Source organism: Macaca mulatta, chromosome 3 (genome assembly GCF_049350105.2).
Source record: "Macaca mulatta isolate MMU2019108-1 chromosome 3, T2T-MMU8v2.0, whole genome shotgun sequence".
Classification (NCBI taxonomy): Eukaryota; Metazoa; Chordata; class Mammalia; order Primates; family Cercopithecidae; genus Macaca; species Macaca mulatta.
This window is the reverse complement of record NC_133408.1, coordinates 41,759,071-41,831,159: the sequence shown is the minus strand read 5'-3', so window position 1 is coordinate 41,831,159 and position 72,089 is coordinate 41,759,071. Positions and strand designations below refer to the sequence as shown.

The following is a 72,089-nucleotide window of genomic DNA, read 5'->3' as shown; positions in this document are numbered from 1 at the left end:
CCTGATTTGTGTAAAGCACTTGTGGATCGTGATCTCCATTTGAGAAATTAGGAAACTGAGGCACAGAGCGGATAAGGGACAGGCCCAAGGGTCTTGCACACTGGTTTGTGGAGAGCTGGATTTGGGTCAGGTCTGACTGGCACCAGATTCTGGACTCCTACGATACCATTTCTGAGCATCTCCGTCACAGAGCTGGCACTGCACAGGGCCCCTTTGGGGCTGGGTTTGTTGTCACCAACGTCACATCCCTGGCTTCCCTGGCCAGGCTTCATGAGAGGTACAGCTGGGAAGTGGCAGAGCAGGAGGAGCCTGCACCTGGCTTGTAGCATTTGCGGCGACCAATTACATACATTGCTTTCCATCCTCGGCAATGCCAGTTTGGCAGCACAAAATTGACCCTGGCATGAGTATTTACACCATGGAAATTGACAATGCTACACACCAGAGGGTTTAAAACAATTATTCTCTTTTTTCTTTCTTTTGACATGGAGTCTAGTTCTGTCACCCAGGCTGGAGTGCAGTGGCACAATCCCGGCTCATTGCAACCTCTGCCCCGCAGGTTCAAGTATTCTCCTGCCTCAGCCCCCTGAGTAGTTGGGATTACAGGCGTGTGCCACCACAGCCGGCTAAATTTTTATATTTTTGGTAGAGATGGGTTTTCACCATGTTGGCCAGGCTGGTCTCAAACTCCTGGCTTCAAGTGATCCACCCTCCTCGGCCTCCCAAAGTGCTGGGACTACAGGCATGAACCACCACACCCCACCAAAAAAAAATAGTCTTTAATATTTTTAAAGGTCAGCTTTCCTCCCTGGGCAAAAGATTTGGAGGCAGTGGGTTTCCTTGCAAGCAGCCAGGTCTGGCCAAACCTCTCTGGGCTTTGCCTTCCTGCTTTGTAATATCAGCAAATTATCCTTACCTCACGGGGGGAGTCTGTGTGAATCGGTGAAGACAGCATCTGTAAAACCACCAAGGGAGACTGGCACACGGAAGAGACCCAGACAGCTGAGCCTCTGCCTGCCCCAGCTTCCAGCTCCTTCTTGTCACACCCGCTGAATACCAAGCCTGTGACATCAGCATGCTCATTGGAAGCGGGTGCTGGAATTGTCACTGGCTCTTTCTGAATCCCGCAGATGCTGTCCCCAGAGCCTGCATTTCGGCATCTGGTTACACTGTACATGGTGGCAAATTTGACAGGTGCCCATCTCCCAACCCTTTGACCTCTACCTGCCCCCTCTCAGCACCTGCAGTGCATGAAGCCAGTGTCAGCACCTTTAGCACCCCAAGCTGCCCCACCTCCCACTTCCTGAGCCCAGTAGCAGGGGCTCAGGCATCGGTGGAGGAAAATGCTCTGCAGCTTTTGCAAACTGATATGGAAAAGAGAGTTTGGGATATGGTGGCTCACGCCTGTAATCCCAGCACTTTGTGTGGCCGAGGCAGGCAGATCACTTGAGGTTGGGAGTTCGAGACCAGCCCAGCCAATACAGTGAAATCCTGTCTCTACCAAAATACACAAATTAGTCGGGCGTGGTAACATGCACCTGGAGTCCCAGCTACTCGAGAGGCTGCGGCAGGAGAATCGCTTGAACCCAGGACGTAGAGGTTGCAGTGAGCCGAGATTGCGCCACTGCCCTCTAGATTGGGTGACAGAGCAAGACTCCGACTCAAAACAAAAACAAACGAGAGTTTGGGAAGCTGAAAATTGGGGACTGTAAAAGTGTTCTGCAAGCCTTCAGTGCTGTCATCCCCCTGTGCAAGCCTCCACCCACGACCAAGGTGGCTTTAGATCTCCCGTTCTGGGCCCATCTATGTCGCCCTCCACACACTCAAACGCCATCCTAGGATTCTCCCCTGCGGAGCCTGATGCTGATGGAAAGGAGAAGGCTCAGCGCCGCTCACACCACACCTTGAGCTTCCAATCCAGTGGGAAAGACAGCTTTGATCTATGACACTGACTCAAATCCTTCCCTGGCCGGGAGGCTGTCGGTCCTGGGAGCAGCCCCAGCCAAACTCTGTCTGGGCCTTACAGGCAAGACCTCCCAGCTGGGCACGCAGCCGGGGTGTGGGAGGTGTGTTGGGGGCCACTGATGCAGCTGCCCTCCCAAATGTGAGTCCGCTGAGCAGGACCCGGCCTCACTCCCACCTGCTTTCACTCATCCTGCCCTGGCAGTGCCCACTGAGCTCAGGTGAAGATGCCAACGAGCCCAGAATGTCACACAGGCCAGCCTGCTGCCGACTGCTTTCCTGACTCCCTGAGGCATGACCACAGCTCTGCTGGGTCACCGGGAACATCGCCGCCCCGGGGATGGAAAGGAAGAGAGTGTTGCTGTCTGAATCTTCAGTGCATGCTTTCCCCCCGCTTTTTGTTTGTTTGTTTGTTTGTTTTGTTTTTTGAGATGGAGTTTCATTCTTGTCACCCAGGCTGAAGTGCAGTGGTGCAATCTTGGCTCACTGCAACCTCCACCTTCCGGGTTCAAGTGATTCTCCTGCCTCAGCCTCCCAAGTAGCTGGGATTATAGGTATACACCACCATGCCTGACTACTTCTTGTATTTTTAGTAGGGACGGGGTTTCACCACGTTGGCCAGGTTGGTCTCAAACTCCTGACCTCAGATGATCCACCCACCCCAGCCTCCCAAAGTGCTGGAATTACAGGCACGAGCCACCGCGCCCGTTGTCCCCTCTCTACATCACACACCCAGTGCACAGCCTAGAATGCTCCCAGGACAGGGCCTTGCCCACTGGAGAGAATGGCCTAGGAAGCTTCTTTTCCTTTCCTGTACTACTTATCATGCATTCAGAGGACATCCAAGGTCTGGGCTTGGGTGAAGTGGAATCCTGGGAAAATCACTTCCAGAATGATGCTGGGGAAGAGAAAGTGTTTATGGGAAGCAGGTCCTGAATTGAAGTGAGGGGTGGAAATGTGGCCAAAGCCCTTCAGAATGCCCTCCATGTTCTCACCAGACTATCTACAGTTGGAAATTCCACCATTAGTGATTCATTCCTTTGGCTGACACCCCTGAAATCGTGTGATCTTCAGGATCAACAGAACTAATGAGGAGAGCAGATGGTGTTGTGCATTTGTTATCCTACTGCATCTTCAAGCAGCCCATAAAGTACTGCCTTACTATACCCATTTAGCAGCTGAGAACACTGAGGCTCAGAGAGGTTAGGAAATTGACAAAAGCTCCCACAATGCTGGGGTCATGCTGGATTTGATCCCAAGTCCAGCAAGACACAGTCCCTCCCTCCAGGAGCTCCCAGGTCTGGGACTGGCGCAAGTAGCTGCATGATGAAGGACGGGGCTCCAGGCCGTGATGCGGGGGGGCAGGGAGCATGACAGGGAGCAGAAGGAAAGCCCCTAAGTCAGAGGAAGGCCAGAAGTTCCCCAATGCTGATGCCTGAGCTGAACTTTCAAGGATGAGTAGGAGTAAGTTGGGTGGACAAGGAGATCAACAGTTCCCACCAGCAGGACCAGCACCTCCAAAGATCCAGGGGCATGAAGGGGCAAGCTGTCCTGGGGAAATGCAAGCCCAGATGCCCAGGAGGAGGGGGCACAGGAGGTGCAGGTGTCAGATTGAGGAGTCAGCAGCTGCTATGGGGCCACTAAAGAAGTCCCAAGTCATCCAAATAAGAAAATAAGCCAAAGTATCTTAGAAGAAAAGAAGGAGAAGGAGAAGGAGGAGAAGAGGAGGGGGAGGAGGAGGAAGAACAAGAAGAAAAACAACAACAACAAGAACAAGAAGAAGAGAGAAGAAGAGGAGGAGGAGAAGGAGGAAGAGGAAGGGGAGGAGGAGGAAGAGGAAGGGGAGGAGGAGAAGGAGGAAGAGGAAGGGGAGGAGGAGAAGGAGGAAGAGGAAGGGGAGGAGGAGAAGGAGGAAGAGGAAGGGGAGGAGGAGGAGGAAGGGGAGGAGGAGGAGGAAGGGGAGGAGGAGGAGGAAGGGGAGGAGGAGGAGGAAGGGGAGGAATGGGAGGAAAGGAGGGAGGGAAGGAGGAAGAGGAGGAGGAAAGAAGGAAGCAAAGAAGAAGGAGAAGTAGTCCCAAGTCTCTGGTCCCAGAAGGTGCTTTGGTGTCCATCAGCGTCTTGATCACAGGATTTTATCTTGGCCTGACATGGTGCCATGCCTTGGGAGGTCTCCTAAACAGCACCCCAGAACCCCCAGAACCCTCTCTCCCAGCCCCAGGCCCAGGCAGAGGTCAAGTTTTCAGTGTCTCTGTCCTCATTTGGGAGCAAGTCTCTCTCCAACCAGCCCTCCCCTGCAAAAGTTTCCCCACTGACCTCCAGCCCTGACCCCAGTTAGTGGGAAATATTTGGTGAGCTCCACAGGGCAGGCTTACCGAAGACAGCTTCCAGGCATTAGGAGTGCCTGTGTAGACATATAATGCTTGTGTAGACACACGTGTGCACACACATGCACATATACACGCACATACACGGGCAGGAGGACAAAAGCTATCCAGCATCCCCCAGCATGGAGGCAGTCTGGTCTGTGAAATGTGTCGAGATAATTTAATACTGGCTTGGACATATGGGGTTCCAGGTGCAGGAGCCCTGGAACCCACTGGAATGTGCTGTAGATAAGCATAAGGCATTCTGTCTGTGCCCACTCCACTCTGGTTGGGAGTCGCAGAATGAGGACCTCCTGATTTGAGACAGATTATTTATCCAGAGAATCTGAGATTCCAATTCAGATCCTGGAGGTGGGCCTGCTACTCACCTCCCCAGTAAATGTCCAGGCAGCATTGGACAAAGATGCTGGCCCCGCCCTGATGGGGACTGAAGAACAGGTCCCCAGAAGCCTTGTTGTTGGGGTACTGGGCACTTCAGAGGTTGAGGGGACCTGGAACAGTCTCCCTAGATCCATGTGCCTTCCTTTTGGGGTACACCTGAGTAGCCTCTAACAGCCACTGATTGGCACCAAGACAGAATCCAAAGGTTGGTATCACAAACCTTAAGTATGGAACAGGGAGCAAGTGCCCAGGGACTGTTTGCCCCATCTTATGAATGAATGGCTCTTGTAATGTCTGTGGATTTTTGGGGATGGGAAGAAATGGCCAAGTAACAGCATCCTCATCCCCAACTGTACTGAGAACCAACTACGGTGGAACAGAACATCAGGGGCTGCGTGGGTGTGTGCCTCAGTTTCCCTCTACTGCCCCAAAACTGCCTACTCCAGGAGCTTCCCAAAAGGGAAGGGGAGATGAGGAGATAGGCATGCAAATGCCCATTTGGAGATTTTCAGCTACTCTGGCCATGATCCCATTTCAGAGCACACCAGACAGGAAGGGCAAAGAGGTCGCATCATGAGTGCCAAATTGATTGGTACTGGCTGCCCAGAACACAGTGCTGGGAAGAATTCTGACATCACCCACGTGCTGCACTTGATTGGTGATGTCTGCCATGGTCACAGCCATTCACCATCCCTCATCTACAAGCTGGGCTGTTCCCTTTCCCTGAACGGGAGACAATTCGCCAGCCTGGACTTTGGTAGCAGAGAGGGAGGCCCTGGCCACCCAGGTATGAACAAGCCACAGGACTCCTTGCCAGATTCCTCAGGACCTTTGAAACACAGATTGGCCTGTCATTCCCCAATTTTCCAGGACCACACCTGCTTCCTTTTCTGAAGATGTTAATGTTGCTTGTATTAGGAAACACTCATCTAAAATAGAAACACATTACAGGGTTAATTTCTCCTCTGTGAGAATGGCTAAATGCTTTCTTTCTCGCTGGGGACTCGAGGGACGATCTGGTCGTCACCAGAAGTCACCTCAGAGCCATCAAGAACTCTACCCAATGAAGGGAAGACAGGCCTTCGCGCTGTGCTCTGGGTTAACGTTCGCAAAAACACTTCCTGTGGTGCTGCACTCCTAAAGCCCAAGTGACCTCTGGAGTCTGGGTCACCTCATTTGGACACCTTGGTGTGCAGGGTGCTGGGCAGATAGAGGTATCTCCAGATGGCATAGTAGTGGGTACCAGCACCAAATGCTACAAAGAGATGCCAGATGGCGTGGGCAAAGGGGATCCTCCCGTCACTCTTGAAGAAGACCATGCCCAGGCAGTAGAAGACCCCTCCGGTCACCAGCTCCCAGATGCCCTCGGTGTTGGGCTGTCGGCAAGGACAAGGGTGGGGCACAGGTCAGAGGGGCAGCCACTGTGGCTGGAAGTACCAGCCAGTCCCCACCACCCAAAACTAAAAGACACACAGGTGGCAAACCAGCCCAGACTCCCAGGTGGGAAGCCTCAACACTGATATGCCAGTGATTCTCCCCAGACTAGTTCTTAGATGTCCCATTTCTATTAAAATCTCACCCATTTTTTTTTTTTTGAGATGGGGTCTCAGTCTGTTGCCCCAGCTGGAGTGCAGTGGCACAAGCGTAGCTCACAGTAGCCTCCAACTCCAGAAACAATCCTCCTGCCTCAGCCTCCTCAGTAGCTGGGACTATAGATATCCCATGGTGCCACCATGCCTGGCTAATTTTATTTTATTTTTGGAGATGGGGGCATCTCACTATGTTGCCCAGGCTGGTCTCAAACTCCTGGCCTCCAGTGATTCTCCCACCTCGGCTTCCCAAAGTGCCGGCATTACAGGGGCGAGCCACCACACTCAGCCTCAAATAATATTTGTATAACTTACCTGTTTTTGTTTTTGTTTTTGTTTTTAAGATGCAGTTGCTCTTTTGCCCAGGCTAGAGTGCAGTAGCAAGATCTCAGCTCACTGCGACCTCTACCTCCCGGGTTCAACCCATTCTCCTGCCTCAGCCTCCTGAGTAGCTGGAACTACAGGCATGCGCCACCATGCCCAGCTAGTTTTTGTATTTTTAGTAGAGATAGGGTTTCACCATGTTGGCCAGGCTGGTCTCAAACTCTTGACCTCAGGTGATCTGCCCACCTTGGCCTCCCAAAGTGGTGGGATTATAGGTGTGAGCCACTACGCCTGGCCTATAGCTTATCTTTTGTAAAAATGTAATACATCTGGGTATATACACAAATAATTGAAAGCAGGGTCTTGACACATATTTGCACACCCATGTTCATAGCAGCATAATCACAACAACAAAAGGAGGAAGCAACCCAGGGGTCCACCAAGGAATGAATGGATAAACAAAACGAGCTCGAGGCCAGGCGCCTCACAGTGGCTCACACCTATAATCCCAGCACTTTGGGAGCTAAGGAGGGCAGATCATGAGGTCAGGAGTTCGAGACCAGCCTGGGCAACATGGTGAAACCCCGTCTCTACTAAAAATACAACAATTAGACAGGATTGGTGGCGCATGTCTGTAATCCCAGCTACTCAGGAGGCTCAGGCATGAGAATCATTTGAATCTGGGAGTTGGAAGTTGCGGTGAGCCAAGATCATGCCACTGCATTCCATGCTGGGTGACAGAGTAAGACTCTGTCTCAAAAAAAAAAAATAAAATAATGAGGACAGGACAGAGTTATAGTTTGCAGAGATGCAAAAAGTTCTGGAGATGGTTGGTGGTGATGGTCGCATGACAATGTGACTGTGCTTACAGCCACTGGACTGAATATTTTACCACAAGTTTTTAAAGTAATGGCATGGCAAAAAAAAAAAAAAAAAAAAAAAAAAGAGAGGTAGAGAAAATAATTTTTGTTTTGCTTCATGGCAAAAAATATTTAGAGAAAAAAACATGGTAGGAAAAATGTAGTAGTCCTGGCCCCCGGATGTGAGTACTATTAACATGAGTTGTTCTTAATAAAAGAAACTCTCTGCAGGGCACGGTAGCTACGCCTGTAATCCCAGCACTTTGGAAGGCCAAGGTGGGCTTAAGCCCAGGATATCGAGACCAGCCTGGGCAATATAGTGAGACTCCCATCTCTAAAAAAAAAAAAAAAAAGAAGCAGCAGCAGAAAAAGAAACACTCATAGGATAGGAGGGAATTGAGCAAGAAGAACCTGCCAAGCCCTCACCAGGCCAGGAATTCAAGACTATTCTAGGCAACATAAGGAGATCCTGCCTCTACAAAAAAAAAAAAAAATTGTTCCTTTGAAACAGAGTTTCACTCTTGTAGCCCAGGCTGGAATGCAGTGGTGCGATCTCAGCTCACTGCAACCTCTGCAACCTGAGTTCAAGAGATTCTCCTGCCTCAGCCTCCAGAGTAGCTGAGACTATAGGTGTGCATCACCTCTGGCAAATTTTTTTTTTTTTTTTTAGAGATGGGTCTTGCTGTGTTGCCCAGGCTGGTCTCAAACCCCTGGACTCAAACTATCCTCCCGCCTCAGCTTCCCAAAGGACTGGATTATAGGCATGAGCCACTGTGCCTGGCCTACTGCCTCTTTAGACAAGTCATGCCAGGCCTCAGTTTCCCCACCTGCCATAGGAGAGTGTGACAATCTCAACAGCCAAGTCCAGCCCAGACACTCTTGGTCCCTTGCAGGGACCCATCCACGCAGGGCTGGCAGCACTTACCATGGAGAGGATGACCAGGGCAGGGAAGAAGCCCATCACGATGTAGCAGAGAAGCTCCACAAGCTTGTACCTGGCAGGAAGACAAGCCATGCCAGCCTTAGGACATGCCTCCCCACAAGGAAACCGCACACAGCTCCGTGTTCCTGGGGAAGAGGGAACACTCTGGCCAGAACAGTGAGAAGAAAGGACGCTTTCTCTGCCCAGCACGACTTGGCTCAGATTTCACCCAGCTACATCCAACAGGTGCTGGCAGTTGTGTGACCTTGGGTACTTTCCCTCCCTGAGACTCAGTTTCCACATCTGTGAAATGCATGCTGGTGCCACAGCAAGGATTACAAACATTGGGCATAGCACACACGGGCACTTCCTATGCTCAGCCCATGGCAGACATCACTATTCGATCCCAGCATCTCTTCCCATAGGGCCCAAGCAGCCACTTCCAATCGAGCTGGGTTGCTGCAGCAACCGAAGCCTCTTTGCTGTCCCTGGACTAAATGACTTCCAGAGGTTCCTGGGCTCTGAGACTGCAGAAAGTCTGTTATTCTCTTTTGCTTCTATCATCCTGTTTCTATAATAATCCCACTGAATTATTTCCATCCCCATCACTCGGCAGAATGGGGATACAGAGAGTGTGGCTCTTTCAGGACCTCTCCCTTCATCTGCTAATAATTTAGGGAGGGCAGGTGGCATGTGACCACCCCCACCCCACCCCGGTTCAATGGGGCTGGGAACCTATGTTTTTTATTGTTTGTTTGTTTTTTAGACAGAGTCTCCCTCTGTCGCCCAGGCTGGAGTGCAGTGGCGCAATCTTGGCTCACTGCAACCTCCAGCTCCCGGGTTAAAACCATTCTCCTGCCTCAGCCTCCTGGTTAGCTGGGATTACAGGCGCCCATCACCATGCCCGGCTAATTTTCACATTTTTAATAGAGACAGGGTTTCATCATGTTGGCCAGGCTGGTCTCAAACTCCTGACCTCAAGTGATCCTCCTTCTTCGCAGATCACTCGGCCACCCAAAGTGCTGGGATTACAGACGTGAACCACCATGCCTGGCCACCTATGATGTCTTTTTGATAACTTCAAGTTGACCCTAGGGGCTGCAAGACCTGGTGGCCACCCATGAGCCTGAATGGCATGACAGCCAGCGCTGTGCTCTCACGACTATGGCATCATCCTGGGCTCTCAACTGCCCAGGAGTACTGCCCAGGAGGTTGGAGCATCTAAGGGAATCCCGCATCCCTGCAGCCCCCAGGCCCGGCTTACCGCTCATGGAAGAAGAAGACATAGATGGTGCCCACGGAAGCCATAATCCAGACCAGCCAGCGTATGTGGGAGGCCCAGGGGCCCAGCTCCCGAAGGTTCAGCCTGGGAGAGAGAGAGCCAAGGCCATGGCCCTGAGGAGGGCCCACCAAGACCCCAGCCCTTGAGGACTGGCCTGTCACAGGAAATGGACCCCAAGGAAGTCCTGTCACCCGTCACTCCACGGCTGGGACATGGGCGCTCACAGGAAGATGGGTGAACAGGCAGAAAGTGCGCTAGATAACTTGAAACAGCAAGCAATGATTAGAGGAAAATTAGCAAAATTGATAATATCTAGAAGAAAAGGTAAGCAGCACCTCAAACTGGCAGGATGATGAACAGGTAAAGCCTGTTTGGAGGGAATTGTGCATTCTCCGTCACTGCAGTTCCGGCAGCTAACCAAAGCAATGCTGTTTTGTTTTGTTTTGTTTCGCTTATTTTTTTGAGATGCAGTCTCTATCTGTGCCCCAGGCTAAAGTATAGTGGCACAATCCCGGCTCACTGCCACCTCCACCACCTGGGTTCAAGCGATTCTCCTGCCTCAGCTTTCCGAGTAGCTGGGATTACAGACACCCACCACCACGTCTGGCTAATTTTGTATTTTTAGTAAAGATGGGGTTTCTCCATGTTGGCCAGGCTGGTCACGAACTCCTGACCTCAGGTGATCCACCCACCTTGGCCTCCCAAATGCTGGGATTACAGGCCTAAGCCTCCGTGCCTGGCCTCCAATCCTTTGTGAATAATTATTTTAAGAGACAGGGTCTTGCTACTTGAGAAGCTGAGGCGGGAGGATTGCTTAAGCCTGGGAGGTCGAAGCTGCAGTGAGCCATGAACACACCACTGCACTCCAGCCTGGGCAATAGAGTGAGACCCTGTCTCAAAAAAAATTTTAAATAATAATAATTTTGGGGGGCGGAGCAAGATGGCCGAATAGGAACAGCTCCAGTCTCCAACTCCCAGCACAAGCGACACAGAAGACCGGTGATTTCTGCATTTTCAACTGAGGTACTGGGTTCATCTCACTGGGGAGTGCCGGACGATCGGTGCTGGTCAGCTGCTGCAGCCCGACCAGCGAGAGCTGAAGCAGGGCGAGGCTTTGCCTCACCTGGGAAGCGCAAGGGGGAAGGGAATCCCTTTTCCTAGCCAGGGGAACGGAGACACACAACACCTGGAAAATCGGGTAACTCCCACCCCAATACTGTGCTTTAAGCAAACAGGCACACCAGGAGATCATATCCCACACCTGGCTGGGAGGGTCCCACACCCACGGAGCCTCCCTCATTGCTAGCACAGCAGTCTGTGATCTACAGGCAAGGCAGCAGCGAGGCTGGGGAAGGGGCGCCCGCCATTGCTGAGGCTTAAGTAGGTAAACAAAGCTGCTGGGAAGCTCGAACTGGGTGGAGCTCACAGCAGCTCAAGGAAACCTGCCTGTCTCTGTAGACTCCACCTCTGGGGACAGGGCAATAACAAACACAGCCGAAACCTCTGCAGACGCAAACGACTCTGTCTGACAGCTTTGAAGAGAGCAGTGGATCTCCCAACACGGAGGTTGAGATCTGAGAAGGGACAGACTCCCTGCTCAAGTGGGTCCCTGACCCCTGAGTAGCCTAACTGGGAGACATCCCCCACTAGGGGCAGTCTGACACCCCACACCTCACAGGGTGGACTACACCCCTGAGAGGAAGCTTCCAAAGCAAGAATCAGACAGGTACACTCGCTGTTCAGAAATATTCTATCTTCTGCAGCCTCTGCTGCTGATACCCAGGCAAACAGGGTCTGGAGTGGACCTCAAGCAATCCCCAACAGACCTACAGCTGAGGGTCCTGACTGTTAGAAGGAAAACTATCAAACAGGAAGGACACGTACACCAAAACCCCATCAGTACATCACCATCATCAAAGACCAGAGGCAGATAAAACCACAAAGATGGGGAAAAAGCAGGGCAGAAAAGCTGGAAATTCAAAAAATAAGAGCGCATCTCCCCCGGCAAAGGAGCGCAGCTCATCGCCAGCAACGGATCAAAGCTGAACGGAGAATGACTTTGACGAGATGAGAGAAGAAAGCTTCAGTCCATCAAATTTCTCAGAGCTAAAGGAGGAATTACGTACCCAGCGCAAAGAAACTAAAAATCTTGAAAAAAAAGTGGAAGAATTGATGGCTAGAGTAATTAATGCAGAGAAGGTCATAAACGAAATGAAAGAGATGAAAACCATGACACGAGAAATAAGTGACACATGCACAAGCTTCAGTAACTGACTCGATCAACTGGAAGAAAGAGTATCTGCGATTGAGGATCAAATGAATGAAATGAAGCGAGAAGAGAAACCAAAGGAAAAAAGAAGAAAAAGAAATGAACAAAGCCTGCCAGAAGTATGGGATTATGTAAAAAGACCAAATCTACGTCTGATTGGGGTGCCTGAAAGTGAGGGGGAAAATGGAACCAAGTTGGAAAACACTCTTCAGGATATCATCCAGGAGAACTTCCCCAACCTAGTAGGGCAGGCCAACATTCAAATCCAGGAAATACAGAGAACGCCACAAAGATACTCCTCGAGAAGAGCAACTCCAAGACACATAATTGCCAGATTCACCAAAGTGGAAATGAAGGAAAAAATCTTAAGGGCAGCCAGAGAGAAAGGTCGGGTTACCCACAAAGGGAAGCCCATCAGACTAACAGCAGATCTCTCGGCAGAAACTCTACAAGCCAGAAGAGAGTGGGGGCCAATATTCAACATTCTTAAAGAAAAGAATTTTAAACCCAGAATTTCATATCCAGCCAAACTAAGTTTCATAAGTGAAGGAGAAATAAAATCCTTTACAGATAAGCAAATGCTTAGAGATTTTGTCACCACTAGGCCTGCCTTACAAGAGACACTGAAGGAAGCACTCAACATGGAAAGGAACAACCGGTACCAGTCATTGCAAAAACATGCCAAAATGTAAAGACCATCGAGGCTAGGAAGAAACTGCATCAACTAACGAGCAAAATAACCAGTTAATATCATAATGGCAGGATTAAGTTCACACATAACAATCTTAACCTTAAATGTAAATGGACTAAATGCTCCAATTAAAAGACACAGACTGGCAAACTGGATAAAGAGTCAAGACCCATCAGTCTGCTGTATTCAGGAGACCCATCTCACACGCAGAGACATACATAGGCTCAAAATAAAGGGATGGAGGAAGATTTACCAAGCAAATGGAGAACAAAAAAAAGCGGGGGTTGCAATACTAGTCTCTGATAAAACAGACTTTAAACCATCAAAGATCAAAAGAGACAAAGAAGGCCATTACATAATGGTAAAGGGATCAATTCAACAGGAAGAGCTAACTATCCTAAATATATATGCACCCAATACAGGAGCACCCAGATTCATAAAGCAAGTCCTTAGAGACTTACAAAGAGACTTAGACTCCCATACAATAATAATGGGAGACTTCAACACTCCACTGTCAACATTAGACAGATCAACGAGACAGAAAGTTAACAAGGATATCCAGGAATTGAACTCATCTCTGCAGCAAGCAGACCTAATAGACATCTATAGAACTCTCCACCCCAAATCAACAGAATATACATTCTTCTCAGCACCACATCGTACTTACTCCAAAATCGACCACGTAATTGGAAGTAAAGCACTCCTCAGCAAATGTACAAGAACAGAAATTATAACAAACTGTCTCTCAGACCACAGTGCAATCAAACTAGAACTCAGGACTAAGAAACTCAATCAAAACCGCTCAACTACATGGAAACTGAACAACCTGCTCCTGAATGACTACTGGGTACATAACGAAATGAAGGCAGAATTAAGATGTTCTTTGAAACCAATGAGAACAAAGATACAACATACCAGAATCTCTGGGACACATTTAAAGCAGTGTGTAGAGGGAAATTTATAGCACTAAATGCCCACAAGAGAAAGCAGGAAAGATCTAAAATTGACACTCTAACATCGCAATTAAAAGAACTAGAGAAGCAAGAGCAAACACATTCGAAAGCTAGCAGAAGGCTAGAAATAACTAAGATCAGAGCAGAACTGAAGGAGATAGAGACACAAAAAACTCTCCAAAAAATCAATGAATCCAGGAGTTGGTTTTTTGAAAAGATCAACAAAATTGACAGACCACTAGCAAGACTAATAAAGAAGAAAAGAGAGAAGAATCAAATCGACGCAATTAAAAATGATAAAGGGGATATCACCACCGACCCCACAGAAATACAAACTACCATCAGAGAATACTATAAACACCTCTACGCAAATAAACTGGAAAATCTAGAAGAAATGGATAATTTCCTGGACACTTACACTCTTCCAAGACTAAACCAGGAAGAAGTTGAATCCCTGAATAGACCAATAGCAGGCTCTGAAATTGAGGCAATAATTAATAGCCTACCAACCAAAAAAAGTCCAGGACCAGATGGATTCACAGCTGAATTCTACCAGAGGTACAAGGAGGAGTTGGTACCATTCCTTCTGAAACTATTCCAATCAATAGAAAAAGAGGGAATCCTCCCTAACTCATTTTATGAGGCCAACATCATTCTGATACCAAAGCCTGGCAGAGACACAACAAAAAAAGAGAATTTTAGACCAATATCCCTGATGAACATCGATGCAAAAATCCTCAATAAAATACTGGCAAACCGGATTCAGCAACACATCAAAAAGCTTATCCACCATGATCAAGTGGGCTTCATCCCTGGGATGCAAGGCTGGTTCAACATTCACAAATCAATAAACATAATCCAGCATATAAACAGAACCAAAGACAAGAACCACATGATTATCTCAATAGATGCAGAAAAGGCTTTTGACAAAATTCAACAGCCCTTCATGCTAAAAACGCTCAATAAATTCGGTATTGATGGAACATACCTCAAAATAATAAGAGCTATTTATGACAAACCCACAGCCAATATCATACTGAATGGGCAAAAACTGGAAAAATTCCCTTTGAAAACTGGCACAAGACAGGGATGCCCTCTCTCACCACTCCTATTCAACATAGTGTTGGAAGTTCTGGCTAGGGCAATTAGGCAAGAGAAAGAAATCAAGGGTATTCAGTTAGGAAAAGAAGAAGTCAAACTGTCCCTGTTTGCAGATGACATGATTGTATATTTAGAAAACCCCTTTGTCTCAGCCCAAAATCTCCTTAAGCTGATAAACAACTTCAGCAAAGTCTCAGGATACAAAATTAATGTGCAAAAATCACAAGCATTCTTATACACCAGTAACAGACAAACAGAGAGCCAAATCAGGAATGAACTTCCATTCACAATTGCTTCAAAGAGAATAAAATATCTAGGAATCCAACTTACAAGGGATGTAAAGGACCTCTTCAAGGAGAACTACAAACCACTGCTCAGTGAAATAAAAGAGGACACAAACAAATGGAAGAACATACCATGCTCATGGATAGGAAGAATCAATATCGTGAAAATGGCCATACTGCCCAAGGTAATTTATAGATTCAATGCCATCCCCATCAAGCTACCAATGAGTTTCTTCACAGAATTGGAAAAAACTGCTTTAAAGTTCATATGGAACCAAAAAAGAGCCCGCATCTCCAAGACAATCCTAAGTCAAAAGAACAAAGCTGGAGGCATCACGCTACCTGACTTCAAACTATACTACAAGGCTACAGTAACAAAAACAGCATGGTACTGGTACCAAAACAGAGATATAGACCAATGGAACAGAACAGAGTCCTCAGAAATAATACCACACATCTACAGCCATCTGATCTTTGACAAACCTGAGATAAACAAGAAATGGGGAAAGGATTCCCTATTTAATAAATGGTGCTGGGAAAATTGGCTAGCCATAAGTAGAAAGCTGAAACTGGATCCATTCCTTACTCCTTATACGAAAATTAATTCAAGATGGATTAGAGACTTAAATGTTAGACCTAATACCATAAAAATCCTAGAGGAAAACCTAGGTAGTACCATTCAGGACATAGGCATGGGCAAAGACTTCATGTCTAAAACACCAAAAGCAACGGCAGCAGAAGCCAAAATTGACAAATGGGATCTCATTAAACTAAAGAGCTTCTGCACAGCAAAAGAAACTACCATCAGAGTGAACAGGCAACCTACAGAATGGGAGAAAATTTTTGCAATCTACTCATCTGACAAAGGGCTAATATCCAGAACCTACAAAGAACTCAAACAAATTTACAAGAAAAAAACAAACAACCCCATCAAAAAGTGGGCAAAGGATATGATGAACAGACATTTCTCAAAAGAAGACATTCATACAGCCAACAGACACATGAAAAAATACTCATCATCACTGGCCATCAGAGAAATGCAAATCAAAACCACAATGAGATACCATCTCACACCAGTTAGAATGGCCATCATTAAAAAGTCAGGAAACAACAGGTGCTGGAGAGGATGTGGAGAAATAGGAACACTTTTACACTGTTGGTGGGATTGTAAACTAGTTCAACCATTATGGAAAACAGTATGGCGATTCCTCAAGGGTCTAGAACTAGATGTACCATATGACCCAGCCATTCCATTACTGGGTATATACCCAAAGGATTATAAATTATGCTGCTATAAAGACACATGCACTCGTATGTTTATTGCAGCACTATTCACAATAGCAAAGACTTGGAATCAACCCAAATGTCCATCAGTGACAGATTGGATTAAGAAAATGTGGCACATATACACCATGGAATACTATGCAGCCATCAAAAAGGATGAGTTTGTGTCCTTTGTAGGGACATGGATGCAGCTGGAAACCATCATTCTTAGCAATCTATCACAAGAACAGAAAACCAAACACCGCATGTTCTCACTCATAGGTGGGAACTGAACAATGAGATCACTTGGACTCAGGAAGGGGAACATCTCACACAGGGGCCTGTCATGGGGAGGGGGGAGGGGGGAGGGATTGCATTGGGAGTTATACCTGATGTAAATGACAAGTTGATGGGTGCAGCACACCAACATGGCACAAGTATACATATGTAACAAACCTGCACGTTATGCACATGTACCCTACAACTTAAAGTATAATAATAATAAATAAATTAAAAAATAAATAAATAATAATAATAATAATAATGATTTAAAAATGAAAAATATGAGGAAGATCTGTTTTTACCAACATAGATAGATCTCTAAGCTATATTGTGAGGTATTCGGTAGGTAGGGGGTATGAACCAAGAATGAGATAACTAATATTGTGTGTATGTATAAAGAGAGAACAGTTGGCCAGGCACGGTGGCTCACGCCTGTAATCCCAGCACCTTGGGAGGCCAAGGCGGGCGGATCACGAGGTCAGGAGATTGAGATGATCCTGGCTAACACAGTGAAACCCTGTCTCTACTGAAAATACAAAAACAAAATTAGCCAGGCATGGTGGTGGGTGCCTGTAGTCCCAGCTACTCGGGAGGCTGAGGCAGGAGAATGGTGTGAACCCAGGAGGCGGAGCTTGCAGTAAGCCGAGATGGCTCCACTGCACTCCAGCCTGGGCGACAGAGCGAGACTCCGTCTCAAAAAAAAAACAAAACAAAAGAGATAACTGTCAATGCACAGAAAAAGATCTGAACCTCGTCCCGTGTGGTTTTGTCTGGAAAGGTGTAATTAATAGTGGTGATGATTGCAGAAGAGGGTCCTTTAGGTTTTTTCTGGAATGAATTTCTATTTTTTTTTTTTTTTTTTTTTTTTGGAGATGGAGTCTCACTCTGTCACCCAGGCTGGAGTGCAGGGGCGTGATCTCAGCTCACTGTAACCTCTGCCTCCCGCGTTCAAGTGATTCTCCTGCCTCAGCATCCAGAGTAACTGGGATTACAGATGCACCACCATGCCTGGCTAATTTTTGTATTTTTAGTAGAGACGGGGTTTCATCATGTTGGCCAGGCTGGTCTCGAACTCCTGACCTCAGGTGATCTGCCCGCCTCGCCCTCCCAAAGTGCTGGGATTACAGGCATGGGCCACCGCACCTGGCCTGGAATGAATTTCTAAAATGAGAATGTGTTACGTACAACTTCTGCCACAAAAAGTGACCTGCATGGAGTCTGTCATTATAAAGAAGTTAAGTAACACTGAAAAGTTTAAGAGTAAAAAATAACAACCCGTCTCATTACCTAAAAGAACCATCAGTGAACATCATTCGAGATATCCTTCCAAGTAGACCTAAAAATAGGCCACCAGGTAGAAGGATAGGATGGGATGAAGGGAAAAGAGAAAGGGTGAGAATTAAGTTATGCACATCATTTTTAATTAGAAGTATTACATTTAATTTTAACTTAACTTTAAAAGAAGAAAATGGACACTTAAAAATTTTGCTGAAATTCAAACAAATGTTTTTTCACCATAAAATTCACTGGATTCTGAAGTTAAGATAAATTATGTAGCACAAGAAAATTGACTTTTCAGCCGGGCGCAGTGTCTCATGCCTGTAATCTCAGCACTTTGGGAGGCCAAGGCAGGTGGATCACCTGTGGTCAGGAGTTCAAGACCAGCCTGGTCAAATGGTGAAACCCCATCTCCACTGAAAATACAAAAATTAGTTGGGTGTGGTGGCGGAAGCCTGTAATTCCAGCTACTTGGGAAGCTGAGGCAGGAGAATTGCTTGAATCCGCGAGGCAGAGTTTGCACTGAGCCAAGATCACACCATTGAGTTCCAGCCTGGGCTATGAGAGTGAAACTCCATCTAGGGGGGAAAAAAAAAAAAAAAGTTGGATTTTTAAAATTACATGTTTCGGGTTCTTGTTTGTTTGTTTCTTTAGAGACAGGGCTCACTCTCCCAGGCTGGAGTGTGGTGGCACAATCATAGCTCACGGCAGCCTCGATTTCCTGGGCTCAAGCGATCCTCCTGTCTCAGCCTCCTGAGTAGCTGGGAACACAGGCACACGCCATCACAAACTAGTTTCTTTCAAACACTATTCATGGATATGGGATTCTTGGACTTCTTTCACGTGTGACAATGGTGCCTATTGTTTTTGTGGCTGCATGACAACCCCATTTGATAGTTTATTCCAAAGTCTATCTTTGGGAAATGATTAGAAGTGTCTCCACTGTGTGTCAGCATTAAATGGTGCTGTGGCCACATTCAGAAGCCAGCTTGTTTTTTTCACTTTGCAAATACTTTATTTTTTCAGTCTCAGTGCCTGAAGAATTTGTCTCTTTCTTTCATTTCCATCAGCTTCTCTCTGATTGCTCTAATTTTGGCTTTTTGAAAATGTCTGTATTCTCCCTGATTATGTAAAATCTTCAGTATTTATTTGGTTTTTGGTTTGTTTCTTTTTCCCCCATAAAGAGAGGGAGCTGGGGGTTCTGTTTGTGACAATATGCTCAGATACCAGCACAGGGCCTGGCACAGGGCAGTGCCCAGTCAATCACAGCCGGGGTAAAGGTAAAGAAGAGAGACTCAGGCTGGGCGCAGGGGCTCACACCTGTGATCCCAGCACTTTGGGAAGCCGAGGCAGGCGGATCACCTGAGGTCAGAAGTTTGAGACCACCCTGGCTGACATGGTGAAACCCCGTCTCTACTAAAAATACAAAAATTAGTGGGGTGTGGTGGCACATGCCTGTAGTCCCAGCTACTCAGGGGGCTGAGGCAGGAGAATCGTTTGAAACCAGGAGGTGGAGGTTGCATTGAGTCGAGATCACGCCACTACGCCCGGCTGAAAATCCAATTTCCTTGTGCTTTACATAATTTATCTTAACTTCAGAATCCAAGTGAATTTTATGGTGAAAATTCTGGGCAAGAGAACAAGACTCCATCTCAAAAAACATAAACAAAACAAAAAATAAAAACAAAATAAATATATACTTATAAAAAGTGGCCACTGCAGTGGCTCATGCCTGTACTCCCAACAATTTGGGAGGCTGAGGCGGGAGGATGGCCTGAGGCCAGGAGTTCAGGACCAGTCTGGGCTACATAATGAGACCCATCTCTACAAAAATAAAAACATTAGCCAAGCATGGTGGCTTGCACCTGTAGTCACAGCTACTTGGGAGGCTGAGGCGGGAGGATCACTTGAGCCCAGGAGCTGGAGGCTGCAGTGAATTATGATCACAACACTGCACTCCAGCATAGGCAATAGAGCAAGACCCTGTCTCTAAAAAAAAAAAAAAAAAAATTAATTTAAAAGCTATATTAAATAAATTAAATATTAAGTAAATATAAATATAAGTATATATGTATGTATATGCATGTGTATGCATGTCTGTCTATTACACATATTTATATATATGTGCACATATATAGACACATGCATACATATGTACATATTAATATTTGCTTTTCTGGATGGTTGTGGTGGCTCACACCTATAATCCAAACACTCTGGGAGGCCGAGGTGGGCAGATCACTGGAGGTTACGAGTTCAAGACCAGCCTGGCCAACATGGTGAAACACCGTCTCTACCAAAAATACAATAATTAGCTGGGCGTGGCAGAGGTTACAGTGAACCAAGATCTCGCTACTGTGCTCTAGCCTGGGTGACAGAGTGAGATTCTGTCTCAGAATTCTCAGGGGAAAAAAATGATGTATATATTTGCTTTTTCTGCATAAAATAACTCAAGAAGGACACGCAAGAAAGTGGGTATAAGCAGCTGCTTCCAGGAAGGAGAAAAGTGTGGCAGAAAGCTGTTCACCTAACTCCTCTGTGCCAAGTCAACATATTACCCAGCCATATAGAAAAATAAATTCAAACAATGAAAAGAAAGGCTGCCAAGCGTTTGCTGAGCGGTGGGACAGTACTCACCAGGGTGCGTAGGAAGCCGCTATGAAGAAATAGATGACTATCCGGTCGAACATGTGTAGACAGTGTTCCACCATCCTAGGGCGGCAGAGAAGCCGGCGGTCACAGCCCCTGCACAGAGGGAAGTGCCCCCAGAACCGTGCCCTGGGCTGATCGTGGCTGCCTACAGGTTAGCGGGGCTGGGTTCCTCTATCCAGCCAGGACCCCTTGGACCTCAGAATCCCGATCTGTAAGTGACCAGGGCAGTGGTCTTCAAACCAGGCTCCTTGTCACCCTAGGGACTTCATGGAGACACCTTGCCTCGGGGATTCCACTGAGGGCCTTGTGCCCCTGCAAGTAAGGATTGGACATCCTCCTTCGCCTTTTTTTTTTTTTTTTTTTTTTTTTTTTTAAGACAAGGTCTCATTCTGTCTCCCAGGCTGGAGTGCAGTGGCACAATCTCGGCTCACTGCAACCTCTGCTTCCCGAATTCAAGCCATTTTCTTGCCTCAGCCTTCCAAATAGCTGGGATTACAGGCACTCGCCACCATTCCCAGCTAGTTTTTGTATTTTTAGTTGAGACGGGGTTTTGCCATGTTGGCCAGGCTGGTCTGAAACTCCTAACCTCCAGTGATCCACCTGCCTCAGCCTCCTGAAGTGCTGGGATTACAAGCGTGAGCCACCGCGCCCGGCCATCGTCCCCTACCTTAATCAGAGCCACTGTGCATTTCTGCTTTATATACTGGGTTTTTCCAAAGATTTATAATGGGGAAAGAAATCTGTGGAGAAAGTGCAAAAATGGCCAGATGGAGTGGCTCACACCTGTAATTCCAGAGTTTTCAGAGACTGAGGCAAGAGAATTGCTTGAGCTCAGAAGTTGGAAACCAGCCTGGGCAACATAGTGAGACCTTATCTCTACTAAAAATTAGAAAGATCAGCCAGGCATAACAGTGCGTGCCTGTACGCCTAGTTACTCCAGAGGCTGAGGCAGGAGGATCTCTTGAGCCTGGGAGGTTGAGACTACACTGAGCCATGTTTGTGCCACTGCACTCCAGTCTGGGGAACAGAGCTAGATCCTGTCTCAAAAAAAAAAAGGTGCAAAAACTACTAAATTCCGTGCCCCTCAAGACTGTCTGGGAGCTGACATTCTAATGCTGGAAGAACTTCGTGGTTCGGATCCGAGCTCTGGAGCCAGAAGGCCTGGGTTTGAATTCCAGCTCTACTCTTCAGGAGTACATAACCTTGAGCAAGTTACCTATTCACTCTAGATCTCAGCTTCCTTCTCTGTCAAATACAGAGGATGCCAGCAACCTGACACGGGGCTGTGGGGAGGATTAAATTAGCTAATACTCAGCACAGTATATAGTAAGTGCTCAATAAATATCAGCTGTTTTGGCTGAGTGCGGTGGCTCATGCCTGTAATCCCAGCACTTAGGGAGGCCAAGGTGGGGGATCACCTGAGGTCAGGAGTTTGAGACCAGCCTGGCTAACATGGTGAAACCCCGTTTCTACTAAAAATGCAAAGTATTAGCTGCGCGTGGTGGTGAGTGCCTGTAATCCCAGCAACTAGGGAAGCTGAGGCAGGAGGATTGTTTGAGCCTGGGAGGCAGAGGTTGCAGTGAGTCAAGATCACGCCATTGCACTCCAGCTTGGTCAACAAGAGTGAAACTCTGTCTCAAAATAAATAAATAAATAAATAAATATTAAAAATAAATAAACAGCCATTTTTATGATGACCTCACCTTGTATAGTGAGCGATGACCCTCAATACATGGGACTGTCATGGTGCCAGCCTCCACAGTGGTGCCCAGTGAGTCATACCCCTGGTATTCACACACTGGGACCCTCCCCTCCCAAAACAAATAAGGTAAACTCAGGGAACCACTAGGACATTGCAGAAATGATGGTGTATGGTTCCTAAGGCCAGATCATAAAAGACATTACAGCTTCTGGCTTGTTCTGTTAAGTTGCTAAGTTTGGGGGAAACAAGCTCCCATGTGGCTGTGAAGACACAGCCACACTACAACCCAGCACTAACTCACCAGCCAAGTGAGGGGGCTTAGACCCTCCAGCCCCAGTCAAGCCATTATATGACAGCAACCCCAGCCAACCTCTGACTACAGGAAACACCACGGACTGGAGCCACACAGCTAAAGCTCTCAAATTCCTAACCCCTTGAGGCTTTGAGACAGAATAAGTGTTTCTTGTTATTTTAAGCCACAATGCTCTGGCATACTTCATTACAAAGCAATCACTAACCCGTACAAACTGTGGTTCTGTCTAGCAAAGTGCAGCCTTGAACAAATTTGACTGATTGTACGCACGGCTCAACTGCGTGTCTTCCTAGAAATTAAAGGGAGTGGCATACAGCTTTATGGGGGGCCTGGATTCCTAGAGTCAGTTAGGGTTGAATGTGGCTGCTATGCAACGTTGAGCAAATAAGGTTTCTATACTTTTTCTTTTTCTTTTCTTTTCTTTTTTTTTTTTTTTTTTTTTTTGAGACAGATTCTCACTCCATTGCCCAAGCCAGAGTGCAGTGGCACTATCTCAGCTCACTGCAACCTCCGCCTACCAGGTTCAAGCGATTCTCGTGCCTCAGCCCCCTGAGTAGCTGGGATTACGGGTGTGTGCCAGACACCGTGCCTGGCTAATTTTTGTATTTTTAGTAGAGACAGGGTTTCACCATGTTGGCCAGGCTGGTTTCAAACTCTTGACCTCAAGTGATCCTTCCCCCTCAGCCACCCAAAATGCTGGGATTTCAGGCATGAGCCACCTTGCCCGGCCTCACTGTAATTTTTTTATTTTTATTTTTTTAATCAAAACTAGCCAGGCACGGTGGCTCACATTTGTAATCCCAGCACTTTGGGAGGCCAAGGAGGGCAGATCACGTGAACCCAGAAATTCAAGACCAGCCTGGGCAGCATGATGAAACCCCATCTCTACAAGAAATACATAAAGTTAACTAAATGCCGTGGTGCATGCCTGTAGTCCCAGCTACTCAGGAGGCTGAGATAGGAGGATCGCATGAGCCCTGGAAGTGGAGGTGAACCGAGATGACGTTACCACACTCCAGCCTGGGTGACAGAGTGAGACCCCATCTCAAAAAAAAAAAAAAAAAAAATTCAAAACTGTAAAACTCGGGGATTCCAATGCCTACATTGCAGAATTATTGAAAAGATTAGGGAATGGCACCTGTAGCATGCCTGGAACGAAGCCTAGAGGGGAGCTGGCCCACAATGACCACCCTGCAGCCAGCAGGAGCTTTTCTCTTGGCCCTCTCAGAAGCGAGCAAACCAAGCCAGGCATGAAGGCTCATCCCTGAAACTCCAGCACTTTGGGAGGCTGAGGCGGGTGCATCACTAGAACCCAAGCGCTGGACACCAGCCTGGGCAACATGGTGAAACCCCATCTCTACAAAAAGATACAAAAATTAAAAAGCAAATGTTAAGTGGTTTGTATTTATTAATGGGTTAATTTAAACAGAACAGCCTTTTCAAATGCTGCAAAGTGTATTTTCTACAATAAGATTTTCTATTTTTTTTCTTTTGCCTTTGTTTCCAGCTTACTAAGTACAAATTCTGCAAAACTATTTCATAAGCCAGTTCTGTGGAACCCCTTTCTGGCCATTTCCTGAAGCAACTTTCTTTCCTAATCATCCCCACAACACGAAGGCCAGGTTCTGCAAGTAAAAGGGTGATGAGACAATTCTGTACTCATTTAAGTGGCAAGCCCAGGAGGGTGGGTCTCAGAGAACACGTAGAGGGAAGTGGAGGCTCGCACGGTGTGGAAATACTGACCAGATGGAATTAACCACCTTCCCGGAAGCAAGACTGGAGAGTGCTGTGGAGCTTGCCACAGGTTCTGCTGGATAGGAAAGTGTGTCTCCTCTACCTGCTGTCTGCTTCTGTCCTGTCGTAGCCCAGCAGAGCTGTTTTAATGCAGACATTTGCAGCCTGCGCAGTACTCTCCTGGAGCCAGTAAATCGCCAGTTAGGAAAAAGATCAGCACTGACCAAACAGAGATGTTGGAAACCTGCATTAATCCCCAGTGGAGGCAGAGGCTCTGAATGCTGAAGCCACAGCTGCGACATGGCCACACTCTGCACATGGCCCCAGGTACTCAGATTTCTGTACCCTCAGGGTGGCTCGCGGGCTGCAGAGCCAGGGTTCAGGCCCTGCTGACCACAGTCAGCTGTCCCCTGCTGCCTCAGACCAGGGCCGAATTCCTGGTGTGCTTCCCTCCTGCACGCACTCAACGGCTCTGTAGCCTTTGCAAGCACCTGCCTGGCAGGGCTATGGCAATGTGTGGAGTCAGATGATGGTGCCAAGCTGGGAGCGGACTTACAGTGAGACAGTGTAGATAAAGCCTCGGGCCCAGCTCCCCAGCAGCCCCTGCTCCTGCACTGTGGCCACTGTGGCAATGTGGCTGCTTCTATTTCCTTGAGCTCCATTGCCATCTTATCCCAGGCAGGGCCCCTTCGCCCCCTGCACCTGCCACCATCCGTCCTCGCCCCTGACTCCCAAGCCTCCTTTCAGTCCTGCTCTTGGGAGAGAAAGAACCCCTGGCTTGGGGAGCCTGCCTGGTCCTGAGGTGGCCTCCTGCCAAGGCCCTGGAATCCCCCGTCCTGGGGCTCCTGCCCCACCTCTGAGCTCTCCCTCTCACTCCCATCCCCTTGACCTCTCCTGGCTGGGGCCTTGCTGTCTGTCACCCCTGAACGGAGCTGACGCTGACACCCAGGAACAGCAGGGACCTGAAACTGTTCCACTCATCTGCTTCAACCAGCACCTTGAGGACAGACCTACACCTGCACTTGGAGCGTTTAGTTGAACTGCAGTTTTGATAATCATGTCACTGTGTGCAAATACTAGAGCAGATGACTGTGGTGTGAAAGGGTGAATACTCGGGAAGTGTGTGATTTTTGTCTGAGAAGTTTAGTCAGCAAGCAGCTAATTCATGGCAACATAAAGAAAGTTGATATGAAAACTGCCTTTCCCCTACATCCCTAAGGAGATTGCCAAGAAGACCAGGACATGCTACTACGTATGTTCAAGAAATGATGAAAGGGAGCACTGAGGAGCTAAGATACACGGGTTTAATCTCAGATTCACTTCCGATGCACCGCCCGAGTGTCTGGAGAGGAGAATCTGGACTCCTTCGTGCATCCGCTTTGAGAGGCGTGGCCCCAGTACGAACTTGGGAAGCCTTTGCAGTGGCAAAAGTCATGAAATTAGGTGGCAACACCTTAGGACCATCAAAAGGAAGGGTTGTCTTGGGAATAAAGGCTTGCTGTTAACAGATTTGGCTTGTCAGGTCTAAAGAACAACAGAGTATTTCTCCCTGGCTCTTGGAATTCAAGGTCCTGAGCTCTTCAATCCTGGGCAATTTCACATTTGCTCATTTCGCACAAGCAGGAGGCAGGGAGAGTTGTTGGGATTCGTGCCAGGCAGAGCCGAGCACATCAGGGGCCCTGGGTAAAAGGGGGTGAGGATAGCGCAGGCACCAAAGGTCTCCGCATGGGGTTGCCAGCTGCCAGTGGACACCAGATGGGAAGGGAAACTGCATGCCCACCGTTTGCCTCTGCCTGTGGGGTGCTGCCCCCACAGTGCCTCTCAGGTGTCTGCAGCCTCACATCTTGTTTCTCACCCCCAATGTGGATCACAGCCGCTGCATGTCTCTGTAAGCACCACAAGGCCAGCGGCCTCCCCTCGGACTCATAGGATGCCTGAACCACCAGCCTCATCCTGAACTCCCCTCCATGGACGTGAGCCCCATTAGCTTTTCTCCCATCTAGAGGCAATGGAAGGCCAAACCTTCTTAGAGAAAGAACAAGAAACTGGGCTGAGCCGCCTCATGTGTTGACATGTAGAAAAGTGAGATTTACTTGCAGAGAAAAGAACTGGACTCCACTGTCCTGAGGGTGCCTCTGGTCTCTCGCAGTTGGATCCCCTCATGTTTCCCAAACCCATGTCCAGATCTCCCCCTCCCCACCCTATCTCTTCACTCCTCGAAAACCAGCTCCCCTAGCTTTGCCCAGACCACGCGGCAATGCCATGTCAGGTAAATCTTTCCTCTTTACAGTAGACTCTGAAATTGGCCCTATGTTCCCCACTCCCCTCTTCATCAATGAAAAGGAGCAGCTTGTGGTTTCCAGCACCCAGTGCCTCCTGTCTGTGGCCCCTCCAGGACATGGGCTATAAAGTTTCTCTTCCTCCAGAGGCCTTCGTGCACCGGCCTGCACCGACCATCCTGACCTCAGCCTACCTTTTCTCCATCCTGAGACACAGCACATGTTCCCCAGGAATCTGTGGCTCTGACCACCTCTGACGATTCACTCCCCTGTCAGTCCCCTGGGTCCCCTGAGACAGTTCAGCCTTCCGGGCCTCCCCAGCTGTTTCTGGTCATTCCTTTCCTCGAGTCCCTCCACCTTGGATGCCCAGGGCAACACCCTGGCCTCCCCTACACGCTGGCGTGGTTCTTCTCAACCATTGCCATTGGCTTGGTTTCTGTTGTGTTTGGTTTTTAGGGGTCAGGCTGCCGAGTGCTCTTCTTCTCCCGGGCTCTGTCCTCCTCTCTCTCCTTGGGTTGCAGCATCCAGGTCTAATCCAACAACTCCATAGCACACAATGTGGCCCAGGCCACGCACGGAGGAAGACAGCAGAGCGGCCTAGAGGCTCCCAAAGGGAGCCAGGGCCCAGGCCCAGCACACCCTCCCCACAGTCCCCTGCATCCACTGCCCCTCCTGCACCCGGCACTGGGCAGCATGGGCTGTGTCAGCGGTGTCCGTCCTCCCTTCTCAATCTGTTGTGAGCTCCATTAGGCCAGGACCGGTCCTTGGAAGCTGTGGGACCCTCAGCCTCCCTAGCAGAACGTCTCGCACAGAGCTGTGGCTCCATAAAATATTTATTTCCTATTATGTCCATTTATTTTATAAATTTCATGCAGGCCAGAGAGATTGGAATTATCAATTACTTAAAAAAAATAAAAAGATAAAAGCAAGACCTGGAAATATAGACCCAGTAGCACTGGAATGCACCAACTAAGGCAGAGAGACCCCCTGAGACTCCGCGACTGCTGGACCATTTCGGGCAACATCATATCTCAAGTGGAGAGGGAGAGAATCTGCCTGTCTCGGTGGGTGGGGTTTTTAAAGTGGATTTAGTCATGGTCTGGACTTGCCCAATGTTCTGTGCTATGCTGTGGGAAGGGATAAGGTCCTAAACTACGCTCACAGGACTTAAATCAAACAAACAACACACACAGGTGGGTGGGAAGGCAGGCAGATGACTCAATTCTGTGCTCACCACCCACGGCCCCTGATGGGCCATGCCTTCTGCTTAGACAACAGCCTCCTGGACCCCACAGATGGGGGCAATGGCATAAAGTCAGACTTGCAGCTGAGGCCTGACTCGCCGCAATGGCCCTGTCCTCCATCACCAGTGACAGACCTGTCACTTTCTCACTGATCCTTCATTTTCCTATGCAATGAGGCTAATATTGCCTCTTTCTAAGGTTGCTATGAGGATTAATTTTTGAGATAATAGACTTTGAGATAACAAACCTGCCAAGTGCTACATCGATGTGATTATCCTGAGATTGAGAGGAAATGTCAATGCGGCACTAGATGGTGGCATGGCCATGAGTGGGAGAGAGAGTGTGGATGTTCCGGATGTCCCGGATCTCTACCAAACAGAAGATGCAGTGAAAGGACAGCCAGTGTTCCTGGTGTCTCCTTTTCCCCTCAGGGCAATGAATTACAGGTTTTCTGTGCCTTAGCTTTCTTCGTTTCAAATGGAGTTAATAATACTGTCTCGGGGATATTCACAGACGTGAACAGTTAATGATTGCAAAGTGCTTTGAAAATAAATGAGCTTACTCATAATGGTGGTGTTTGATATTTATAATAATAAGCCTGGGCTGCTGGCTTCACAAACTATATTCATTGGTACAGGGCTTAGTTTGATGACTGGCTTTTTCAAACTTAACATAAAATACTCTTATTTTAAAGTAATCAAATGACCTCCCTGCATTCATCCAGGGTCTTATTTGGAAAAACTTAAGATTTGATCATAGATCTATTTTAAACAGTGCCAAGTTAACTGACATTGATGCCATCGTATCTGGGGTCCCTAGGAAATCCAGGAGGGGACAATGAATGGTAGGAAGACTCGGACTCGGGTCTGCCTGTAACACTCGGAGCCTGCAAGGCAACACAGTTAATTGAGTTTTATTAAAATGACTTGGTGTGGCTATAAAGCAAACCACACTCCTCTAGCCGACTGGAAGAACGTCCCGTAAAAGCCGTGGGGTGGGAGGGCCTCCCCTGTCTCCTCTGCGGGCAGGCAGACAGGGATGACACCCAGGTGTGAATTCAGCCTGCACCTCCTACAGATGAGCTGTTGAAGGCGATGGCCACAGCAAGTCCGCACCAAGTGCTCTTTCAACTCAGCAAACTACCCCAGGAACAGAAAACCAAACAACGCACGTCCCATGTTCTCACTCATAGGTGGGAATTGAACCATGGACACAGGAAGGGGAACATCACACACCGGGGCCTGTTGTGGGGTGGGGGGATGGGGGAGGGAGAGCATTAGGAGAGATACCTATTGTAAATGACGAGTTAACGGGTGCAGCACACCAACATGGCACATGTGTACATATGTAACAAAGCTGCACGTTGTGCACATGTACCCTAGAACTTAAATAAAAAAATAAATTAATTAATTAAAAAAAAATGAGTGTTTCTTTAAACAAAGAACCTTCCCGGCATTGCCTCCCTAGGTATGATTAATGCGGCCCGGCACCTCCTTCTTCACTCAGCGATCACTTCTCTGCAGCTTGTTCCCAGACGCAGGTTCGCTCACGGAGGCGGGAAGATTTCAGGCCATGTCTGTTCTTGTCTTTTGTCAGCACAGAAAAGGATGGAGACCCCACTGGTCAGGCGAGCCCCGCGGTCCCTGTTCCTCACTTCACCTCCTGGGGAAGCCTGGTCCCCATCGATTCGCCAAGGAATAAGGAAAGAACACGTCTTACCTGGATGGCGGGTCCCCGTCATGGTGGCCTTGGATCCGGCTTCAGCGGAAGAGGCAGCGCCTCGCTCACGGCTCCCCCCGCCGCTGCCTTACCCGGGAGCGCCACCCCGTGCCCTGCCAGAGAAGTGCAAGTACCAGCGCAGCACGGGTCGAAAGCCACACTGTGGACCCGCAGCGCAGCGCCAAGAAATCCCGAGTCCATTCACCAGAGGAGCTTCTCCACCAAATCATTGAAAACTGAAACGAGAAATGAGTCTCCACGGGTATCCCCTTGAGTCGGCCGTACGGAAAATGCAACCTGGTCAGCTGCATTTCTGCTGCCAGCCCTCCTCCAGGCAAGCACCGGCCTCGAGAAGGGCAAAGGGCAGGCGGCCACGGCGCGGTGTCACAGTTCAGAGGCCTTCTCAGCTGAACCTGAAGTTACTCTAAGCTCGGGCCCCAGAGTGAGGACTCGGGGCCAGGCATCCGATTCCCCATGAGCTCCTTTACCTAAAGCTGTGCAGAGAATCCGAGGCTATGAGTGGGGGTGGGGGAAAGATGTACAGGGATGCTTTGGTTTCACTCCTGAGATACGAGAATGTCCTCTGAACACACATGCAGATAGCTGGACTTCTACACAGACGAAATCCATATCGTTTCTTTCCTCCCAGCATAAGGAAACCATCCAGTAAGAGCTGGTGTTCATCGATGCTACGTGTCCAGAATGGGGCTGAGCACCCGCCTCACTGCATCCTAACATCTGTCTAATGAGGCAGAGAATGTCACTGTCACACTCTGCAGACGAGGAAGCCAAGCTGTCAGCAGGTCCACATCTTGCCACAAAACCAGTAACCTGTGGCGCTGAGATCGCACATCGGTCGTCCACTGCCACGTCCATGGCCTCCTTCTCTGGGGTTTGCCTGCCTCCTGATGGCCGCCATGCCTCTGTCCCCTTGCAGGGGCTGGCTCTTCCGGTGGTCAGTACTTTTTGGCTGCAAGCAGCAGAGATTCCCTCGAGGGCTTGTTGAAAGCACTCACATCAACGGGGCCTCAGAAAGGGAGCTGAGGCCGTGCACGGCACTGCAGTTTCTCCTCACGCTTTGCATCCCTGGCTTGACTCTCCCTCAAGATGTCCTGCTATCTCCACAAGGTGGCCAGCCCAGCCCTGTCTTCCTCACCTTCCAGGCCCAGCTGAGCAGCCCTCCCCGCATCATCTCCAGCTGCTGCCCAGGCTGCACGGAGCAGGTGTCCAGCGCCCATCCAACCACTGTCTAGAGGGCAGAGAGACCTGCTGGGACTGTGACAAAACCTGGCCCTGCCCACATGCCCTGCAGTAATGCACTGAGGAGTGCATGGCAGCACATATGTGCCTCATGTGTCCTGCTGTGATGCACCGAGTGGCACACAGCATTGTTGTGTCAATCATGTGTCTTGATGTGATGCACTGGTTCAGACAATATCACGGAGGCAGTGTTTCTTTAATACTGTCAAATTTGAGGAAACAATCTAACAAAAGCCACTTGATGAACATTCTGTAAAGGTGACATAGATACTTCAAAAGCATCTCTGACATAGAAAGAAAAAAACAAAAAGGGAGCTAGTCCAGATTTTAAAAATAAAAGATATAGTAACTAAAAGCAGTTGTGGTGCTTGGATAAAAACAAACAACAGAAGGTGTAAACGGCATTATTAGACACACTGGGAAAAACTTTATATGGACCTTGTATTAGATAATGGTGTTGTGTGATTTTTACATCTTGTCTGTGTGGGAACCGAAGGGGAATGATTTTGTTCTCAACAGGTGAATGCTCAAGTATTTGGGGGCAAAATATCACAACGACTAACTTTCAAAATGGTTCAGTCAAAAGAATGACATATGTACAATTAAAAGGGGAAAATAAATGTGGCAAAATGCCAATGACAGTTGAATTGTCATGTGGGAACCCACTGGACTATTCTAGAAACATTTCTGTAGCTTTAAAATTATTTAAAACAAATGTTGTGGGGGAAACAGCACACATTTAAGGTAGTAAAAATATTCAGGACACACAAAGAGGGGGTGCAAACAGGTAAAACGGCAGGGTTTCTGGCCTCAGAGAGCTTCCTGAAGCTGTGCACATGCCTGTCAGGAAGGCGGTGGAATGAGCAGAGCTTTGTGGGGCAGGTCATGTCTCTACTCAGTGGAGCAGAGGTTGGCGTGTCTGCAAACAGTGAATTTTAAGCCATTTGTTTAGTCCACATTACAATGAATCCAAATAAGAGTTTGGAAAGCCAGTCACACCAGACTATCTTCACTTTGTTTAACGATAGACACAGGCAGGGATGGCGAACAGACGTCCCAAATGGATTCTCAGCTACATGCTTGGAGACCCAGAGGAGTGAGCATGGGAGACAGCAGCAAGGACCCGGAACAGGTCAGGCTATTCCATCATTTAATTTAAAAGGGGAGGTGGCTCCTGTTCACTCAGGAAAAAGTCAGGGGCAGGGCAAGTGCCAAATGTACCAAGGTGATGCATTCTTCTAATATTGTTCAGAACATGTCTTCACGTCTCATCAAAACAACTTACGAAAGCAGAATATTCATCCTGTATCTAAATTCCATGTCCGTGCACTCAGGACCATGAACAGCTACCTTTACTCTCCAATATGGCCCATCGGCCATATTGTGAATTTGGACCAATATTTGCTGTTGCTCTTTGAAAAGAAGCATTTTCATCATTGCTTTTGATGGAAAACAAATTTAGCTAATCTTCCATTCTGTCCCTGCCTCCAGTAATTCTGGTCTGCTCAAAGTATTCAGCCAGCCAGCAGAGATAGAAAATAAAGGCCAGGCACAGTGGCTCAGGCATGTAATCCCAGCACTTTGGGAGGCTAAGGTGGGTGGATCACTTGAGGTAGAAGTTGAAGAGTGGCCTGACCAACATGGTGAAATGCCCTCTATACTAAAAATACAAAATTAGCTGAGTGTGATGGCACATGCCTGTAATCCCAGCTACTCGGGAGGCTGAGGCAGGAGAATTGCTTGAACCCGGGAGGCAGAGGTCGCAGTGAGCCAAGATCGCACCACTGCACTCTAACCTGGGCAACAAGAGCAAAACTCTGTCTCAAAAAAAAAAAAAAAAAAAAAAGAGAGAGAGAGAGAGAGAGAAAGGAAGAAAAGAAAAAGTATGGGAGCCCATGAGTTGGAGACTGGAGTGAAGTATGATTGTGTCACTGCACACCAGCCTAGGTGATGAAGGGGAGGGGAGGGGGAGAGAAAGGAAAAAAGAGAGAGAGATAAAGAGGAAGAGGAAGAGAGGAAGGAAGGAAGGACAGGAAGAAGGAGAAAAAGGAGAGGAAGGGGAAGAAAGAAGAAAAAAGGGCAAAAAGAAAAGAACAAGCATGCAGGAGAATTTGGAGCAGCTTTGCCATTGAGTTCTTGGGTTCCCCAAGTCACACTACACCGTGGACCATCAGCCAGCAGAAATCCATTCCTGTTACACCTGTGACCCCTGCTAGCAAGATGGTCAATGTGGTGGAATTCCTCAGGAAGGTGAGAACAGAGGACATTTGCCTCTTAAGGGTTAAACTCTAAGTTACTTCAATTGTGAGCAGAGACGTGTAACACTGTTTAAGGAAAAACAACAAATTGTAGCCATATACGATGTGACTGTAACCTGAATGAACATACACTGCAGCCAACCAAGGAAGTGTCCATCAGAAGCAGGATGGGCAACTGGGGAAAGAATACCAAGGGAAGGTGAGGTAGCCCAGCAGCATGGCTGCCCACACACCTGCAGGGAACAGAGCCACCGCTCAAGACAGCAGAGCCTCCCAGGGACACAAGGCCCCGGCCCAGGAGCCTGAGCATCTGCTACTTCAGATGTGGTCTCTTTATTGGAACAAATCAATATAATCCCAGATCTCTGGTCTGCAGCCACTGATCTGGCAGATGATTTTTCTCTGTACCTACTGATATGGGTTGAGTTTTTTTTCTCCTGCAATCTCACGTCCAGAAGCTGTCTTGTCCTCATCTGGCAGGGACAGCAGCAGCCTTGGTGGGAGTGCATCAGGGCTGTGCTACCTCTCCAGTTCATCCATACAACCTAGAGCTCAGGGCTGCCGGCTGCCTTGCCATTCCACAGGATGCCACCATGGCCCATCGCATTAATGATGTGGCCAGGAAACAAGACACCCCACTGTTGTGGTGAAATTATGACCACCTGGGCTGGGATGTAACTCTTGTAAGAATGCACAGGGGTGCTGCTTTGAAGTTTCCGGGGCCTGTGATCTAGGAAGGTATGGATGCACTCTGTGAGGGGGAGGACGGTGTGCTGTGCCCACGTCCACCGGCACTAGAGATGGGCAGGCACTCTGAGTCTCTCTGGAGCTCTGCAAGCAACATCCACCAGACCACACACGCTACTCTGCTCACTTTCCAATTAACCTACAAACTGCCAGTTCCACATGAGGCCTAGAAAGAGCAAAGCCTCCAGAGCAGGTAGATGTAAAAGCTGGTCTCCCTGTCGGGCCACGGTGGCAATTAGATCCCATGATGCATGGCAGAGTCACAGACAGGCCCAGAGCACAGACCCCTAGGGTTCTGGGACAAAACCACACCCTCCTCTGCAGATAATTGCTCTTCTGAGAACCAGCTCTCAGCTTGTCCTCTAGACCCTGATGGACACTGAACATCTATACTTCACCATGGCACAGCTAGTGACAGCTAGCCGGAACGTGAGCGGACCACCAAAGACTGTGTTTTCTGACCTGTCACGTCACCAGGTGAGTCAACTGAGGGAGCATGTCATCATTACATTCAGGCAAGATGTATATATTTATTAGGTATATAGGTGTACACACACACAAGCATGCATGCATATGCACGCATACACACACACACACACCCACACACACAGGTTAGGCTTTGGCATGTTCTGGAGCACAAGATACACAAGCAAGTGGTTCCGATGCTCTTCGAGCCCACAGCTGCATGGACAGCACCCCTCACCACGCACCTATTGGCCCCATGGGGACTTCCCTAGGACCACTCACCCGAATTAAAAGTTGGATTTGATTTCTGCAAAAGATGCTGACAGCTGACACCACTTGAAGGTGAAAGTTGGCAACGTTCTAACCCATTTGAGTGGCCCTAAAGAACAGCGGGGGAGGGGGGCCCACGCTCTCAGTAGGCAGGTGGCACGATGGCTGCCTCATGCATGTTAGCCTTTCTCTCCAGCCACCCAGCCTTGCTCAATGTTCTCATCAACAAAGTGGCCGTGGAGGCAGTGAAGGATGTTGTCAATGGCTTCAACCACATGGACGTCCTCACTCCAAGGCTAGTCTGGCTAAGGTCCACTGCTAAATGTATAAATCTGCTAGTGGGAGACACCAACACAATTCCTAGTATGAAAAACTCAACTGGAAAGAAGAGCCAGCCCCCAAGTACATCGGGCCATGTGTTCTGGGAGGGACAGAGACACCTCTTGGCCACTGCACCTGGCTCACAGAAGCCTCATCTGCTGCACCGGTTGCTTCCAGTACTGCTTCCAGGAGACCCGTCTGACAGCAGAGCTCAGCAGTGAGGCCTGTGACAATCATGATCCCGGCACACACCCCACTACCTCGGGGAGCCTCCCAAGCACCAGGCAGTGCTGGCTGTGACAAGGCCCCCCTTGAGGGCTGCTGGGTTGCCCAAGACGTGTCCTGCACTCCGAGCCATCAGTCAACAAGTGGTATGGGTTCTCCCATGGCCGGAAAACACGGGTGGAGGCACAGGTGGAGTGGGAATGGCTCCTCTCATTACACCCCTGCACCACTAGCAAGGTTTTGGATTCTCCGCTCACAATTCTGGACTCTGCTGGTTTGGGTGTCTTCATTCCTCAGATGCTTCCACAGACGGACACGAGGTGCCCACTGCCCTGCAGGCAGAGGCTGCCACCCAGCCGCACTGGACGCCTTGTGCCAATGAGCCAGAAGAGTTTACTGCTACAGTGAGGGGACTGTTCTCAACTGTCCTGGGGAAATATAGCTCCCACCACAGACTGGGGGGCTGGGAAGAGGGTCTAGAATTTATGGGATTCTCTAGGGAACCTCTTAGTATTCCTAAGTCCAGTGATAAGTCAATGGAAACCTACAGCTACCCAAAAGGAGAAAGATTTCTAATGGGAAAGGCCTTTCAGGAATGAGGTCTGGGTTAACTCAGCAGGTGAAAAACCACCACCCAGAGAGGCAAAGGAAAGGAACATGGAACAGTGGCAGAAAGGAATTTTCAAACACAAACTTCTGCCAGATCATCAGGTTGCAAAAACAGGACATGCAGCAGCTGTGTGTGGTCTCCTCATTGCTTTGGTAAGATACACCGTTATCTATGAGCTAACTCTACCGGTCAGTTCTTTCTTTCCCTCTTCCCATTCCAGCACCACCATGAGCAGGATGGTCAACCCTATGCAAGGTCAACCCCACATGCAAGTGTATCAGAGAAAGGTGTGACCGCACTATAAAAGGACAATCCCAGAGTGGGAATACTGACACATGGGATTTGTGCTTTGTGTCTCCTCTTTTGGGAAGAGGAGGAACCGTCTTCAATTGCACAGGAGAGAGTTGTATCGCATTAGACAGAAGCATCACGCTTCCCCAGAGGTGTTGTTTAAAAGGGGCTGGAGCTGAGCTGGCAGAGGATGAACAGCATGTGCCCAGCTCTGCTGCCACCCATGGCCCCCAGGTCGCCTCAGCTGAAGCAGCCACAGAATGCCAGTCCTTCGATGGCTGCCAGCTGCACCCTGTCACGATGTGGAAGGTGGAAAAAGAGAAGCAGTGATTCACGGAGGGTGGGGTAGGGTGGCCCATGACCAAGCAGACATGAGGTGAGGTTGGCCGCCCAGAGGCTTCCGGAGAGCCCCAGCTTTGCAGCTGCCAACTCAGATAGTGGGGCTCTCAGGCACCCTAGAGAGTTGCAGCGGCTGCAGGAACCCTCGAGTCAGAGACTTGGGTTCGTCAAGCAGGGCCTGTGAATAGCAGCTTCCCTAATCTCCTCTCTCCCAGCTCTCCCAGACCCTGGGATGTGAAACCCCCACGTCTAAAAACAGGGAAGGGCTTCTGCTAGTTTTGCCAAACACTGGCCAGGAGGCCTGCTGTCCAGCACCCAGGCCTGCCCACCTCCCCTTTCAGGAGCTGGTCTCCAGCACTGACCTGGGAAGCTTAAATTTATCGGTCCTCTCCTCAGTCCCAGGGCCTCACCCTCCCTGCCCTGATGGCTGGTCCAGGAGTCAACGTCTCCCGAGGCCTGGCCGGTGAATGCAGGGGAAGGTCCCAGCCACAGCAATCCTTCTCAAGAGTAGGCATGTGGCCAGTAACAACGGAACTACACATTTCTGAGTAACATTTGGGTGAAAGCAGCTCTCCCTTCTTCCCCTGGACAGTGAGTTATGGAGAGATGGAACCAAAAACTACAGCAGCCATTTGGTTGCCACAAAGGAAGCCAGAATGAGACTCACATTGACCACTCAGAAAGGGTAAATCAGAACACTGCAGAGAAACAGAACCTGGACCCTGGTCAAGCAGACCCTCAACTCCACCCTACCTTTGGGTTTTCAATTTGCACGCTGTTAAAATCTGTAAAAATTGGCCAGGCGCGGTGGCTAAAGCCTGTAATCCCAGCACTTTGGGAGGCCGAGGCGGGCGGATCACGAGGTCAGGAGATCGAGACCATCCTGGCTAACACGGTGAAACCCCGTTTCTACTAAAAATACAAAAAGAAATTAGCCGGGCGTGGTGGCGGGCGCCTGTAGTCCCAGCTACTCCGGAGGCTGAGGCAGGAGAATGGCGTGAACCCGGGAGGCGGAGCTTGCAGTGAGCCGAGATCGCGCCACTGCACTCCAGTCTGGGCGACAGAGCGAGACTCCGTCTCAAAAAAAAAAAAAAAATCTGTTAAAATTAAAGGCATCCTGACTTATAGGTTTTCATGAGTACTTTACTTGTGGATTTCTTGGCTAAATGTATTAACATTTGTTTCTTCTCACTGAAAGTCCAAATTTTCAACAAAGCTGTATGTGTAAGATTGATAGTTTCATTCCACTTGTTCTTTTTGTAACTGGTGTAAGCCACCAGGTTCTCAGTGTACTGCAAGATCAACTTTACAAACCTGTAAAAAAAAATTAATTTCTTTATTCATTCCATTATAAAATGAAACAATGAATTAAATGTCTTCTCTTCATTCTTGGAATTATTCCTAAACTGCACTTAATTTATGTCTGAGGATTCAAGAAAAATAAATCCATATAAAACAAAAATAAGGGAATACAAATTAGAGGAAAGAGAAAAATGCTGAAATGTAAATGCTACTGGACACTTGGACAGGCTCCAACGCAAGCACCTTTTCAGACATTCTTCTCCAACCCGGACATGACGGCCATCAATCCAGGAAGGAACTTAAGGGTCATCTGCACCAAACTGACACATAACACATAATAAACACACAACACAAGATAAACGCACAATACACAGTCATGCCTTGGATACCAAAATCCAAGCATACTCAAGTCCAGCGTGAAAAATCGGCACCCTGAACATGCAGGTTTCACAATCAGATTTTTGTGTTTTGTTTTTTTCCCCACATTGATGTTTGCAACCAAGGCCACTGCAATTTCAATCTGTGTTTGCATGGGACGCAGAGCCTGCTGATACAGAGGACCAACTGTACTTACTGAAAAAGCTCCCTGGACAAGTGGACCTGTGCAGTGCAAACCTGCATTGTTCAGGGGTCAGCTGCAATGACAAGCAGGCCTTTTAACCTGCGTTGTTCCGGGGTCAGCTACAATGACAAGCAGGCCTTTTAACCTGCATTGTTCAGGGGTCAGCCACAATGACAAGCAGGCCTTTTAACCTGCGTTGTTCAGGGGTCAGCCGCAATGACAAGCGGACCTTTTAACCTGCGTTGTTCAGGGGTCAGCCACAATGATAAGCAGGCCTTTTAACCTGCGTTGTTCAGGGGTCAGCTACAATGACAAGCAGGCCTTTTAACCTGCGTTGTTCAGGGGTCAGCTGCAATGACAAGCAGGCCTTTTAGCCCCATCAGGAGCCTCTTGGGCAGCGTGCCCTCCCCCTCCTCACACATCCAGCTTCCATCCCCCATGATGGAGGGGCCGGCTCAGAGGAGACACGTGCCACTGAGACAGCTGTTGCTGTTAAAGAGATTTTACTTAAGATATTTGTCAAAATGTTAACAGCGGGGTCACTCTGACGGATGACAATAAATGTCATCTTTACTTTTTCCACGTTTGCCAGGTAGTTTTCACCAACACTTTATCTTGAAAATATTCAAACTTAAAGAGAATCTGAAAGGATAAAATAATGAAAAGCCACAGAACACTTTGTCTAGAGGAGGGTTCTCTACTGGGGTGATTTTGTCCCCGAGGGGATATCTGGCAATGTCTAGGGCACTTTTGACTGTCATACGGAGGGTAGGGGTGCCATTGGTATGTTGTGGGTAGAGGCAGGGCTGCTACTGAGCGTCCTACAATGAGCAGGGCAGTCCCGCACCAGCCCCATAATGCCAGCAGTGCCAAGCATGGGGCACACTGAGCTGGAGTCCTCAGTTGCTAACAGTCTGCACGTTTGCTCCCCTCACTCTCAGCAGGAGTCTATGCTTCTTTCCACAAAACACCCCAGTTGTATTTTCACGTTCATTTAAATGTGTACTGAGGTGCCTGGCACCTGCAAAGCATTGGCTTAAAACCAACAAGATATCCAGAACTTCCTGGCAGCCAAGGGAGGCTGGAGCTGGAGCTGCACTGAAGCCCAGATGACAGCTTGTGTCACCACTGCCCGGAAGCCTCCCTGGTTTGGAATCTCTGGATGTAAAGTGGGTCACACAAGTGTCACACTACTTCAGACTCCCAGATTGGGATGGCCTTAAACGCGGACTTCCCGAATTTGAAACTATTAGTACATACGCAGATTTGGTTTTTGGCTGGGCACAGTGGCTTTTACACCTCTAATCCCAGCACTTTGGGAGGCCAAGGTGGGATGATCGCTGAAGGGCAACATAGTGAGACCTCATCTCTACAAAATCATTTAAAAATTAGCCAGGTAGGCCGGGCACGGTGGCTCAAGCCTGTAATCCCAGCACTTTGGGAGGCCGAGATGGGCGGATCACGAGGTCAGGAGATCAAGACCATCCTGGTTACCAGGGTGAAACCCCATCTCTACTAAAAATACAAAAAAATTACCGGGCGTGGTGGTGGGCTTCTGTAGTCCCAGCTACTCAGGAGGCTGCGGCAGGAGAATGGCGTAAATCCGGGAGTTGGAGCTTGCAGTGAGCTGAGATCCGGCCACTGCACTCCAGCCTGGGCGACAGAGCCAGACTCCGTCTCAAAAAAAAAAAAAAAAAAAAAAAAAAAAAAAAAAAAAAAAATTATCCAGGTATGGTGGCATGGCTGTGGTCCCAGCTACTCAGGGGGCTGAGGTGGGGGGATCACCTGAGCCTGGGATGTCGATGCTGCAGTGAGCCGTGATTATGCCACTGCACTCCAGCTTGGGCAACAGAATAAGACTCTGTCTCCGAAAAACAAACAAACAAACAAACAAACAAAACTTGGTTTTGAGACCTTTGGATGTGGGAGTTCTTCTTGCAGGCCAGATGTCAGACTCTTGCCTGAGACGGCGGTAGGGACACCAAGGAGATGGTGGAATCTCACTCCCACAGGCTCACCCCCAATCTGGCCCACGATGCAATGTGACTACAGAGAAGTGGGACATACTTACTTTAGGTACTGATGACACGCATGCGCATTCTTCCCACAAACAGCATGAATGTTGACCAACTCCAGCGTAATGAGTAACAGGATCAGGCTGAGCACAGGGGACAGTAGTCTGATACTAAAAACAGATGAAAGTAAATTCAAATGTGAGGAACGTTGATATTTTCCACCTTTATCAGGAAAAAGATGCTTCACCTAATCAACATCCTTAAGTTCCAACTTCTCAAAAAATAATTTTCCTAATCCTCAGAGCCCAGTGCCTGCTTCCAGCACCCAGGCCCGTGGCTGGTGGGAGCGCCCAGTATAGCCCTTGCTCCCGGCCCATCCTGCACATCCACATTCCTTGCTCTCAGTCATCATCTGAGGTGTCCGGTCTATGTCAGGGCTGCCAGGGGCTCTGCATGCTCACGGGGCACCAGGCAGGCCCAGTCTGCGCCCAGCAGCCCCCCTGCTCCCTGCCCTCTGACATCTAGGGAGGAACTCTCACCAGAGGAAAACAAATGGCCTCAATATGAAAGCGGGTTCAATGCCACCAGATTAAAGAAATCTCAACTAAATTAAGATCTTATTTTTCCCATGAAACTAGTTGAGACATTTAAAAATATTCTGGTTTTGGAGAGTGGTAATAAGAGAATGACCTTGCCTTATAAACTGCTGGTAAGAGTGTAAATTGAGTAGCACCTTTCTGGAGGGGAATCCAGCGATATCTATTTAAAGCTTTAAAAACACAGATACCACTCAACCCAAAAGTTCTAGAAACGTATCCAAAATGGTCATTTTTAAAGGCTGTAGCACATTCTAAAATATACACTGTAAGTGAAGAAACCATAATGCTGTTAATCTGCTATTAACTTAATCTGTTGTTATATTTTAAATCCAAATCAAGTTAATCTGCTGTTATACTTTAAATCCAAATATTCATTTAGGTAGATAGAACCCACATTTCCGTATGCCCAAATTACAGACACTATTTAAAATAGTATGTACTATAACTTTCTATGAAAATCAGCATGGGGAGTCCTCACAGTCCTCAGATAATATCATTTCATTCAACACTGTTTCGTCACAGCATCAGTGAGAAAAGAAATCGATATCCCGCGAGGGCCACGGTCTGTGTGGAGAAGCAGGTTCTGCATGGGGTTTCTCCCGTCCCCCAGTTTCCTCCCACATCCCAGAGCTGTGCACATTAGGTGAACTGGCGCATCTCCATGGTCCCAGAGTGATCGTGGGTGTGTGACTGGCCCTGCGACGGAACCGCGTCCTGTCCAGGGTGGGTCCTGCCTTGCACCCGGAGCTGCCGGGATAGGCTCCAGCCACCCACAACTCTGAACTGGAATAAGCAGGTTGGAAAATGAATGAATGAATGAATGAATACAAATTATAAGAACTTGTAAAGTCTACCAACATCATACAAGTGCTCGACAGTGCGTGCCACGTACGAAAGTGCTCAGTGACCCACACGTTTGTTCCTGTTGGTGCTGGAGCTGTGGGTGGGGGGAAAGGGGCGGGCCTGGGGAGGTCTCGCTCTGCAAACATTTATTGCCTCACTTAACCACCACTGGACTGCCGGACTGCCGTCACTCACTGCCTCACCAAACACTGAGTAGTTCTCACTTGTTTTTATTCATCTTTCTTAAATGTCCATAGAGCTCATATGTACCTCAATGTTTAGCATTGTAAGTGTTTTGAGTCTTTCTTTAGAAGTTTGGTAATATTTTTATGACCAGAAACACGCTGTGGGAACTTAACTTTTGTTTCCATCGTGCAAGAAAAATAAATCTCAGGACCCCAAACTCACTAAGCTAAAGGGAAAAGTCAAGCTGGGAACTACCTCAGGCGAACCTGCCTCCCATTTTATTCCTAAATAAGGTGGCTACAAAGAGAAAAAAGCTACATACAGACCTCCCTCACAGTTTGTCCACAAGGAAATTCCTCGTGGGCCTCAAGATCTCTACCCGGAAAGACTTCTGCTCAATTTCACCCTGGCAATGTGGTTGCCAGCTGATCTTCCCAGGGGTGGGACAGGGCGTCATCCCTCAGCTCACCTGAGACAAATACCTATGTGATTGCTTCCTCTGCCCTGTGTAAAATGCAGCTTCACTGAGCCACACTAAGGTGTAAATGACTATTCCTCTACCCTCAACTCACAAGTCAATTGTGTATTCACCGAAAGGCTCATCAAAGACTCAAAACAATGCAATCCTTTGTCTCTTGTCCACCTAGAACCTGGAAGGCCCCCACCTTTGTGTTTTCTCACCTTTCCAGATGGAACCAATGTACACCTTACACCTACTGACTGATGTCTTATGTCTCCTTAAAATGTATAAAAGCAAGCTGCGCCCCAACTACCTGGGGCAGATGCCGTCAGGACCTCCTGAGGCTGTCACAGCACGTCCTTAACCCTGGGAAAGTAAACTTTCTAAACGGATTGAGACCTGTCTCAAGTACTTTGGGTTCACACTATCAATTGTGAACTCCAAGTGTATCAACACCTGTTGATGGGGTTCAGTGAGGGGCCTACTGTGTGTGTCTGAAAGTGGGGACTAGAACTGCATCTGTGACAACTTCCTGCCCCACAGTGCCCCTCCAAAACAGGAAAGTGAGCACGCACCTACTCCACATACGCAGGTAGTTCTGCCGCTGGCGAGACCGCAGCGTCCTCTCCACCCACTGCCTGTGTCTCAGTTCCGACTCAACGGTGACCTGGTCAGACACGCGGTGGCACTGCTTGCCGATGCTTCGGAGCACAACCAGCACTTCCAGCACAATCCTGGGGCAGAACAGGGTAGGAACGGGTGTGCTGCAGAGCTCACGGAGCAGCTGGGGCCACCCGCAAACAGAGCCAGACTTGGAGCAGGCATCATGATCCTCATCTGTACCTCACTCTCCTTCTGCACCTGCAAGACTGCGGCTTTCTGGGAGCCAGGGCTAGCTGTGTATCACTGGTGGGTCTGCAGGGACAACCGTGACATGTGGCAAGTGTTAACTAAATACACTGAATTGTGGCAAACAGAATGTGACATTCACAGCCTCGTCAGATGTGCCAAGCTTGCACAGAGATAGTCAAAACTGATCTCGTAATTCCTCTTGGAGCAATAACAGTGGGATTCTAAGACTACTACCAAGTTTATAAAATTGAAAACATAGAAAATGTCTAAGTTTGCTATGCTAATCTGCAGAATCAATGTTTCAACAGTTGTCAGGATATCCTGGAACTTACGTCTCAGTAGGAAGACGATCCAAGTCCTTTAAAACACAATGATTCTCAGGCATATGTGGTGATACAGATCATTTGTCATTTTTGTAATTAAAGAGTGGCAGGCATTTGTTCCAGAATTATCTTCTAATCTGAAAAATAGAAAATATTTAAAGATACGTGACAATTAAAATGCCCACATTAGTGCCTACGCACAATAATGTTTAATGGTTCACTGAGCAGCAACCTGACTGTGAATCTTAGTTTCCCCAAATATAAAATGTAAAAAGCCACCATCACGAGACAGTGGAGAAAGAAACGATGCCCTATGCCAAAAGCAAAGTCCAATGATGACGAGACGATGAACCACCTGCGTATTCCTCCTGCTGAACAAGTATGTCTGCTGTTGTCTATGATTCCAGAACGTATGCCTCCATCCCCACTTCTCTCCTAAGCTTCAGACCCATCTTTCTTCCTATCTACTCAGTAGTTCTCATGGACGCCATTGTCTACCCACAAAACCTGCCTCTCGTTCCATATTCAGTCTCCACCAGGACCCCAGGCCAGCTGGAAGATCGCATTCAGCATCACTTGCAGGTCCTCACAGCCCCCAAGGCCCAGAAATTCCTCCTTCCCCTTTTATCTTCCAACAGCCTCGCTAAAGAAGAAATGCTGCTGAAACTTACAGTACCAGATAAGCTTGAGGTCAGCCAGGCCCCAGGATGCCACGTACCTGACTGCTTCCCAAGTGAGTTCTTCGGGGAAAGGCAGCAGAGCCTAAACCCTGATACTCTCCTCACAGCTCAGCACCTGGCATGAAATGTTTTATTGCTTTTGTAGATTTCACGGTAACTTCCTAGAAAATCTGTTTTAGATTGTTATGGATGTTACATCACTCTCTAGAAAATACGTATCTATAAAATTATTACAAATTCTAAACATTTTAAAACCAGAGGGTGGGTGTCAGTTCTTCAGTACATTCACATGGGGGAAGTCTGGGGAGACTACCAGGGGATTGGTAGGGAGTGAACGTCTGGGGTGGCTATGACCATGTCCACAGGTTCTTTTGACATCTGCCATTGAGAGGGAGGACCCCAGCAAATCTGCACGAGCTCTGGCGACAGGCCTGGAACAAACAGAACACAGCAGGTGTGAAGATGCTGCACCATTCTTATGCGCCATTGACATGGTTATCCAAAGCCATGTCAGAGGTGCACGTGCCTCTCCAGTTCAGGCCGTGCTTGGGGTGCAGCCACTGTCACCTTGGGACTGTCCCTGCAGTACCCCCATGAGGCCTCCGGCCAACTTCCAGTCTTCTTAGATGGGACACCCACAAAGCCCTGGGGGACCGCAGCTGTCCACCCCCAGGCCAGGCCACAAGACAGATCCCTCGGCAGATGCTCCCTATTTCTAACCCACTAGCATATGAGCAAGTCAAATGGTGGCTGCTGGCACCACGGAGTGTGAGTGATCTCAACAGCAGGAATAACCGAATCCCAGGATGCAAAGCTGCCTGAATACGTGTGAGATGCCAGAAGGGGGACAGGAAATGGTAAGGACCCAAATAGCCACCGTGGGGCACGGGAGAGGATGGTCTGGAGCCTCAGCAGCTCTGGTTGGAAGACAAAGGCTGCCTTCTTGAAGCTCCTCTTCCTTCCTAAATCTTCCCTCCTCCCTACCTGTCCACCTCTACCTTCCTAAGGGCTTGCGCTTGGAAAGCATGGCAATCCCCACTGGTAAAGCTGGTCTGCAGCGCCAACGGGGAATGGCATCCGACCAGTGCAGCCCGATGCTCTGCCTCCAAGCCACACCTCCAGGAGGCTGTTTTCCCAACTTCACTGCTGACAACCCTCTTCTGACAGTGTTTTCCTGAAGGCATTCGCAAGGAGGCCTCCGACTTCTCAAGGCACCGTTTCTTTAAAGTGTCTTTGCAAATCTCTTCTGGCCCGCTGTGTGTTGATTTTACAGCTTCCTTTTAGAGGTGGTCTCATTTATGAATGTTCACCTGCACAGCTGTCACGATGCTTATATTCTTGGGGACTGTCTCTTTCATCCCCTTGCACTATCCTTGTATCCTCCCGTATGTAGAATAAAGCACCCTCGCTGATTGCCAGATTGGAACTTCCTGGCAGAAATGCTTAAGTTGTTTGTTTCAGTAAGTTAACAAAAGCTAGTCCGTGCAGGAGAAGAAAAACTGACGTTACTCACCACTGACAAATAAAAACTGCTCCTAGCTCTGCGTTACTGCCGACAGCAATAAAAGCCTGCCAGGGGATTCAGCAAAAACACTTCCCAGCACTCATCCATTTAACACTAAAAACCTCAGTGCTGTCAGCGGTGCATTACTTTCAACTGCTAGACATGGAACTTGAGGCCCAGAAGACTGAGCAATCAGGCCAGGGCCACAGCAAACACTACGCTGGCTAGAAAGCTGGATCTGCCCAACTCAAAGTCTGACTCAGCAGGCAAACTGCACCCTTCTAGCATCTATGCAAAAGACGGGTGGTTTCAGTGATGTACACACCCCTCCCAGCACCCTGCGTTCCGCATACCTGTTTTTTAGGGTGAAAAACCGGATGGCAGCGAGAACTATAGCCTTCTGCAAGACTAATCAACAATTCTACTGCTGCTTTTTCCTAGTTTAGGGAAAACAGTGGTTACTATCATATTTGGGTAGGCTTTTTGTTTTCTTCTATTGAACTGTAGGCCAATTAGAGTCCCCATTTCTCATTATCTTTCTTCAAATAATTCTATGCAGCTAGAAAAGCAAATGCTGCATTAAAATAGGTTTGACATGGCAGGCAAATCACAACCAATAAAATGATTTTAAATGGAGGCCATTAACAATAATAGATCACAAACGCCACACCCACCCTCTGTGCACAAAACTGGAGATGAATAAGAAAAAAAAGATTCCAAACAATTGGAAATTTAGGAAATAGTTACTTAAACACTAAAAAACAATACAACCAAAAAAAAATCACATAATCATTTAATTGCTAAGCACATACATATTTTTAAAAGCATAAAAATTACATTATTTGAAGCTGATATAACCACATAACTTAAAAATCCAAGTCAGTCAACTGAAACCTATGAGAAACAAAGTCAGTGAATTGATAGTTGACAAATTAAAAAATCTGTAACTACCTACAATTCTTTTCTTTCTTCTTCTTCTTTTTTTTTTTTTTTTTTTTTTTTTTGAGACAGAGTCTTACTCTTTTTGCCCAGGCTGGAGTGCACTGGTGCGATCTCGGCTCACTGCAACCTCTGCCTCCCAGGTTCAAGTGATTCTCCAGCCTCAGTCTCCTGAGTAGCTGGGATTACAGGCACCCACCACCACGCCTGGCTAATTTTTTTTGTATTTTTATTAGAGATGGGGTTTCTCTCTAATAAAAATGCTGGTCTCGAACTCCTGACCTCAGTTGAACCACCTGCCTCGGCCTCCCAAAGTGCTGGGATTACAGGTGTTAGCCACTGCACCCGGCCCACTACCTACAATTGTTAAAAGCACAAAACAAACAACTCAAGTAGCTAGAAGTTAACTACGGAAGAAATGTTCTGGCCTTCCCTTCACTCAGATGTGTGAGAGCCTGGAGTGCACCAGGGAGTGTGCTGGGCGGAACACAGGAGGCACACACATGTGCCTGCATGGGTGATGTCCCCGCAGGGCAGACCCACACACAGCATATGTGTGCCATTGCAGAGCAGTGTATGTATCCCACCGCGGAGCAGCATACATATCCCACTGCAGAGCGGCGTACATATCCCACTGCAGAGCAGCGTATGTGTGCCACTGCAGAGCACCTGGCTTCTGTTCCAAGATGTGAACCCACCCGAGGGCTTCTGAGGAGAGGATGACATGTTGGGAAAGGATCAGTCTGGCTGCTGTGTTATGACAAGGGGAAGGGCTCGCAGAAGTCGGTGGGCAGACCAGTCAGTGCCAGTGACATTCCGGGGAGGGACCAAGGCGTTGTGACCGGGTGGTGGCACAGGAGGGACAGGGAGAAGCAGATGTGGAACATATTTCTTTTTTTTCTTTTTCTTTTTTTGAGACGGAGTCTTGCTCTGTCGTTCAGGCTGGAGGGCAGTGGCACAATCTTGGCTCACTATAACATCTGCCTTCCGTGTTCAAGCTATTCTCAGGACTACAGGTGCCCACCACCACGCCCGGCTAATTTTTGTATTTTTATTAGAGACAGGGTTTCACCATGTTGGCCAGGCTGGTCTAGAACTTCTGACCTCGGGTGATCCTCCCGCCTTGACCTCCCAAAGTGCTGGGATTACAGGCGTGAGCCACCGTGCCCGGACTGTGGAACATAGTTCTAAGACCTGTTCCAAGGACGGAGTATGAAGAGAGGAGAGGAATCTGAGGCTTCCAGCCTGGGCAGCCACCTGGGAGGCTGGAGGTGCCACGTAGACTGAAGGACTTGAAGAATGAAGATGGGGAGACACTGTGTCCCTGAATAAGCTTCAATATTGTGAAAAATGTCAATTATCCCTAACTCAATCCATGAGGTGTTCTTATTTGTTTTTTGGGTTTTATGTTTGTCCAAGTTTACACAGAATAATAACTATTAATTTTTTTTAAAGTAAAGCTAGACTCTGTACCTTACTCTCAAGATGAAATAAATTCCAGTTGGATCAAAGGACGTAAATGGAAAATAAAGAAAAAATAGGTAGGGCGCGGTGGCTCATGCCTGTAATCCCAGCACTTTGGGAGGCTGAGGTGGGTGGATCACAAGGTCAGGAGTTCAAGACCAGTCTGGCCAACGTGATGAAACCCCGCCTTCATTAAAAATACAAAAAAACTAGCTGGCCGTGGTGGTGGGCACCTGTAATCCCAGCTACTCAGGAGGCTGAGGCAGAGAACTGCTCAAACCCGGGAGGCAGAGGTCGCAGGGAGCTGAGATCGCGCCACTGCACTCCAGCCTGGGCGACAGAGCGAGACTTTGTCTCAAAAAAAAAAAAAAAAAAAAGAAAGAAAGAAAGAAAGAAAGAAAGAAAGAAAGAAAGAAAGAAAGAAAGAAAGAAAAAATAGAAGTACCAGAGAAAATGTATACATATATTTTTAATTTTGAAAAGTGAAGATTCTTTTCAGAATGACTCCAAATGTGAAGCCAAAGAAAAAAAATCAAAACCTATGAACAAATAACAAAGCAATATGTACACAAATAAGGCTAATGAACCAGTGGGAAAAATAAAACTGAAATAAACGGAGAAAATACATTAATAGGCAGTTAATGAAATAATTATAAACACCTAGTAAATATTTCAAAAATGAAAATAAAAACATAGTCTTGGCTGGATATGATGGCTCGCGCCTGCGGTCCCAGCTACTCGAGAGGCTGAGGTAAGAGGATGGCTTGAGCCCAGGAGGTCGAGGCTGCCATGAGCCATGACTGCACCACTGCACTCCAGCCTGGGTGACAGAGCGAGACCCTGTCTCACAAAAAAGAAATAAATAAATAAAATAAAAGAATTTTTAAAACCTTTATTGATATCTTTTGTCTTAGAACTTTACTTTTTAAGAGTATTTACATAAGTGCCCAAATGAACAAAGATGTTCATTTCAGCATAATAATTAGGAATTTTCTACATCAGGAACATTACAACTCATCCATCAATAAAGGACTGCTTAGGAAAAAAAATAACATTGATAAAATGGAATATCAAACAGCTGACAAAAAGAATAAGGCAGAACAAAGATGCCAAAAACACACTGTTAATGAAAAATGCTAGCTATAAAACACAACGGACCTTCCTACGAACTCACTTTGGTACACTCATAGCAAAAATGTGGTAGCAACACTACCTAATTATTAACAGTAGTTATTTCTGGGAGACGGAATTCCTGAGGGTTGTTACTTTTCACATTAATTTTTCTATTTCTAGTAATTTTGTTTGAACATTTAAACAATTTTTAAAATAATTGTCACATGCATAATCTGAAAAAAAGATTAAAATGTCAAGAACAAGTGTTCTAACCTAAATTATTTACTTTGAAATAATAAAAGAATTGGTTTATTGATGATGCAAATATCCTACCCCATCGATGTAGCAAACATCTGTGAAAATTTCCTAATATTTGGTTAATCCTGTTTTATAATTTGCTCTTTCATTTTTCAATACTCAGCTGCTGTTACATACAAAAACAAATGTTTTTAAGAAACAAGTTATTATTTTAGCTGAGATTAATATTGATTGATCTGTGATAGAGAATATAAACTTATGTGTAATCCAATCACTTTTTTTCTGATGGAGGATACTGTAACTCAGATATACTAAAAGATGATTAATAGTTAATTGCATTTGAAAAATAAACTATATTCTTTCATAGCTGAATGAATTAATCTAATGAATGATTTTCTTCCCTATAAATTACCTTAAAAACTGATAGTAGACCTTCATCAACGAATCTGAGTAACAGTACAACAGAAAATGCAAGCAACTGATCAGTTGTTTCTTTTGAAAATTCGTGTAAGTTGATCTCCCTGTAGCTTAAATGATCTCTTATGCGGGGACCCTCCTAATGGTTCAGGAAATTCCGAGAAATTCCTTTCAGAAATTAAACAGAGAAAATATTTTATTAGTATCCACAGCAGAGAGCCATGCCTGGTGTTGCTAACAGAAGGAAAGAGTGAATCCATCAAGTCCTCTGAAGCCCTGGGTGGGACCCTGCTGGGGACAGCTGTTCTCCTACACCCACGGGACAGAAAAGGGAGCTGGAGAGACTGTGGGGAAGGCAGAGCTGCCCAGGTGGTACTGCAGTCTCATCAAATTCCAGTCTTTCTTGTTTTCACAAGGGGTGCCTCACAATATCGCAGTTGGTTGTACATCCCTTGCAGTACAAAGAATAATATTATCTTCTCTTCCTTTAGCTCTTAGAACAATATCACGTGGCGGGGAGGACACCCCCTGCACTATTGGGAGTAATATCATTCTCTATTATTCTGGATAGTAGGAAAAAGACCACAGGTGGGATGGACAACCCCTGTGATATTGAGAGTAATATCCTCTCTCAACGTGGATATTAGAAAACATATCACAGGGGGCGTGTACACTTCTTCGATATTGGTAGCGATATCATCCTCTCCTCCCTGGGTATAAGAAACAATGTGACAGGCGGGGTGGACACCCCCCGCAACTTGGGGTGTAATATCCCTCCCTGGATATTAGGATTCACGGTGGACACACAGCATGTTTACGATTTTGTGAGTAATATCATCTCCCCCTCTAGACACTACGAACAGTATCAAAGACGGGTGTACACCCTCTGCAATATAGGGAGGAATATCATCCTCTCCCACCCTGGATATTAGGCACAATATCAAAGGAGTGTTTATAACCCCTGCAATATTGGGAGTAATATCACTCTCTCCCAGGTGGAAATTAGGAACAGTATCACCGGGGGTGTGTACACCCTCTGCGATATTGAAAGTCATATCATCTTCTTCCCACCTGGATCATGGGAACAACATCACTGGGGGGTGGACACTTTCTGCGATATTGGGAGTAACATCATCTTCTGTGCCTTGGAATATTAAGGACAATATCACAGGGGGGCGTGTACATCTTCTGCAGTATTGGAATAATATTATCCTCTCTTCCCCTGAATATTAGGAAAGATATCACAGAGTGGGTGTTCACCTCCTGCGATATGGGGATTAATACCGTCTTCTCCCCTTCCGGATATCAGGAGGAGTATCACACGGGGGTGTACAGTGTCTGTGATACTGGGAGTAATATCAACCTCTCGGCCTTGGAATATTAAGAAGAATATCACAGGGTGGATGTCCACACCTGCCATATTGGGAGTAATATCAGCCTCTCCTCTCCATGGATATTAGGAACAATATCCCAGGCTGGGTGTACGCCTCCTGCTCTATGGGGAGTCATATCATCCTCTCCCTTCCAGGATATTAATAACAATATCACAGGACGGGTGAACACAGCCTGCGATATTGGAATTATCATCCTCTCCCTCTCCGGATACCAGGGACAATATCGCAGAAGAGCTGTACTCTCTCTGCGATATTGGGAGTAATATCACACGCTTCTTCCGTGAATGTTAGGAGCAGTATCACCGGGTGACTGTCCATTCGTTGCTATGTTGGGAGGCATGTCGTACGCTACCCCCCTGGATGTTAGGATCAGAGTCACAGGGTGAGGGTACACCTACTGCGATATTAAAACTAAAATCGTGCTCTCCGTCCCTGGATATTAGGAACAACATCACAGGTAGGTGTACACCCCCTGCGGTATTAGGAGTAATAATGTGATTAATTATTAAACATCAATGATCGATTTTAATAATTATCAATGATCCCATTAATTAATAGGACACCACTATTAATTATGGGTAATTATTTTAAATATATGATTATGCACGCTTAACGCTAATTATTAACATTAATCACATCTAACAATATGATTAGTTCTTAATATTAATTATAATTTTATTACCAACATCACTTAGTATTAAGTAACATTAATTGCTGATGTCATTATTTTATTAATAGTGATATTACTATTAATTATTAATACTAATGTTAACATTTTTAACCAGTATTAATTTTTACTATCTTTATTATGATCATTAATATCGATGATTACTCTTAATTTTTCTTATATTTATGAATATTAATAATTAATAGACTTGTTCCTGATATCCGGCAGAGAGAGGATGATATTACTCCCAATATCGAAGAAAGTGTACGCCCCTCTATGATGTTATTCCAAATAGCCAGGGGGTCAGGATGACATTATTGAAACTATCGAAGTGGGTGTACATCCCTTCAGTCATCTTTTTCCTTATATCCTGGGTGGGAGAGGATGATATGACTCCCAATATCGCAGGGGGCATAGACCTCCCCCGTGATATTGTCCCTAACATTCAAAGGTGGAGAGGATGATATTTCTTCCGATTTCGCAGGGGGTGTACACCACCCCTGTGATATGGTTCCTAATATCGAGGGGGCGACAGGATGATTTCAGTCTCTGTATTGCAGGAGGTGTACACTCCCTAGTGAAATGGTTCCTAATATCCAGGGATGGAGAGGACGATATCACTCCCAATAGAGCAGGGGGTGTACACTCCTTCTGTGACATTGTTCCTAATTGGCCAGCGAGGGAGAGGAAGATATTACCTCCAATATCTCAGGGGGTGTACACCCCATTGTGATACTGTTCCTTATATCTTGGGAGGGAGACGATGATACTAGTGGCAATATCGCAGGGGGTGTACACACCCGCTGTGATATTGTTCTAAATATCCAGAGGGAGAGAAAATGATATGACTCCCAATATCACATGGGGTGTACATCCTCCTGTGATATTGTTTCTTATATTCAGGGGGAGAGGATGATACTACTCTCAATATCACAGGGGTTGTACACACCTCCTGCGGTATTTTTCCTAATATCCCGAAGGGGACAGCATAATATTACTCTCAATATCGCAGGGGGTGTACACCTCCTTTGCAATATTGTTCTTAATATCCATGATGGGAGAGGATGATATGACTCCCAATATCGCAAGAAGTGTACAGCGGTCTGTGATATAGTTCCTAACAGCTAGGTGGGGAGAGGATGATATTACTGCCCATATCACACGAGTTGTAAAACCACTTCAATATTTTGCCTACAATCCTGAGGGGAGAGGATGACATTACTTCCAATATCGAAGAAGGTGTACATCCCTCTGTGACACTATGCCCAATATCCACGTTGGGAGATGAAGACATTGCGCCCAATATCGCAGGGGATGTACGCCCACCCTGGGATATTGTTCCTTATATTGAGAGTGGGAGAAGATGCTATTACTCCCAATAACGCAGGGGCTGGGGCTGTACACCCCTCCTGTGTTATTGTTCTTAGTATCCTAGGGAAGAGAGGATGATACCACACCCAATATCGCAGGGGGAGTACACCCACACAGTGATGTTGGTCTTAATGTACTCCACCTCCCACCACCAGGGATATCGTTCCTAATATCCAGGGGAAGAGAGGATAGCATTATGCCCAATATTGCAGGGGAGTGTACACACCCTCCGTGATGTTGCTCCTAGTACCCAAAGGTAGAGATGATGATATTACTGGTCATATCACAGGGGGTGTACACCCTTCTGTGATATTGTTTTTGACATTCAGTGAGGGAGAGGATAATATTAATCCCAATATCACAGAAGGTATACAGACCCCTGTGATGTAGTTCCTAATGTACAGGGGAAAGAGAAGAATATTGCTTTCAATATCGCAGGGGGTGTAAACACCCTGCCCCCGTATATCGTTCCTAATATGCAGCGGGGTGGAGGCTGATAGTACTCCCAATATCCCAGAAGGTGCACACACACCTGTGATATAGTTCCTAATATCCAGCGGGAAAGAGGCTGATTTTACTTTCGATATCTCAGTGGGTGTACACCATTCCCAACCCCGGGGTATCGTTCCTAATATCCAGGCGGGAAGAAGATGACATGGCTGAGAATATCGAAGGGGGTGGACACCTCTTCAGTGATATGGTTCCTGATATCCAGGGGGTGAGTGGATGATATTACTCCCAATAAAGTAGGAACCATACAGCCACCCTGGGATTTTGTCCTTAATAACCACAGGGGAGAGGTGACATTACTACCAACATTGCAAGGGGTGTACACCCTCCTGTGATATTGTTTCTTATATCCAGGAAAGGAGAAGGTGGTATTAGTACCAATGTTGAAGGGATGGACAGCCCCCATGGGATATTGTTCTAAAGATACGGGTTGAAAGAGGATGAGATTTCATCCAATATAACAAGGGTTGTACACCCCAACTGTGATATGAATCGTAAATCCTAGAAGAAGAGAGAATGACATTGCTTCCAAAAACACTTGGGGTGTACACCCACCCTGTGATATTGTTCCTGTCATCTAAAGGAAGAGATGATAATACTACTCCCACTACCAGAGAAGGTGCACACCCCTCTGTGATATTGTTCCTCATAACTTGTGAGGGAGAGCATGATATTACTTCCAATATGACAGTGGCTTGACACCCAGTCTGTGATATTTCTCCTAATTCCCAGTAGGTAAAGTATGATGTTCCTGCCAAGAGAGTAGTGGGTGTACAGCCACCCTGTGGTATGTCTCCGAATATTCAGGGAAACACAGGACGACATTATCCCAAATCTCCCAAAAAGTGTACATCCATAGTGTGATATGGTTGCTAATATCTGGAGGTGCAGAGGATGGTATTCGTTCTCCTGTCGCAGGCTGTGTACACACAACCTGTGAAATTGTTCCTAATATCCTGAACAAAAGAGACTGCTAATAATGAACACACATTGCAGGGGGAGTAATTATTAAGATCCACATCGTAATGGGGAGTAATAGCAACCCCCTCTCTCCCCCTCGCTGTTACAATCCACATCGCAGGGGGTTGAGGCACCCCCCACGATATGGGGAGTAATAGCATCCCCCTCTCTCCCCCTGGCCTTATATAAGGAGTCTGGCCTTATGTAAGTGCCCCCCCATGCCATCACAGGCTTTAATGTATTCACTTAAAGTTTTTCCTCATGTAGATCTGCCACTCCCTTAATAGGTCGAATTGCTACCTGACATTCTGTATTAGCGTTTTCATGAGCAAGCAGCTGAACCATCACTTTCTTGGCATGAGAATCGGAAATAGCCTTTTGAGCCGCATCCTGCAAACGGACGATAGGATCTGGATAAAGCTCCCTTGGACCCTGTTGAACTGTGTGAAAAGAAGGATAAGCAGTAGCAGGGTCATGAATTTTTTCCCAGGCTCTTAGGCATATAGTTCTGAGCTGATCAACAGCCTCATCACCCATTACCATCTGTTGATTTAGAGTACCCCATGCCTGTCCGATTCCAAGCAATTGATCAGTTGTGATATTAATGGGACGCTGGGCTTGAGCATTTCTGCGTGCCTGATTTGTTGCTTCATCCATCCACCAGGTTTTAAATTGGAGAAATTCAGAGGGGGACAGGGTGGATCGGGCTAATGCCTCCCAATCCATAGGTATTCAACGTCTGTTATAAGACACACATTGTAACAAGGAATAAACATAAGGAGAATTTGGTCTATCTTGTCCCATTGCTTGCTTTAAGTCTTTTAATATTTTAAAAGGAAATGGCTCCCAGCATGCTTGAACACGTTCTCTGGGCTCCTCAGCTGGAAAAAGAATTACCAGAAACCGCCAAGCATTCAAATCCCCCATTTCTTGTGCCTGGCGAATGGATGCCTGGATTGTCCCTGTGCCATCATTTGTATTTGGACCGGCTCGCAGCATTCCCCTACCATGATTAACAGGTGGGCAAGCCTGGATCATTCCCTCATCCTAACTGGCTGTTGGACAAGCCTGAAGCTTCCCTTGGCCATAGTTACTGGCGGGGCCTGCAACAATGGGAGCCGCATTGGAAGGCTCCCCTTCCAAAAATTCCTAAGGCTGGCCTGGGGGTGGCCATTCCAGACCTTCCCCTAAAGGCGCAGTAGGTGGCACTGTTTCTTTTATAAGCTTTTGGAGATTAACATACATACCTTCCCGTTTCTCGCCCTTTTTAAAACTAGACTGTCATGGTTCACTTTGCTGATAATTAGACTCCTGATTATTCAACTTTCCTATGTCATCCTGAAACTCCTCCTTCTCCTCCTCAGTGTGGAAGGGCTCCAGTGCTGTTTTAACTGCCGACCACACAGACCAAGCAGAGATGGGAATATCGCGGCCCTCTTCTTGTGCTCGTTTTAAGTCTGATCCAACCTTGTCCCAATCTTTTACATTCATGGCTCCATATTCCGGGAACCAAGGAGAATACTTGTCTACCAGATGGAGCAAAGATGTGAGATTTTGGGTACTCACAATTACCCCTCCGCGGCGCAGTAACTGCGCACAAGGCTTAAGTAATTAGCGAACTTACTCTCAGCCTGACCCATATTTTCCTGAGGTTTCCCTGGGATTCTCTGAGCGCCCGATTTACCCTAGAGCTTGAAGTGAAAACCTACTCCGGAGTCCTTTGTCGGTCGTCCTCCGCTTTCCACATTCTGGTGTTCCTTCACTAGATTATTTGTAGAGATTACGGGGAGCCCCGCGTTGGGAACCAGAGACCAGCCTGGGCAACCAAGAGAGACCCCCGTTTCTACCAAAAAAAAAAAAAAAAAAAAAAATTTAGCCAGGTGTGGTGTCGTGTGCCTGTAATCCCAGCTACTCCACTCAGGGTCTGAGGGGGCGGGGCCTGAAGCCCCATACAATCAGGGGCACTGGGGTGGGGACCCTTCAATCAGGCGCGTCGCCGGAAAGGAGAGGGCGACTTCCGGGATCGGGCGGGTGGGGGCTTTGTCTCGCCTTCGCCACAGTAGAGGCTCTTTCTGTTAGTCTCCGCTTGGCTCTGGGAGGCCCAGGTGGCTCTGCAGCAGCCTCTGCCACCGTGTGACCTGCGGGTATTGGGACATCCCTAACTGATACCAGGACACCCGGGAAGCCGAGGAATGGTGAGTGAACTGCGCCTGGCTTCCCGAAGTGGGGAAGAGGGCTGGTTGAAACCAGCTGGAACCAGCCATCCGCTGCGGAACCTGCGGACCCAGTTGCCGCTTAGCAGCCGGGCCTCAGTCCGCTTCTGTGCAGGGCCGGGCGGGGCGGGCAGCGGGACCCCTGCGTCCTGTCTGTACCTGTGGGCGCCACTTCCGCCGGCCGGAGCCCTCTCGGGAACCCCGCGCCTCCCCCACCCACGTAGTGCGGTGACCACGGGATGGGGATCCGGGAGAGCCCCAACTCGGTGTGCGGGGTTCCAGTGTGGGAGGAGCTGTGGTTCATGGAGCTTCCAGTCCCACCTTTCTCCCCCTAAAATTAACCTGAGGCTTTGTTAAAACGGTAACGGTGTGTTTGAGCAAACGGCGATTCATAAATCAGGTACCACAGTCAAGGTTTGTGGTTTGGGGTTCACAGGAGGGGCGTAAATGAAAGGTTTTGATAAGGTTAATGAGGAAGCAAACCATACATGTATATATATACACATATATATACACACATATACACATATATACATATATATACACATACATATATATATATTTTGTTTTGTTTTGTTTTGTTTTTTTGAGACAGAGTCTTGCCCTGTTGCCAGGCTGGAGTGCAATGGTGCAGTCTCAGCTCACTGCCACCTCTGACTCCCTGGTTCAAACGATTCTCCTGCTTCAGCCTCCCATGTAGCTGGGCTTATAGGCGCCCACCACCACGTCCAGCTACTGGTATGTTTAGTGGAGACAGGGTTTCGCCATGTTGGCTAGGTTGGTTTCAAACTCCTGACCTTAATTGATCGCCCGCCTGGGCCTCCTAAAGCGCTGGGATTACAGGCCTGAGCCACCTTGGCCAAAATATTTTTCTGTTTCCAAACATTTTACGTGAGAGGAAAGCAGAGAATAAATCATCTGACACTCTACTGTAAAAAAAAATCACTGTGCCTCTCTTCTTTTCATCTTTCCTAAGTGTACATATTACCAAAATGTCTTTAGGTTGAGGTCCCCCCGTGAAAACTTTACAGGGTGTTGTGTCCTCAGCCACCCTCCTGTCTTTTCCTAGTCCTGGCATTTTAGAACTGTCTGGGGATGACCCAGGATACCCACAGTGGCCATGTCTATTGGAGGGTCTAGTGAGTATCAGCCCCGGGGTCATCTCATCGCCAAGGACAGCCTCAGGTAGGGGGTAGAGTCTCTCAGGGGAGCAGCTGGATGCTCTTGGCCTTAGAGGAATCTCCTGGTATAGTTTCATCTAAAATGGTGACCCCTTAGGGTCATTAAAATTTTAGAACATTAAAATTAATGGACAATACAACATAATGTCATTAAAGCTAGGTCATTAGAACTGCAGTTTTTATTTCTCAGAGACACATTGATGGTCTGCCAATGGGATGCTGATATTGAGAAGAAAAGGCAGAAATGATTTCTGCTCTCTAGATTGTCTCAGATTTGTGAAGAGAGAAAAACTGTCGCAAAGGACAAGGAAAACCCACCCCAGAGAGGATGTGCAAGAACCTGAATATGAAAATGCACTGAAGGCACACAGGAGGACAAAGAGCAGTGCCAGTGCCTCCTAGGTGGTCACTGAGGACTTTACTGAACAGGATGGGTGTCCCGAGGGATAGAATGGCCTGCCGTGACACTAAGAAAGGTCTGTGTTGGAGTCAGCGCTGCCTCTCCCTGAGTTTGTTACCTTGAAAAGGCTTGTCCGCTTGTATGAGTTTCAGTTTTTCATTGACTTTAAGATACATTTTATCAGTACAGCTTGAAAGATAAACATACTATTTCCAAAGAGACAAGGTAAAATGATATATTTTATTTGCTAAAAATTCGTATTTATTTCTTCCCCAGAGTGAGTGTAGTAAGTTTTAAAGGTCTGTTCTTTTTAAGGGTAATTTCAAATGGAATTGTAGGACTTAGCTTTGTCAATGCTATGGTGAAATAAAAGTGTGATAGATAAGTTGATGATTTACAAGGATTCACCAAAATGTCAGTTTCCCTCTTGTAGCATGGTGAAGAATTTATGATAGTGGACACATCTGTATCCTCTTATCTGGATATCTGAGGGGGGTTTTTTGTTGTTTTTTGGGGTTTTTTTTGGAGACACTGTCTTGCCCTGTAGCCCGGCTGAAGTGCAGTGGCGCCATCTCTACTTACTGCAACCTCTGCCTCCCGGGTTCAAGTGATTCTCCTGTGTCAGCCTCCCGAGTAACTGGGATTATAGGCACCCACCACCACACCCAACTAATTTTTGTATTTTTAGTAAACACTGGATTTTAGGCCTGGCACGGTGGCTCAGGCCTGTAATCCCAGCACTTTGGGAGGCCAAGGTGGGCAGATCATGAGATCAGGAGTTCCAGAGCAGCCTCACCAACATGGTGAAACCCTGTCTCTACTAAAAATACAAAAAAATTAGCTAAACCTGGTCACAGGCACCTGTCATCTCAGCTACTCAGGAGGTGGAAGCAAGAGAATTGCTTGAACCCGGGAGGTGGAGGTTGTAGTGAGCCAAGATCTTGCCACTGCACCCCAGCCCAAGCGACAATATGAGATTCTGTCTCAAAAAACAAACAAACAAACAACAAAAAGACGGGGTTCTGATATGTTGGCCAGGCAGGTCTCAACCTCCTGACCTCAGGTGATTGACTTCCTCAGCCTCGCAAGCTGCTGGGATTACAGGCGTGAGCCACCATGCCCTGCTCGCTCTATTTTCTTTTTATTCCCTAAATTTTAATATGTTTGAGTTTGTCTGTTCCTTTATCACTGTTTTCTTATATAAAAGAAATTCTGCCTAATCCCTCGTAAAAAAAAAAAAAAAAAAAAAAAAAACCTTCCTGTGACTTCTGAAAGTGTTCTGGTTTTATCTTTCATATTTGAATATATAATAAGTTGATTATGGTTCATGGAATGGAGAAGAATGCAATGCATTTTCCCAAATAGATGCCAGCCTGGTTTGCCTCATATTTTAAAGTGCATGTGATTTCTTTTTCTATTCTACGGTGCCTACTCTATCATTCCTCAACTTTCCATATAAATGCTGGGTGATTAAGACTTTTTTTCCCCTTAGTCTACTTGCCCATCTCTCTGCTAATACTGTGCTGTCCTGAATGTTTGCTTTGAAAATCTTAGAAGTATGTTAGAGAAGCCATCACTCTTTTTTTAGATGACTAAAGATCATTAGACATTTGTCATTTTTACTACGTATGAAAAAGTAGTTTTTCTTGCCTAAAACAACCTGATTTGGGAATTTATGTGATTTCCTAGGAATAGCATCTGGAAGTGATGACATTAATGTCATTTTAAAAATCATGTGTCATATTTCCTATTATTCCTTTCTGCCTTGACATTGTGAATTAGAAATTTTAAAATTTGTTGTATTAGTATTGTTAAATATCAATTTTTGGTTTTATTTACTACTCAATTAAATTTAATCAGCCTATTGTCTCTTGGTGTAATCACATGGAATGGGCTCAACTCCCCAGTAAACAAGTGACGGCACATGTAAAGTATTGTGTACCAGGGAAACTCATTGAACACTTTTTGTTTAGACTGTGATTTGGGGTCTGGTTCCCTCAGCACCACTGCAGTGACACAAAATAATAGATCTTCAGCAGAAGTTTTGGCAAATATATTGCATAAGCCATTTAGATGCAGTGAGCCATTCTTATAACTTGGGTTGGTGGAATCCCTTTCAAAATGTAAGTTACTAATACAAACAAAGATTGAACTTTGTGAACAGGCATTTTTAAGAATAAGTAGACTCAGGACTGATAATATTAACTCTCTTATGCACATCAGGTAGGACTTTATTATGACAGATACTAGAAATATACAAAGTGAAGTTAAAAGGTGACTCCTAGCAGCACATCTTACTCCCTGGATTCTCTAATGAGACGGGTGTTTCTACTTTGCTGTTGCCTTTTTGAATAGTTCAATTCTCGCATTAGTACTGCTGTGTGGGAGGGAGTATGTGTGAACAGAGTAAGAGTTGTGACAGTCAAGTCATAGAATAAATGCTTGGAAATTTTAGAATCATGTAAACAGCTTATGGATTGAGTATAGATTCCCAGTGCTCTCAGTCTCACCCGTCCTTCTATCCACATATGTGGAATGTTCTAGGACTCCGTGGCTTTTGAGGATGTGGCTGTGAACTTTACCCAGGAGGAATGGGTTCTGCTAGATTCTTCTCAGAAGAATCTCTGCAGAGAAGTGATGCAGGAAACCTGCAGGAACCTGGCTTCTGTAGGTAAGAATGACAACACATTTCACTTAATTACAGAAGTATTTCGCTATCATCAGCGCTATTTGTGATTTGGAATGGGGCAAGGGAATGATTTGGTGAAGAAATCAGGCATGGGCACTGTGTACAATGAACATGAAATCTAGTAATGTTTCTATAGTTTGTAATAATTCGTGATAATTTTGTGGGTCTGTATTTTAGGAAGTAAATGGAAAGACCAGAATATTGAAGATCACTTCGAAAAACCTGGGAAAGATATAAGATAATTTGCACTGAGAAGAGGAAATAAAGTCCTCTGAAGGAATCTTAGCTTGTCAAGAACTTAAAAACAAGCAATCAAAACAAATAAGAGTCACTTGAAATTTATTTCTTTTTAGAAAAATTTCACCCAAAATGTAATATACTTCCGTGTAGCAGTCAGTGTTTGGAAAACAGTTTACTTGAAAATAGTACTACAAAATTATGTACATGAATGTTACTAATTTGGTCATAGCCATGCAGGTGGTAGCTGTGTTTTCAGTAGTAACCCATTTACTTTCAAATAATTCAGTCATGGCAAAAAAAAAAAAAAAAATATATATATATATATATATATATACACACACACACACATATATGCATTTTCCTTGGTATTGGTAGCAGTGTATGTCCAAGACCTATGAATAAGTAGAAAGTTATTAAACCAAGCAATAATAATGTGCTTATCTTTTTTTTTTTTTTTTTTACAGAAATCATACGATACAGAGACTGTGTGAAAGCAAAGACAGTAATCAATATGGACAGTTGTCAGCCAAATTCCAAATCTTGATCTGAATGAGAACATTTCTCCTGGATTAAAACAATGTGAATGCAGTATTTGTGGAAAAGTCTTTGTACATCATTCCCTCCTTAATAGGCACATCCTGGCTCACTCAGGATACAAACCATATGGAGAGAAACCATATAAATGTGAACAGTGTGGGAAATTCTTCGTTTCTGTTCCAGGTGTTAGAAGACACATGATAATGTACAGTGGAAATCCAGTTATACATGTACGATATGTGGGAAAGCGTTTTATCTTCTCAATTTATTTGAAAAACATCAGAGAACCCACACAGGAGAAAAACCCTATAAATGTAAACAATGTGGTAAAGCGTTCACTGTTTCCGGTTGTTGTCTAATACATGAACGAACTCACACTAGAGAGAAACCCTACGAATGTAAAGAATGTAGAAAAACATTCAGATTTTCTTGTTCTTTTAAGACGTGTGAAAGGACTCACACTGGAGAAAGACCCTATACATGTACCAAATGTGATAAAGCCTTCAGCTGTTCCACTTCTCTTCGTGACCATGGAAGCATTCATACTGGAGAGAGACCCTAAGAATGTAAACAATGTGGCAAAGCCTTTAGTGGTTTGAGTTCCCTTTGTAACCATAGAAGTACTCATACTGGAGAGAAAGCCTATGAATGTAAACAATGTGACCAAGCCTTCAGTCGCCTCAGTTCCCTTCACCTCCATGAAAGAATTCATACTGGAGAAAAACCCTATGAATGTAAGAGATGCGGTAAAGCCTACATTCGTTCCAGTCATCTTACTTGCCATGAAAGAAGTCATGATATAGAGGCTGGGTGTAGTGACTCAGCCTATAATCCCAGCACTTTGGGAGGCCAAGGAGTGTGTATTGCTTGAGCCCAGGAGTTCATAACCAGCCTGGATTAAAACAATGTGAAACAACTGGGCATCATGATGAAACCCTGTCTCTACAAAAAATAAAATAATGCCAGGCGTGGTGGCTCACGCCAGCTACTCGGGAGGCTGAGGCAGGAGAAGAGCATGAACCCAGGAGGTGGAGCTTGCAGTGAGCCAAGATCGCACCAGTGCACCCCAGCCTGGGCGAGAGAGCGAGACTCCGTCTCAAAACAAATAAATAAATAAATACATACATAAAAATAACTAGCTAGGCATGCTGGCACATTTCAGTTGTCTTAATTCTTTTTCAAGGACATAAAAAGCAACAGGGGGTTGGAGGAAAGCCCTGTGCATGTGGATCATGAGGTCAGGAGATCGAGACCATCCTGGCCAACATGGTGAAACCCCGTCTCTACTAAAAATACAAAAATTAGCTGGGTGTGGTAGCATATGGTTGTAATCCCAGGTACTCAGGAGGCTGAGGCAGGAGAATCACTTGAACCCAGGAGGCGGAGGTTTCAGTGAGCCAAGATTGTGCCACTGCACTCCAGCCTGGTGACAGAGTGAGACTCCATCTCAAAATAAATAAATAAATAAAGCCCCTTGAATGTAAGAAACGTGGTAAAACATTTACTCTTTCTCATTCTCTCATAAACATGAAAAGGCTCACACTGCAGAGAAACCTTAAGAGTGTAGGAAATGTGATCAAGCCTTCAGATTTTCCTGTTTTTGAAGATTTGGGAGGACTCAGGGTGGAGAAAAGCCTTTTGAATCTAAATTTGTGGTAAGGCCTTCAGTTGTGTTAGTTCCTTTTGAAGACATCAGCTCATTTCTGAGAAAAACCCTATGAATGTCCGGAATGTGGGAATGTTTCATTTCTCTCATGCCCACTCAAGGACTTATGAAAATGCACACTGTAGCTGGCTGGACCTTGTAAATACAAGAACATACACAGGATTAAAACTCTAATAGTTTAGAAACTGCAACAATATTTTCAGTTTTCACATTTACTTGAAAAGTCATGTGAAAACTCCCATGGGAAAGAAGTTCTGTAAGTGAAACTTTTCTAATTTGGAAAACTGATGCAAATTAATTATCGTGTAGTGTTTGGAAAAAATGTATGAAATGTTACACAAGTTACAAGTATTTTGTTTTTATCAGTGGCTCATTCTTAAAGAGTCTTGAGTATGCATTTCACCTTGTTTTGCAGGGAAACCTTGAGGTGAGAGTTCTGTAAATGCTCTTTAAGCAGTAGTACTTGAGTTTCATAGATAATGATAAGTTTGTTGGTAGAATTTTTGTCTATTCATTTGATAATGTGCTGGATTCATGGTTGAATTTTGATGTTTTTCTAATATGTAGGTAAGTTTAATTTTTTTATTTCATTATTATCTTTTTTTGAGATGGAGTCTCACTCTGTTGCCCAGGCTGGAGTGCGGTGGTGCGATCTCGGCTCACTGCAACCTCTGCCTCCTGGGTTTAAGCGGTTCTCCTGCCTCAACTTCCCGAGGAGTTGGGACTACAGGCGCCCGCCACTACGTTCAGCTAATTCTTCGTATTTTCAGTAGAGACAGGGTTTCGTTATGTTGGCTAGGCTGGTCTTGAACTCCTGACCTCATGATTTGCCCGCCTCGGCCTCCCAACATGCTGGGATTACATACATGAGCCACCGTGCCCGGCCAGGTAAGTTTCATTTGTATGTATTGCCCTGTGATTAGTGGACCAGTGAATAATGATTGTGAATTGTTGGGATAGTCTTACTAGCCTCATTTGGCAAATTTTGATTATCCCTTGTTCAGTATACACATTCCACCTTTCTTTATTAAAGGAAAAAACACTCTTGATATAAAGATGTTTATTTTTTGCTGATAATGAATTGGTATTAATTCCTAAGTACATAAAGTTTACCATAGAGTATCATCTCGTGAGTTATTTGCTTCTGTTGCCTTTTATTCTTTATTTTTTCTGTCTGTTATTTGGATAGTTCACTTTGAATGAAGGAGAGAGTATTGTCATAGGACGATATGTTGTAAACAATCTGAGGGAGGAAGCATTCAGTCTCTCAGTCACATATGATATCATTGGACTTTTCATCGATGCCTTTGGTATTGTAGTAGATCGTATTACACCATTATGGTATGATAGTTTATATATTGTTTTTTAGAGTACTACAGTCTTACCAGTCAGTGACACATGATTCAGTTCCCTACCAGCCAACAGACAAACCAATCACATAGTCCTGTAGGAACAAAGGAACATCCTCAGCCGGGCGCGGTGGCTCAAGCCTGTAATCCCAGCACATAGGGAGACCGAGGCGGGCGGATCACGAGGTCAGGAGATTGAGACCATCCTGGCTAACACGGTGAAATCCCGTCTCTACTAAAAATACAAAAAATTAGCCGGGTGTGGTGGTTGACCTACCTGCTGTCGGCTGTTGGTTCCGTAACACATCAGCAGTCACCTAGGCTAAGGCAGGAGAATGGCGTGAACCCGGGAGAGGGAGCTTGCAGTGAGCCGAGATCACACCACTGCACTCCAGCAACGGTGACAGAGGGAGATTCTGTCTCAAAAAAAAGGAAAAAAAAAAAAAAAAAGGAACATCCTCACTTTTTAATGCTGTACCACTCTCTGCTCCCAAGTTAATCCCTGTTTGGGCCTGTGGGAGCTTACACCATCCTCCTCTATGTAATTAATAACTGATGTCTGACTTATCTGTTTAGTAATAGATGTTATGTGTTTAACGGTGCCAGTAAACGTAGGGTGCTCATTCCTTCCTCACCAGTGGGGTGCATGAGACGCTATTGAAACAATTGGCAATGCAACACAAAAAGAATGGACCAGCCCTCATAGAGGACACCTGCTCAACTTGAGCTACCTGCTGTCGGCTGATGGTTCCGTAACACATCAGCAGTCACCTAGGTCAGAACCATGAGCTGATCATGGGCCTTCCCTTTGGTCTGCACAGTGTTTTGTGGTCTTCAGGTGTTGTCATCTTCTCCCACACTAAAATGCTCTCATCTCCTAGACATGAATGTTTCATTGCACCCCAGCATGACATTTGGCCTGTGCTTAGCAGGCAGTTTTGAGGCCCTGGCTTATTAATGCACAACAGTGCAGCACACAAGCCAACACTTAAGTCCTAATTAGCAAGCATCAGGCTGTATCTCTGTAGTCCCTGCATCTACTCTGGTCACCATCTCTGTATGCTTAGGCCAGCCATGTGAACATTATTAATTATTGTACACTCCAAGACAATAGTTATTATATAGGCAGAAGTAGTGGCCTTGTTTGTTTCTTGTGCTGCTGCTCCCCTTGCGGCTGTCCCATACACCCTCCTGATGAGGTGTACATCTATGGTGTCTCATGGTTCAGGCACTGATGAGTAAAGAAAATGGGAAGAAACAGTTTGATATTAGCCCCTACCGAAACATGAAGAAGCGTCTCAGCTGTTTGCATTGAAAAATTCCTAGCCAGTGTGTGGGCTTTTCTTATCACTGCTGCTTATCAGCATGTCAAAAGTCGAATCTTCGGATGGCAAGTCTTGCCGGCCTTAGACACAATGGCCTTACTGCATGTGGAGCTAACCCCAGGAAGATGGAGTGACAGTCTCTGGAGGATTAGGTGGTCTCCTCCAATGTGACTTGATGGGCTCCTGAACTCTTTCCTGTAACCATGCAGAGAGTCTACACTGCCAGTGATCATGTGCCACAAACTCAAAATATTCAAAATATTCTGAAACAGTTTCCATTGAAAGGAAAGAGAAAAGTAGTCAAGTGCCACGCTCTGGTCAAGAGAACTAGTACATGGCTCACAAGAACACTCTGTTGCTACTGTCTGTGCTTCTGTCACAGCAAATATCCTGATCCTTCAGTTTTAAGGGTGCAGGGCCATTTTCCTCCCTTTCTTACTGGTAGTTCTCCAGATAACTGTATAATATGCTGGGAATGCAATATCCTGATAATCAGGTGACGTTGGTCAGAACAGCCCAGGCTCTGTTATAGTCCCTGCTCCAAATAGAATGGCCTTTAACGCTTGTGTCTAGCAAAGCACATCGTGGGAGAAAACCCAAGGTGGGCTGCTTTCTGGGGTCCCTCAGTTGTAGTGCAAGTGAAGTGTTTACATCAAAATTCCATCCATCTGCTCTGGGTAGCCTTCCTGATCTTGTGGTAGCTGTTCATATTGAATCCCAGGCTTCTGTTGTCTTTTGTTTGCTATTTTTAAATAATAAATTCACTTTATGTAATTTATGTATGAATGTGTTTGGTCTCATTGTACTCAGAAAAGTTGGTAGCCATTGCACAGTGAACCCGCTTCATAATTGGTGAAACCACCTATGCTCCCCTTGTGCCACAACAAGGAGGTTAATTCAGCCAAACATAAACTTCATGTTCCTAAAACCCTGTAGCACAATTATTACCATGTGGGAGGCCTTTAACAATGGTGATGCTGATTTGAAGAACTCTGAAGGAAGAAATTTACACAAATGGGTTGGGTACACGGGAGTCCCTCCTAACTTAAAGCAAACCTTACTCCCCTCTGCCTAAAAACAGTGGAGAGGCCAGGCACAGTGGCTCAGGCCTGTAATCCGAGCACTCTGGAAGGCCGAGGTGGGCAGATCACAAGATATCAGGGGTACAAGACCAGCCTGACCAACATGGGGAAGCCACATCTCTACTAAAAATACAAAAATTAGCCAGGTGTGGTGGTGGGCACCTGTAATCCCAGCTACTTGGGAGGCTGATGCAGGAGAATTGCTTGAACCTAGGAGGCGGAGGTTGAAGTGAGTCAAGACCATGCCACTGCACTCCAGCTTGGGTGATAGAGTAAGACTCCGTGTCACGGGGGGAAAAAAAGTAGATAAGAACTGAAACAGGTATAAAATTTCACCTAATTGGAAATGCAAAGTTTACAAAAATAATATAAAACGCTAAATGAGTGCTCATTGAATTTTATGCCTCCACAAAGTAGGTTGTGAATTAACTTCCACATCTGTTGCAAGCCACCAAAGTTGGGCAGCCTCCGTGTCTGAAATTCACATGTGGCTCAAATAAGAATTATACCTGGGGATACCCCAAAGTTTAAATATGGTATCCCCTGTAATATTGTGAGGAATTACTGTACATAAAACAGGTTGCCTTCCTTGAATTCTGAAAATCATATTATCTTGCCTAAATTCTCCAAAACACATCGCTCTGCAGTACCCTAGAGTGGACATAGGTTTCCTGACCAATGAGCACTAAAAGTCAGTGTGTGCGACTCACCTATGTTCTTATCAAAATGGAAATCCCCGAATCCCACCAGTTAGAATAACATGACAGAATGTGAGATTTTTGGAATCTATAGGTTTTCTGTAAGGTTATTAGGTATGGATTCCATTTTTAAAATAGATATCAATATATTTAGATGACCTATTTCTCCTATGTTTTAGTATTAATAGGTTGTGTCTTTTAATTCATCCATTTGGTCTAAGTTACCAAGTTTGTGGGTTATGGAGATTGTAATATTCTTTATGATTTTATCATCCATGGGCTCTCTAATATAAAGGCCTCTTTTAATTCTTCTATTATTAGGTTGGTGCCAAAGTAATTGTGGTTTTGGACCGTGAATTTTAAATTTTTATAACTAGGCTGCAACACATCTTTATTAATCAAAATAGAACCCATTACAATGGACTGGGCACAGTGGCTCACGCCTGTAATCCTAGCACTTTAGGAGGCTGAGGCGGGTGAATCAGGAGGTCAGGAGTTTGAGACCAGCCTGACCAACGTGATGAAATCCCGCCGCTACTAAAAATACAAAAAGTAGCCGGGTGTGGTGGCATGTGCCTGTAATCCCAGCTACTCAAGAGGCTGAGGCAGGAGAATCTCTTGAACCCAGGAGGCAGAGGTTGCAGTGAGCCGAGATTGCACCTTTGCACTCTGGCCTGGGTGACAGAGTGAGACTCGGTCTTAAAAAAAAAAAAAAAAGAAACCATTACATAGAACACATTTTTGCCAATGAGAAATAAACTTGTTTATTCCGTGCTTTCAGCATTTGATGAACTCTTGGAAAGCATTTTCTTCATCCTGCTGGTTGTGTAAGTGTTTTCCCTGCAAAAAGTTGTCAAGATGCTTAAAGAAGTGGTAGTTGGTTGGCGAGAGGTCAGGTGAATATGGCAGATGAGACAAAACTTCATAGCCCAATTTATTCAACTTTTGAAGCCCTGGTTGTATGACATGTGGTCACGCGTTGTGGAGAACTGGGCCCTTCATGTTGACCAGTGCCAGCTCCAGGTGCTGCAGTTTTCCATACATCTCATCGATTAACTTGGCATACTTCTCAGATGTAATGATTTCATCAGGATTCAAAAACTGTAGTGGATCAGAAGACTGGCAGCTGACCACCAAACAGCGACCATGACCTTTTTTTGGTACAAGTTTGACATTGGGAAGTGGTTTGGAGCTTCTTCTCAGTCCAACCACTGAGCTGGCTGTTGTATGAAATCCACTTTTCGTGGCATGTCACAATCTGGTCAAGAAATGGTTCATTGTTGTTTCATAGAATAAGAGAAGATGACACTTCAAAAGGATTATTTTTAAAATATTTGGTCAGCTCATGAGGCACCCAATTATCAAGATTTTTCAGCTTTCCAATTGGCTTCAAATGCTGGATGACCATAGAATGGTCGACATTCAGTTTTTCGCCAACTTCTCGTGTATCTGTAAGAGGATTGAATTCAGTGGTTGCTCTTAATTGGTCGTTATCAACTTCTGGCCCAGAGCCTGGGGCTCTGGCTGCCATGACCACCCTGTTCTCTTCCTTCTGGGTCGCCAGGAAGCTCCTAGGACTGAATGATCCCCACAAAATACAGTGGCCAGGATGGGAGGCCTGGAGGTCAACTACCCCCCCGCTCCTGCCACCACAACCAAGAGACCCCCATGAATATTGGCCCCAAGTTGTGGGTCCCTGTGGGATGCAGGCTCCCACGGATACTTCGGGGGATAAGCACTGGTCCTCCTGGCTGACAGGAGCCTGATGAGCACTGGGTGTGTGGGGCCTGTATAGGTGGGTTGGACAGAACTGGGCCTAACCAGGGGGCCAGAGACTGGTGTGTCTTCCAGATTTCCTATGAGATCCCCTATCTGGTCATCGATGATGGTGATTTCTCTTCAAGTACTGAATCCCTGTAAGGTGTTAGGCACTCCGTTCTTACCAAGTTTATTTTGTTACCTGGTAGAACTTGGCTCATAAAGAAGAAAATGGTGAAGAGGAGGACAGGAATCCTCATGGCTGAAGAAAGAAGAAAGTTTGGCTTCATTTCCAGGAGGCAGAGAAAACTTCCATCTGTGGCTCTCCAGCAGCAGTGGAATGTCTCTGTTTGGATAATAAGAGCCTTTCTGTACCTCATTCGGAATATTCATAGATAGAGGTGTTCTATGCATGCAAAATTGCTTTTATTGGAGGACTGATGTGGGTGCACAGTTTTGGCCAGGAAACCTTGTTAAATGGGAACATAAGCTACAAACATTTTGGCAAAAGATGAAAGTTTATGAACAAACAACCATTTATATTGTTACAATAAATTAGACTGTGTTGAGAAACCAGTTGCTTTTGTTAACGACCAGACATTTTGTTAGTGAACACTTCCCAGACTTCACTAGCCCTGCTAAGAATTAATCACCCCACTTGCTCCTGGTCTGAAACCCCAAAGTGCTTTGTTGATGTTACAGTGCTTACTGCCTTGTATGTTAGATTAGTGAATGTATATTTGCCTCTTCCACTACTGTATGATTTTCTTGCTTGCTAGGACAAGGCTATATTCCTCAGAGCAGAGGAGGGAGTTGAATCATGCGGCCATTTATTCTCAAATCCTCTTCACCAAGTGGAACAAAACAGAACGGCGAAAGACCACTGCACATGGAAGCAGGAGGTCTGGATTTGGGTTGTAGATCTCCAGATCTATTACTAACTGGAGGTATGGATAGAGTCAGGAAAATTGTCTTCCTTAGGTGCTTCCTTGATAGCAGCTATAAAGGTTGAGATCTGTTGGATCCAGATCAGGGGATTCTCAATCATTACTATGCATAAAATCAACTGGGAGAGTTGCTTTGCAATACAGATGCTTAGTTCCATCTCATGATATTTTTACTGTTTTTTAAAATTGATCTAGTATTTTTCATTAAATAATGTAAACTTTCTTAGTCTACATCTAATAAAACTCCCACCGGCATACAAATACATTGAATGATATTAGCAGCAGAATCTTTAAATAAAGTAACCGTATACAACTATTAAACCACTTTTTTTCATTACTTATTATTTCATGCTGTTTGTCACCATTGTCATCATAATCAGCATCATCCTACATTGCTGAACACCCATTATGAACCATATGGCATAAACATTTTTCCTACTTGTAAGGAGCATATATTCTCTATATGCATATGAAATTAATGTCTGAACAAAGTGGCTTAAACAAGGCAGAAGCTTATTTCTTTCTCACTTAAATCTATAGTTACACCTATCATGGCTGGTACAGATGCTTGCCAAATTCATTAGGGACGCAGGCCCCTTCCAGCTGTCTGCTCTGCTGTACTTTAGAAGAGGCTCCAGTTTGGCTGCTAAATGCCCACCTATCATTTTTTAATTCCAGGCAGCAGGAAATAAAATAGCCAAGAGAGAAAAACAAGGGAACATCTACCCCTCCTTTTAAATTTTTTAACCAACCCCCTCTTTTTTTTTTTGAACCCAATTTGTTGAGTTATGATTACATTTAAAAAGCTGTGCATGTTTAAGGTATGCATCTCAGTGAGTCTGGGGATAAGTATACATCATGAATACCACTACCCTTAAGATTATAGACATATCCTTCACCGCCCAAAGTCCCCCCCATTATTATTATTATTATTACTGGTAAGAAATTTTGGTAAGAACACAAAATCCACCCTTTTAGCAAATTTTCAGTATGCAATACAGTATTCTTAGCTATAAACACTATGCTGTAAATGAGACCTCCAGAACTTACTTATATGGTATATGAGAAACTTTGTGCTCTAACCACATCTACCCATTTCCCCTGCACCACGGCCCCTGGCAACCACCATTCTACTCTCTGCTTTTGTGAGTTTGTCTATTTTAGATTTCAAATGCAAGTAAAATCATATAGTAATTGTCATTCTGTGGCTGGCCTATTTCATATAATGTAATGCCCTCGAAGTCCACCCATGTTGTCACAAATGACAGGGTTTCATTATTATGTAACACTGAATAATATTCCAATGCATATATGTATTACCCATTTATCCT

At 46.2% G+C, this 72,089-nt stretch overlaps 3 pseudogenes; 2 read left to right on the top strand and 1 right to left on the bottom strand.

Moving 5' to 3' along the window:
- The first annotated feature begins 29,218 nt into the window (after positions 1-29,218).
- On the top strand, positions 29,219-29,896 carry LOC106995823 (putative uncharacterized protein encoded by LINC00242 pseudogene; annotated as a pseudogene).
- A 7,464-nt stretch (positions 29,897-37,360) lies between these two features.
- LOC114675942 (endoplasmic reticulum membrane-associated RNA degradation protein-like) lies at positions 37,361-51,483 on the bottom strand (annotated as a pseudogene).
- Positions 51,484-56,865: 5,382 nt separating this feature from the next.
- Positions 56,866-62,804, top strand: LOC144340145 (uncharacterized; annotated as a pseudogene).
- Positions 62,805-72,089: the final 9,285 nt, after the last annotated feature.